Source organism: Carettochelys insculpta, unplaced genomic scaffold, assembly GCF_033958435.1.
Source record: "Carettochelys insculpta isolate YL-2023 unplaced genomic scaffold, ASM3395843v1 scaffold_0035, whole genome shotgun sequence".
Lineage (NCBI taxonomy): Eukaryota > Metazoa > Chordata > Testudines > Carettochelyidae > Carettochelys > Carettochelys insculpta.
Genome location: NW_027439072.1, coordinates 202,570 through 266,507, shown reverse-complemented (window position 1 = coordinate 266,507; position 63,938 = coordinate 202,570). Strand labels below are relative to the sequence as shown.

General features: G+C 52.4%; 1 protein-coding gene and 9 non-coding genes across 10 annotated transcripts; 4 read left to right on the top strand and 6 right to left on the bottom strand.

The window, feature by feature from the left end:
• Positions 1 to 3,498: 3,498 nt before the first annotated feature.
• TRNAP-AGG (transfer RNA proline (anticodon AGG)) lies at positions 3,499 to 3,570 on the bottom strand. The gene has a single exon. It is a non-coding gene; the product is annotated as a tRNA-Pro (tRNA).
• A 4,493-nt stretch (positions 3,571 to 8,063) lies between these two features.
• Positions 8,064 to 8,137, top strand: TRNAI-AAU (transfer RNA isoleucine (anticodon AAU)). The gene has a single exon. It is a non-coding gene; the product is annotated as a tRNA-Ile (tRNA).
• Positions 8,138 to 12,169: 4,032 nt separating this feature from the next.
• TRNAR-UCU (transfer RNA arginine (anticodon UCU)) lies at positions 12,170 to 12,242 on the top strand. Its single transcript has one exon. It is a non-coding gene; the product is annotated as a tRNA-Arg (tRNA).
• Positions 12,243 to 13,337: 1,095 nt separating this feature from the next.
• On the top strand, positions 13,338 to 13,411 carry TRNAI-AAU (transfer RNA isoleucine (anticodon AAU)). The gene has a single exon. It is a non-coding gene; the product is annotated as a tRNA-Ile (tRNA).
• A 7,097-nt stretch (positions 13,412 to 20,508) lies between these two features.
• Positions 20,509 to 20,580, bottom strand: TRNAP-UGG (transfer RNA proline (anticodon UGG)). The gene has a single exon. It is a non-coding gene; the product is annotated as a tRNA-Pro (tRNA).
• Positions 20,581 to 24,289: 3,709 nt separating this feature from the next.
• LOC142005741 (C-signal-like) lies at positions 24,290 to 30,088 on the bottom strand. Its single transcript, XM_074983093.1, has 6 exons — positions 29,942 to 30,088; positions 29,046 to 29,097; positions 28,157 to 28,344; positions 26,335 to 26,493; positions 25,268 to 25,387; positions 24,290 to 24,403 (listed from the first exon to the last, which is right to left on the bottom strand). The coding sequence occupies exons 1-6, from the start codon at positions 30,086 to 30,088 to the stop codon at positions 24,290 to 24,292; spliced, it is 780 nt and encodes a 259-aa protein (XP_074839194.1).
• Positions 30,089 to 37,663: 7,575 nt separating this feature from the next.
• TRNAL-UAG (transfer RNA leucine (anticodon UAG)) lies at positions 37,664 to 37,745 on the bottom strand. The gene has a single exon. It is a non-coding gene; the product is annotated as a tRNA-Leu (tRNA).
• Positions 37,746 to 43,253: 5,508 nt separating this feature from the next.
• Positions 43,254 to 43,325, top strand: TRNAC-GCA (transfer RNA cysteine (anticodon GCA)). Its single transcript has one exon. It is a non-coding gene; the product is annotated as a tRNA-Cys (tRNA).
• Positions 43,326 to 51,426: 8,101 nt separating this feature from the next.
• On the bottom strand, positions 51,427 to 51,527 carry TRNAL-UAA (transfer RNA leucine (anticodon UAA)). Its single transcript is given in 2 exon segments — positions 51,427 to 51,472; positions 51,490 to 51,527. It is a non-coding gene; the product is annotated as a tRNA-Leu (tRNA).
• Positions 51,528 to 55,943: 4,416 nt separating this feature from the next.
• On the bottom strand, positions 55,944 to 56,016 carry TRNAV-CAC (transfer RNA valine (anticodon CAC)). Its single transcript has one exon. It is a non-coding gene; the product is annotated as a tRNA-Val (tRNA).
• Positions 56,017 to 63,938: the final 7,922 nt, after the last annotated feature.

Below are 63,938 nucleotides of genomic sequence, written 5' to 3'. Positions count from 1 at the left end.
CCAGTGCAGTCAGTAGAACACGTTTCTTTTTCATACACAGCTACACTGCACTTTTGAAGAGAGTTTTGTGTGGTGTGTGTTCTGTTTGAGCCTGTTTGCTCCTCTCCAGAGGAAGGGACATTAGTGGCTCACAGACTGTTGCACTGAACAGCACTAGGCCAAGGGAGCTGGAAGGAGGACCCTCATTCACTTCCGCTATTTAGTATCTTTGGGGACCGCAGAACCTTAACCGAGTGTTTTCCCTGCCTTCCCTTTGCCCAGCACCAGCTGGATCAGACTCTGACCTTCCCCACACAGACGTCTGCCGTCCAGCGCAGTTAGTGGTGGAAAAGGAGAAGGCGCCAAAAAGGCTCCTCCTCGTGCTCACGTTCCTCATCCTGAATTCTCTCTCCAGCCTCCAGGGCAGAGCTCTCAAGAAGGAGACTCCCTGGAACTTGAGAAAAGAAATCCAATAGGATGTGTTACCCACAGTTTTATCTACTCAGCCAGGACGCCAATGCTTTTGCAAGACCAGATAAACTGGAAATAATCACAGGGCCCAGGGTTACCATCATGGAAACACAGACTTGCAACAGCAAACTTGGCTCCCAGCGCATGGGCGGAGTTGGGGGGGGTCCCACTGCTGAGCTGTGTGTCTAACAGTCTGTGGTGATACCTGCTCAAGGATGAAGGCAGTGAGGCGGAGAGGCAGCATCTGAGGGGCACCCAGCCAGGGCCCAGGGCAGTGGAAGACAGGTGGCAGGATCTGAGGGGATACTGAGGTCTGGCCCAGGGTAGTGTGGGTGGTTGAGATGTGGGAGGGTCTGAGGGGTATCCAGCAGGACAGCATGATGGGGGCATCCAGGTCTGAGGGGTCTCCGGGCAGTGGCTCAGAGCAGTGGGTAATGGGTGACAGAGTCTGAGGAGATGCCAGTTTGGTGTTCAGATGGTGGGGGACACTCTGACGGGATGCCTGGATGGGATTCAGAGCACTGGGGAGCGGCAGCAATCTCATTCCAGAGACCAAAATATCCCTGCAGCTGCCACTTGCTCCTTTACAAAACTCCTCCTTGTGAGGCAGCTAGCGAGCTCAGCTGCTTTGAACATGGTGTTCACAGTGCTAAAGTGATGGGGTGAATCCAATTTTTAGGTGATTCCCTGCTTTTAGTTACCTGACTGCAAAAGTCAGGGAGGCCAAAAGAGGTGAAGGAAACAGGATGAGAATTGGGCAGTGACCTCCAGTTTCAGAAGATCAAACCAGCTGATTGTTTGATTTCCCAGAGGGAAGGTGAAATCTCATCCTCCCCCAACGTCCCTCAGGCAGTGGCAGAATAGGGTCCTTCCTTCCTACAGGTCACTTCTTCAAAGGATCATCTCGGCGGTGCTTTGTTTCAGTAAAACAACAAGAAGTTCTGAAGCAGCTGACAGACTGAGAGATATTGTGGGGCATAAACTTTCGTGGGCAAACACACGCTTCATCTTTGTACTTCTTTGCCCTTTCACACAAGAGTAGCCCTGCCTATCTCCTTCCCCTCCCCAAAAGCTTGGCCAACAGCAGGTCACACCAGGATCCTGTGAGAAGGAGGCAGTCGGATCCTTTTGCCTCTAGGGTGTCATGTCACATCCCAGCTGCTTCCCCACCATCAATGTGCTGCAGTCCCCTGTGACCACTGGGACAATGTGGAAAAGTCAGAAAGGACAATGAAGTGAGTCAAGCTGAGGGAAGCAGGCATGGCCACTTGCCATAACTTATTTCTTGCTTGGGATGGCTGACAAAACCATCCCCAGCTGAGAACGGGTGTCCTCAGAAGCACTCAAGTAGCTGTTGAAGTAGCTCAGTAAAGACAGCATTAGACTGAAGATGTAAAGGTCCCTGGCTCAATCCCAGACTTCATCAAAACTCCAAGTGGAAGGGCTGTAAAACTACAGGTACTGAGTCTTTCTTAAGCTCTGTAGAAAAGCCTCCTCAAAGACATCCTAATGCCCAGGTATTCTGGCTTTCATGTGTTTGACGAGGGAGCCATCATTGGCTATCACACTGCCAAGGTACTTGACCTCCTCGACTGTTTTTAACTCTCTTCCTTAAATAAAGTTTGAAGCAGGGAAGACCCACAGTTTCTTGAGCAGGTTGAAACAGGACCTCAGTCTTTCCTAGACTGATGGACAAACCAAAGAGGCAAGCGGCATCAGCAAACTTGTTGATGATGAGCTGGAGATCAGATTCCTTGTGTGCCAGAAGTGCACAGTCGCCAGCCAAAAGGGCTTCCATGACACGCCTCTCAAGCATCTTGGTTTTAGCATTCAGATGACAAAGGTTGAAAAGTGACCCATCAAGTCTGTATTTTAAGCAGACTCCACACATCACACTGATGCATTCCCTCACCGAACCTGAGCCAAGGCCACCTTTGCGCTGCTCCAGCATTCAGTCTGTTCCCTCTCCGCTGCCCCACCTATCCACTGCTGGTGCTAATAACCTACTGCTTCTCTATGTATTTGCTGGGGTGTTCTCCTGAGACAAAGACCTATGATAGCAGCTCTTGGTGATCTTAGCTACCACTAAAACACTAGTTTTCACGATTCACTTTATTAGCTGGAGAAAAGTAAAAAAAAAACACGTTGAGAACAATATGACAAAAACATTCAGATAACTAGCTCCAACCCTCCTTCTCTACCTTTTGTTCTACAATGCTTTAAAGTAGGGGAGCCCTGGGCAATTCATGTCTTGTGCATTTAGGATGACGGCCCTTCTCCCCCACAATGACTTTTAGCATTGGTGAGATTTTACAATTCTTATGCTGAGTGTGAGCATAAATTGTGATTTTACAACAATGTGTTTAAAATAGACAATGCTCATTCCTTCCTTGCTACCCATCAGGCTTTGTTTGCAAGGTATCACATATGCACCCCTTTGCACTCTCATGCAAATGATCTCTGGGAGACACATTCCTCCCAGCCTTCAGCAGCATTGAGTTCCTGCTGGCACATTCCTTACACTGGTACGGCTGAGGGTTCATAGCCAGTACAGAGCAGTGAAGTGGGAGTTCTAGGAAGCAGTGCAGGGAAGGAGCAGGGAGAGGTGGGAGGAAAAAGCCCAGAAGTGCTCAGTGTAGGGTCCCTGCTGGGCTGCAACCAGAGGAAGGGAGCACCTGGGTTCCACCAACTCCACTGAGGGCAAAGATGAGGCTTGTGGCAGGGAATGAGAAGATTGTCTGGGTGACTGGGAGTAACAGAGAAATGAAGGACTGTAGCTCAGAAGGGAGAACAGCCAAGTCATCCAGACAAAAGGGAGAGTCAGAAGCGGGACAGTTGCAGCTTCTCTCAGCAAGAGGGGCTGCCACAGTGAACAGGAGAGGTGGAATCACTGGCAGGACCTTATCTTGACAGAGCTGATGCTTGAGCTGAGCCATCCAGTAGCAAGTGCCTGTTCTATTACACTGAGCAAACGAAGAGAGGTTAATCACATAAGAGGACAGGAGTCCCTGAACTTTCTGGATCAGCTGTAAGACAATGGCAGAAAGAGGGCTTGTCTGGGATTTGAACCCAGGACCTCTCCCACCCTAAGGGAGAATCATACCCCTAGACCAACAAGCCCTTCTTGTAGAAGCAGCACTGGACTTTCCACACAATCAGGTTTCAATAAACCCCCAGTGCTCTGATAAACACTCCACCTAACTTCACCTTTCCAAGCTCATTTCCAAGCTCTCCTCACAGCTTTGAAGCAAGAAAGCAGCTACACATTCGGGACATGTGCGGATCGGCACCACCAATGAAAACACAGGCTATTGGCTGTGCATGCTCTGCTAATCAGCTCGGAGGCATTTGAATTTCTCCTGGATGGACGCCAAAGTGCACAGATTGTAGGAAACACTAGTGAAGTGAATTGTCCTGGTTAGGGGTTTTTCCAAAGCTTTGGCCTCTCTGCAAGCGAGATTTGAACTTGAGAAAAGAAATCCAATAGGGTGTCTGCCCCACAGTTTTATCTACTCAGCCAGGACGCCAATGCTTTTGCAAGACCAGATAAACTGGAAATAATCACAGGGCCCAGGGTTACCATCATAGAAACACAGACTTGCAACAGCAAACTTGGCTCCCAGCGCGTGGGCAAAGTTGGGTGGGGGGGTCCCACTGCTGAGCCGCGTGTCTAACAGTCTGTGGTGATACCTGCTCAGGGATCAAGGCAGTGAGGAGGAGCGGCAGCATCTGAGGGGCACCCAGCCAGGGCCCAGGGCAGTGGAAGACAGGTGGCAGGATCTGAGGGGATACTGAGGTCTGGCCCAGGGTCGTGTGGGTGGTTGAGATGTGGGAGGGTCTGAGTGGTATCCAGCAGGACAGCATGATGGGGGCATCCAGGTCTGAGGGGTCTCTGGGCAGTGGCTCAGAGCAGTGGGTAATGGGTGACAGAGTCTGAGGAGATGCCATTTGGGTGTTCAGATGGCGGGGGACACTCTGACGGGATGCCTGGATGGGATTCAGAGCAGTGGGGAGCAGCAGCAATCTCATTCCAGAGGCAACAATATCCCTGCAGCTGCCTCTTGCTCCTTTACAAAACTCCTCCTTGTGAGTCACTCAGCTACCTCAGCTGCTTTGAACATGGTGCTCACAGTGTTAAAGTCATGGGGTGAAGCCAATTTCCAGGTGATTCCCTGCTTTTAGTTACCTGACTGCAAAAGTCAGGGAGGCCAAAAGAGGTGAAGGAAACAGGCTGAGAGTCTGGCAGAGACCTTCACTTTTAGAAGATCAAACCAGCTTGTTGTTTGAGATTTCACCTTCCTCTGGGAAATCAACCTCTCCCAACTTCCCTCAGGCAGTCGCAGAATTGGGTCCTTCATTCCTACAGGTCACTTCTTCAAAGGATCATCTCGGGGGTGCTTTGTTTCAGTAAAACAACCAGAAGTCCTGAAGCAGCTGACAGACTGAGAGATATTGTGGGGCATAAACTTTTGTGGGCAAACACCCGCTTCATCTTTGTACCTCTTAGCCCTTTCACACAAGAGTAGCCCTGCCTATCTCCTTCCCCTCCCCAAAAGCTTGGCCACCTGCAGGTCACACCAGGATCCTGTTAGAAGGAGGCAGTCGGATCCTTTTTCCTGTCGGTTGTCATGTCACAGCCCATCTGCTTCCCCACCATCAATGTGCTGCAGTCCCCTGTGACCACTGGGTCAATGTGAGAAATAAAGTAGGAAAGGACAATGAAGTGAGTCAAGCTGAGGGGAGCAGGCATGGCCACTTGCCATCACTTATTTCTTGCTTGGGATGGCTGACAGAATCATCTCCAAGTGAGAAAGGATGTCCTCAGAAGGGCTTGGGCAGATGCTGAAGTAGCTTGGTAGGGAGAAAGTTAGATAGAAAATCCAAAGGTCCCTGGTTCAAACTCAGGTTTTAGCAAAACTCCAAGTGGACGGGCTGTAAAACTAGAGGTACTGCTTCTGCCTGATGCTCTGTAGGAAAGTCTCCTAAAAGACATCCTAGTGCTCAGCTTTCATTTCTTTGACAGGGGAGCCATCACTGGCAATCACACTGCCAAGGTAATTGAACTCCTCTACTGTTTTTAACTCTCTCCCTTTAAAAAAGTTTGAAGCAGGGAAAAGCCACAGATCCTGGAGCAGGTTGAAACAGGACCTCAGTCTTTCCTAGGTTCATGGTAAACCAAAGAGGCAAGCGGCATCAGGAACCTTGTTGACGATGAGCTGGAGATCAGATTCCTTGTGTGCCAAAAGTGCACAGTCGTCAGCAAAAAGGGCTTCCATGACGCGCCTCCCAAGCATTTTGGTTTTAGCATTCAGATGACAAAGGATGAAAAGTGACCCATCAAGTCTGTATTTTATGCAGACTCCACACATCACACTGATGCATTCCCTCATTGAACCTGAGCCAAGGCCACCTATGCGTTGGTCCAGCATTCAGTTTGTTCCCTCTCAGCTGCCCCACCCATCCACTGCTGGTGCTAATAACCAACTGCTTGTCAATCTATTTGCTGGGGTGTTCCCCTGCGACAAAAACCTATGATAGCAGCTCTTGGGGACCATAACTACCACTAAAACACTGGCTCTCACTATTAACTTTATCAGGTATGGAGAAGTAATAAAACCAAGTTCAGAACAATATTACACAAGCATTCAGATAACTAGCTCAATCCATACTTCTGTACCTTTTCTTTCACAATGTTTTAAAGCAGGGGAGCCCTGTGCAATCCATGTCTTGTGCAGTTACGATGACTGCCCTGTCCCGCACTACAGCTTGGAGCATTCGTGAGATTTTACAATTCTTATGCTGAGTGTGAGCATAAATTTTGATTTTACAACAATGTGTTTAAAATAGACAATTCTCATTGCTTCCTTGCTACTGATCAGGTTTTGTTTGCAAGGTGTCACACATGCACCCCTTTGCACTGATGGAAATGATCTGTGGGAGACACATTCCTCCCAGCCTTCAGCAGCATTGAGTGCCTGCTGGCACGTTCCTTACACTGGAATGGCTGAGGGTTCATAGCCAGTTCAGAGAAGTGAAGTGGGAGTTCTAGGAAGCAGTCCAGGGAAGGAGCAGGGAGAGGTGGGAGGAAAAAGCCCAGAAGTGCTCAGTGTAGGGTCCCTGCTGGGCTGCAACCAGAGGGAGGGAGCACCTGGGTTCCACCAACTCCACTGAGGGCACAGGCCAGGCTTGTGGCAGGGAATGAGAGGATTGTCTGGGTGACTGGGAGTGCCAGAGAAATGAAGGACTGTAGCTCAGAAGGGAGAACAGCCAAGTCATCCAGACAAAAGGGGGAGTTAGAAGCTGGACAGTTGCAGCTTCTCCCAGCAAGAGGGGCTGCCACAGTGAACAGGAGAGGTGGAATCACTGACAGGACCATATCTTGACAGAGCTGAAGCTTGAGCTGAGCCATCCATTAGCAAGTGGCTTTTCCATTACTCTTAGCAAATGAACAGAGGAAAATCATGTCAGAGGATAGGAGCCCATGATCTGTCTGGATCAGGTATTAGACAACAGTAGAACAAGGGCTTGTTTGGGATTTGAACCCAGGATCGCTCCCACCCAAAGGGAGAATCATACCCCTTGACCAACAAGCCCTACCTGAAAAATGAAGCACTGGGCTTTCCACAGAATCAGGTTTCAATAAACCCCCAGTGCTCTAATAAATCCTACACTTAACTTCACCTTTCCAAGGTCATTTCCAAGCTCTCCTCACAGCTTTGGACCAAGAAACCAACTGCACACTCAGGACAGATCACAAACCACACTGTGTGTAAGAAAAATATAGGCAACGCGAGGTCAGGGAGAGAAACAAACACACTCTTTGGGGGGAGCATCAGGGAGTTCAACTCAAGACGACAAAAGAAAAACAAAAGCCCTGGAAATGATAAGCTCATGGGAGAGATGATCAAATACAGCAGGGGCTTCTGGAGGGAGCGTTTCCTTCTGTAAGATCCCCATGGGCCGCACGTCTGAACGTGTGTTTTGGAGTCTGGAAGAGCTTCTTCTGGGCTCCCAATAATGTGCCCATGTGCTAATGAGGAACAGAACATTTCCATCCATGCCCCATTCGCACCTCCTGGACAGCTCATTATTACGCCACTTCTGGAAGAAGCAGCGGCACGTGAAGACAGAGACGCAGGATCCCCCCAGGCAGTGGCCGCACCCACGGGCTGTCTCTGTTCTGACACAGCCTGTGGCAGGGCCCAAGACCTCAGTGGGTGACAAACAGTGCAGAGGGAGGAGGAATTCGGGTGCCGGGGGGACGGGTGGCAGGTGTGAAGGGGAACCCGGGCAGGGCTTGTGGGTGAGGGAGGAGGGGAAAAGGGCAGTGGGCGGGGGGTCGGCAGGGTCTGAGGGGACAAGGGGATCAGGGCAGTGGGGAGGGGTGGGAGAGACAGGATCTGAGGGGACCCACTGCAGGGCCCAGGACAGCTGGCAAGGGGCAGCCGGGGCTGAGGGAACCCCCAGCTGGGCTCAGAGCAGTGGGGGATGGGTGAGAGAGTCTGAAAGGGGAGGCCAGGCTGGTGGGGGAGGGGAGGAAATCTCTGTTCAGTGGCCCTGCAGCTGCCTGTTGCTCCTTTCCAAAAAGGCCCCGTGTGAAGCCTTCAGCAGCTGGCCGGCTAGCTCAGTTGGTCAGAGCGTGGTGCTAATAACGCCAAGGTCATGGGTTCAAGCCCCATGCTGGCCATGGGCAGGTCTTTTCTGCTTTCCTTCTTGTGGCTGCTCTGGGCAGGAGGCCAAAAGAGCTGAAGGAACCAGGCTGAGAGGCTGGCAGGGAGCAAGTGGGAGTCACCACCCCAGGCAGAGGGAAGGGCTGCAGAGTGGGCCTGGGGGAGGTGAGGTTCCCCAGATTCCCAGCTCTGCAACACACACCTCCCACAGGAAGGGGCAGCAGGAGCCCTCTGCCAAGGGCACCAGCCCCCTACAGCAGCTCCATTGGCTTTCTCTGCTCCCCATCTCCCCACAAAGGACTTCTGGCTCCCTCCCTGGACACCTGCTACTGCAGCACCACAGGCCCAGGTAACGCACCAGTGGTGCCAGTCCCTGCCTGCCCTGCTCCTCTTCCTGCCTGAGTTCTGCTTCTTCACTCAGGTCCCCCAGCTGCTGCTCTGGTGGGCAGAGGGCTGGGGAAGGCACAGGAAGGGCCCTTGGGGGTGGGGTGCAGAAGCACAAGGAGCAGGCCCTGGAGGAAGTCCATGATGAGCAGCTTTGGCCACGGGAGCTCAGGAGAGGGGCCGAGAGGTAGAGGTGACAGGATGGGTGGGGGGGTCTCTGCAGAGGTGGGGTTGGCTGGGAGTCCTTGGGGAATGGGGAGAGGCCTGTGGGGAGGGGAGGAGAGAGCAGCAGGCAGCTGGCAGCAGAGCTCAGGGGAAGAGGCAGAGCTGGGATAGGAAGAGGTGAAATGGGAGGAGGAGCACAGGTGGCCTCAGAGGGAACAGGCCAAGCAAACCTGATCCCCTCCCGCTCCTCGGGAGCTTCCAGCACTGGCACCAGCCTCCCCCGTGCAGCTGTCACAGGCCAGAGTGGACATTCTGGTGCTTTACGTGATGCTGACAGGCCCTGACCAGAGAGGTGCAGAGTTATTTCAGAAGAGTTTATTCCAGAATTATTCCTCCAAAATAATCTAGTTCACAATAACGCCTTCACGCAACAAGGCAGCCCCAGAATAAAGAAAACATATTTCAAAATGGCTCCTCCATGCACAAACAGAGCCTGTCTGTGAATAGAGACCCTGGAGGCCATGCTGGGGATATCACTGCACAGCAGAGTAGTTTTGGAATACGCTATTCTTGAATAACTTATTTTTAATAGCCCCAATTACCTGCCTATACAGCCCAATTCCAAAATCTCTGTTTTGGAATTGGCACTGTTGGAGGAGAATGAGGTTTACTGCCTTGCAAAAAGCTGTCTGTTATTTCTATATTATTTCAGTGACCTGCCCGGCTCTATCAGGGTTAGGACCTTATTTGGAGGTTTCAGGGTTTGAGTCCCAGGCTGGGAAAGCTGCATTCACCTTGCCTTGTGCATCAGGAACCCAAGAAACCTGCCCATGCCTGGGGCCACATGCTGGGTCCCAGACTGTCAGGTGAAACCTGAGAACGTTAAAGAAAGCACCATCCTGGCCTTCTGTAGCCTGCTGTGATCGAACAGGGGTTTGTACTCTGCATTGTGGCTGCAGCAACCTGGTTTCAAATGCAGGTCACAGCAGTAATAGTCCAGTATTTGAGTAGTGCTGCTTTTATTTCACCAGGAGGATGATGAAATACTGCAATGCTTTACCTAGACAGGTGTTGCAATCTTCATCCCTAGAGGTTTTCCAGTCCTGGCTTGAACAGACCCTGGCTGGGATGATTTAGTTGGGGCGCTGTGCTGCTTCCCTCTCTGATCCAATGCGAGAGAGAAAGCGAGGTGACTCATGATGCCTGCTGGATCTAGGTCTTTGGCTGAGCTGGATGGAGGGGTTGGGGCAATTGGTTGGTGCCGAAGAACTAGGTGGTGTGCCCAGAGATCCCTAGAGGGCTCATGCTGGTGTGATCTGGTGAGACTGCCCATGTAGCTCAGCAAAACTCTGGGTCCAGGGAGGTGACCCAGCCAGCAGCAGCTGTTCAGAGGACACCAGGCACTGCAAAGCCAGGCTGCCAGACCCCAGCAGCACCAGGCAGTGGCATTGTGATGCAGGCAGTGATGCCCATAGAGCCCTCCCACAAGGCTGGGCTGCCTCTGGTGAGAGAACGTGGTGATGCACATGTGACCCATGCACCTGACAGGGAGACACCCCTGGAGGGGACGGGGGGGAGTTGTGTCTGCATCACTTTCGGTGGGCAGGTTTAGCAGGCAGAAGGTTCTGGAGTTGGGGTGACTCCTGTGGGCTCTGTGTCTGTGGGTAGGAGAGCAGACAGGGCAGCTGCTGCTCCAAGGCCATGTGCTCTGGGTGAGCTGGGAGCAGCTGAGCTCAGGAGCAGGCAGCAGACTGGGGTCCCTCCGTCAGAAGCAAGTTGCAGAATGTGGAGATGGTGTTACCCCCTGCCAGGGAACATGGGCCGTGTGCCCTGCTCACAGCTGAAGAGGGAGGGGATAGGCAGGGTCTGAGGTGAAACCTAGCAGGAGGCTTCACTCTGCTTTGCTGGGAGGGTCTCTGCCCTTTATTCCCTTCACTCTATTACCATTCCTAATACCCCTTCACTGCGGTGCTGATGAGTGACCGCCTGACCTGCAGTGCTGGGTGTCTTCTGAGCAGCTGCTGCTCTGCCTGTCTTGTTTTGAACTACATATTCAGCACCTCATTAGCATGCGGGCTTCTGTGGCACTTCGACAATGACGCGGCTCGCGGCTGCGCGACTCATCCAGACAGGGATCCTTTTCCAAAGGACCCCGGCTACTTCGAAGTCCCCTTATTCCTGTCTGCTCATATGCCCAAGTTTTATGAAGGGGTGAGTGTAGACAAGTCTGAAGTGATGTGTCAGGGCCTGCACAGACTGGGAAGACTTGTAAGTGGGGCTTTTGAAGGGGTTAGGGAGAACGTTTGGGTGTGTGGATTGGCTCTTTCCAGTATAGGACGGCTAAGCCTGAGAGGCAAAGGGCACTGCTCCATCTGCTTGAGCGGGGACACTGACTTGAGGCTTGGTTGTGAACTCTGGGTGTGGTATTTTCCCAAGCTTATGCCATATGACTTTTCTGCCTCTTTCATGAAAAGCTCATTTTCTCCACTCAGACTCTGTGCTTGTGAGTGGGGAAGCATTGCCCCTGCGAGGCACCCAGGGCTGTGCGAATTTCCCAGGCTTCTGGGTGGGGGCTTGAGCCAGTTCTATGTGAGATAAATGAAAAAGGGACCACTAGATTTTGAAACAGGCCCTGGTTGCTGCTGTTTCATTCAGATGAAAGGCTTACATTACACAGCTGTAGACCCTCTTGTGAGACTGAGCTCCTTCATGAGTTCCTCAGTAAATCAAAGGGGTGACTATCCTCCAGTCTCTTTCATAGAGTACTAGAAGTGGAAGGGACCTGATGAGGTCAACAGGCCCAGTTTCCTGCACGTTTCCTTTCATAGACTCCCCAAACGTCAATCAAAACTGCAGCAGCTTCGATGAAACATTAAAAAGCATTTATTCCCCACAAAAAGATCAGTTGCATGTGTTTCCAGGTGGTATTGGTGCAGGAGTCCAGAACTGTTACAAGAGAAAGAAAAGAGAAATTCCAGTCTAATTCCTAAATGTGCTCACGCTGAGCCAGATTGGAAGGTTTCCCTTCCCCATAACTTCTAGCAGTTTGTGCTTCCTGGGATGCTTTTCCAGTTAGGCCACATCAAAAGTTTCTTTGTCTTTCCAACATTGTTGCTGCCTTCATTGTAGGTACAGGAGGAGAGGAGAAATGATCATGTCAATGTCCCTTTATTTACACGCTCATCTGGGTGCCAGAAAGATCCTCGGTGTGTGTCAGAGCCAAACAGCTCATGGTGTCAAGCCCATTGATCAGCTGCCTTTCATGGCCATTGTGAACCTGTTGCCCACGTGTCCCTTCCTGGTGAATGGCCAGGGATGGTAACTGAACATCTAGCTGGGTGCGGGTCACTGCTTTGTTGCTACTGCAGAGTTAGTGCATGGGCATTTCTCAGATTCAGAACAAAGAAAGAACAAAGACAAAGAAAGAGCAAATGTTTTGTCTTCCTTGGTGAGAAATGTACATTTTTGAGAGAGAATTTTATCCCTCATTGCTTCCCTTTGCTTCAGTGGCCTAATGGATAAGGCATTGGCCTTCTAAGCCAAGGATTGTGGGTTCAAATCCCACCTGGGGTGAAGTATGTGTTGTAAGTACAGGCCCAGCCTTAGGCCTGAACCAAAATAATGGTCAAAACTCTGCTAACAGAAAGCAAAGTGCATCTGTAAGCAAAAGGAATGCAGTGCTCTCAGAAGTTGGCAAGAAGAGGGTTGATGTTGAAGAAACCTGTCTACTTGGTGTGTTCAAACAGGAACATGGTACCAGAACACCTGACCCTGGAACATTCCACAGATCAGAAAGAACAGGCTGACCCATCCCAATGACAGGGGCAAAAGGGTAATATGATGGATAGAGTTTTGTTCAAACCACCATGTACAAGGTGAGAGGCGGCACCTGAGTATGAGAAGGGCTGTACCTCAATACGTCAGGAGTGATGAGTAAGCTGTTTCTACCTGTGTATAAGAATGTAATCGTGGGATGTGGTCTGGGTCTGGCCGAGGGGGCAGTGGAAAGTCCCGCCACTGACCGAGCCGAGTCCATTGACTGTGGGTGCATATTTGTAGTATGCCCTGACTTTGACTAAGAAATCTACAGGGAACTACTACTGTTTCCAATACGGCAATAAACCTGGCCGACGTGCCTCTTGTAGCTTCCTTTTGCTTCCTCCCCAACATTTCCTAACCTTGCTGGGAAGCAAACCCCCTGCAGTGGACATGAATTGTGCAGGTGGGAGACGTTCTGACACAGCCCCTGGGCAGGGCCCAAGGTTTCAGCTGGTGACTGTGCAGTGCAGAGGGAGGAGGAGTTTGGCTGCCAGGGGGGAGAGGTGGCAGGTGTGAAGGGGAACCCGGGCAGGGCTTGTGGCTGAGGGAGGAGGGGAAAAGGGCAGTTGGGGGGTCGGCAGGGTCTAAGGGGACAAGGGGATCAGGGCAGTGGGGAGGGGTGGGAGAGACAGGATCTGAGGGACCCACTGCAGGACCCAGGAGAGCTGGCAAGGGGCAGCCGGGGTTGAGGGAACCCCCAGCTGGGCTCAGAGCAGTGGGGGATGGGTGAGAGAGTCTGAAAGGGGAGGCCAGGCTGGTGGGGGAGGGGAGAAAATCCCTGTTCAGTGGCCCTGCAGCTGCCTGTTGCTCATTTCCAAAAAGGCCCCTTGTGAGAGACTTTTTGCAGCTGGCCGGCTATTTCAGTTGGTCAGAGCGTGGTGCTAATAATGCCAAGGTCATGGGTTCAAGCCCCATGCTGGCCATGGGCAGGTCTTTTCTGCTTTCCTTCTTGTGGCTGCTCTGGGTAGGAGGCCCAAAGAGCTGAAGGAACCAGGCTGAGAGGCTGGCAGGGAGCAAGTGGGAGTCACCACCCCAGGCAGAAGGAAGGGCTGCAGAGTGGGCCTGGGGGAGGTGAGGATCCCCAGATTCCCAACTCTGCAACACACACCTCCCACAGGAAGGAGCAGCAGGAGCCCTCTGCCAAGGGCACCAGCCCCCTACAGCAGCTCCATTGGCTTTCTCTGCTCCCCATCTCCCCCTGCCCAAGGCCTTCTGGCCTCACAGGCTCCCTCCCTGGACACCTGCTACTGCAGCACCACAGGCCCAGGTAACTCACCAGTGGTGCCAGTCCCTGCCTGCCCTGCTCCTCTTCCCGCCTGAGTTCTGCTTCTTCACTCAGGTCCCCCAGCTGCTGCTCTGGTGGGCTGAGGGCTGGGGAAGGCAGAGGAAGGGCCCTTGGGGGTGGGGTGCAGAAGCACAAGGAGCAGGCCCTGGAGGAAGTCCATGATGAGCAGCTTTGGCCACGGGAGCTCAGGAGAGGGGCTGAGAGGTACAGGTGACAGGGTGGGTCTCTGCAGAGGTGGGGTTGGCTGGCAGTCCTTGGGGAACGGGGGGAGGCCTGTGGGGAGGGGAGGAGAGAGCAGCAGGCAGCTGGCAGCAGAGCTCAGGGGAAGAGGCAGAGCTGGGATAGGAAGAGGTGAAATGGGAGGAGGAGCACAGGTGGCCTCAGAGGGAACAGGCCAAGCAAACCAGATTCCCTCCCACTCCTCGGGAGCTTCCAGCACTGGCACCAGCCTCCCCAGTGCAGCTGTCACAAGCCACAGTGGACATTCTCGTGCTTTACATGATGCTGACAGGCACTGACCAGAGAGGTGCAGAGTTATTTCAGAAGAGTTTATTCCAGAATTATTCCTCCAAAATAATCTAGTTCACAATAACGCCTTCACGCTGCAAGGAAGCCCCAGAATAAACAAAACATGTTTCCAAATGACACGTCCATGCACAGCAGAGCCTGTTTGTGAATAGAGACCCTGGAGGCCATGCTGGGGCTATCACTGCACAGCAGCGTCGTTTTGGAATACACTATGGAGCCCCATTCCAAAATCTCTGTTTTGGAATTGGCACCGTTGGAGGAGAATGAGGTTTAGCACCTTGCAAAAAGCTCTCTGTTATTTCTAAATTATTTCAGTTACCTGCCCAGCTCTCTCAGGGTTAGGACCTTATTTGGAGGTTTCAGGGTTTGAGGCCCAGGCTGGGAAAGCTGTATTCACCTTGCCTTGTGCATCAGGAACCCAAGAACCCTGCCTATGCCTGGGGCCGTATCCTGAGTCCTGGACTGTCAGGTGAAACCTGAGAAAGTAAAAAAGCACAATCCTGGCCTTCTCTAGCTTGCTGTGATTGTACAGATGTTCGTACTCTGCATTGTGGCGAGAGCAACCTGGTTTCAAATCCAAGTGACAACAGTAATAGTCCAGTGTTTGGGTCGTGCTGCTTTTATTTCACCAGCACGATGGTGAAATACTGCAATGCTTTACCTAGACAGGTGTTGCAATCTTCAAACCGAGAAGTTTTCTAGTCCTCTCTTGAACAGGCCCTTCCTGGGATGATTTAGTCGGGGTTTGTCCTGCTTTAGGCAGGGGGCTGGACTGGATGACCTCCAGAAGTCTGTCCAAGCTCTAGGATTCTATGACTCTCATCTCATCTCCACAGGAATGGGCCTGGACAGCTCAGTCTCTGGCTGGGGGAAGTGCCGTGGGGCACATGCTCAGGAAGCCCAGGATGGAGAAAAGGAGCTGTGGGAGAAAGAGCAGCTGCAGAGAAGCAATGAGGGCAGAGTGCTGCTGCCAGCTGAGGGTGAGAGGTGCCCAGTGTGCAATGTCAGCCCATCCAAAGGTGTAAAAAGCCGTTGGGAAGGGGTGCAGGCCACCATTCAGGGCTCTGTTTCTTGCAGCCCAAGTTGAAGGTCAGAGGCACCTGCTGGCTACACTGCACTTTTGAAGAGAGTTTTGTGTGGTGTGTGTTCTGTTTGGGCCTGTTTGCTCCTCTCCAGAGCAAGGGACATTAGTGGCTCACAGACTGTTGCACTGAACAGCACTAGGCCAAGGGAGCTGGAAGGAGGACCCTCATTCACTTCTGCTATTTAGTATCATTGGAGACTGCAGAACCTTAACCGAGTGTTTTCCCTGCCTTCGCTTTGCCCAGCACCAGCTGGATCAGACTCTGACCTTCCCCACACAGACGTCTGCCGTCCAGCGCAGTTCGTGGTGGGAAAGGAGAACAAGAAAAAAAGGCTCCTCCTCGTGCTCACATTCCTTGTCCTGAATTCTCCCTCCAGCCTCCAGGGCAGAGCTCTCAAGAAGGAGACTCCCTGGGACAAAGCCCTGGGGAGGGTCTATGAGATGGCCCCTGTCCTACAGCCTGTCCCGTCCATCCATTGTTCTGCACTGTCTGAGGTCACAGCTTCACAGCCTCTTTTTACCCATCAGCTAAGGTTCTTCAAAAGGCCCTTGTGATGTCACTGCCACAACCACCCCTGCCCTTCAGGGCTCATGTCCTGCCCCTGACACCCCTTGTGTAAACACACTCTCAGGCTCTGGAGCAAAAAGGGCACATAAAACACCCAACAACTCCTCCCATCCTCAGTGTCCTCCAGGCTGCAACTCCAGCTCCCCTCATGTCTGTGCTGGGGAGTTGGAAACTGTTTTTGTGGGCAGTCCGTGGTGGTCAGTCCCACTAAAGCTCATCACTTCATCAATTATTTCATTAGTCTTTAAAGTGCCTGTTATGATCATGAGGGTTAGCCAGCAGCCTGGGAGTAAAAGCGTTAACCTGACCCATGTGGGGTTGGCTTACAGAAATGTAGGTAAGAATTGAATTTTGGCTCCTCCAACTTCTCTGTTCTCTGTTCTTTCTTCTTCTTTCCATCCATGAGGGTATCTCCCTCCAAGAACAGGCCCTCCAATCTTCTGTAAGTACGGTAAAGATTAGATAGATCCATTAGGCTTTATTGTTTTCTGGTTTGGGAAGTGGGATCTGATGTCTGGGCACTTTTTAGAAATATTCTTTTTCCTCCCCTTGTAACTAAGTTCTGGGCCCATGGTGGAGACTCCCCATGTGTTTTACTTTGTGACTCTTCCATCTAGTCATGAGCTTGAAACACAAATATTGTGATAAAAATAAAAGTTCTTTCTTTTTTCTTTTTATTAACCTGGTATTGGTTAATGTTTGTGTCCTGGTTTTACTTTTGGGGCTAAGATTTCCCAAGTAGTCTCTCCCTGGTTTCCTTATTATTACTTGGGTGGTGGCAGCGAATTTTATCCCCAAAATCTAAGGTTTTTAGGATTTTTGGGGGGAAGTTTACACCAAAACCTAGTAGATAAGGTTTTGGAGGTACTTCTGCTGTCCCCCACTTCTGCATTTATCTTGTTAGATGGGGAAGGAGCTATGACAGGGTGGCAGTGGTGTTAAGAACCCAGGACTGTTTTCTGATTGCTAGGATGGAGACTAACACAGCTACTTCCCTGACACCAAAGAGAGCTTTTCTAAGAGAAACACTGTGTCTTAGCTGCTTTAACACACCTGCAAGTTAACAGGAGATCTAGGGTTCAACTCCCAGGGGTTCTTTGCCATACGTCTCTCTTAAAGTTTTCCTGTGTCTGCCTGTGGAACAGAGGAGACCTTCCTTGGTGAGCCAAGTCATTGGTGTGGAAGGAAAAGGATGATGGGAGAGGAGTGTTGGAAAGAATCCAACCACAACCTGGAGTTTGGAGAAAGGCAGCTGTGACAGGCCTTGGGGACGTGGCAACCTCTGCGGGTGGGGCAAGGCAGGACAAGAAGAGATACTCTCCCCTCATGTCCCTTTGTCATTGACAACACCCACATAAGTTAGCAGAAAAGTCCCAGCAAGGCACTGTGGCTCCCCTGGCCCCGTGCCTGCCAGGGAAATGGAGGTTAGGGAAGCAGCAGCCAGTGGTGCCTGGCCAAATATTTCTGGCAGCCTCTCAACTGCTTTGCAGAACCACTGGGCTGTGCTGGAGAGTTCAGAGAGGGGGAGCTGTTCCACTCATTCCCAGTGATGGGGCACACAGGGACAGGCCTGTCCCTTAAACCCCTTACCCCATTGCCTCTGCACAGTCGAAAGGAAAACCCTGAGGCACGACCCTGGGGTAAGGCCTGGAGCAAAGCTCCCTCTTCCCCTGCCTCTGTTTAGATCACAACCCTGTAACAGAGAGACCTGAGTGCCACATCTCACCCAACACTGGCTCAGAATGAAGGGAACTGCCTCTTCTCTGACCCACCCCGGGTAACCCCCCCACCCACCAGCCTCTTGCTCCTGGCCACAGCCTTCTCTCTGGCCCAGCCAAGTGCCACCTCCCCCACCCGCACCCATCCAGGAGGTGACTGTGATGAGCATTCTCCTGGCCTGCTGCTCACACAGTTCCCCTGTCTTTGTAGCCTCCACAGGCTCCCACTTCTCCACCTCCTCAAACACAGGCTGCAGCTTTGATGGACAGAGAAGGTCAACAATGAGGTATTTGATTGGCAGATACAGCCACAGAGAACCTGCTCCAGAAGGTTCCACAAGCTATTCGGCCTTATTTCCCAAAGGAACAATGAATTGAAAATCAAGACCCTGATATTCGGCATAACGGTCAGTTCAAATAGGAGAGGCAGAGCCCAGAGAAAATGGGTAGATGATATAGTAGATTGGTGTGGAGCTCATCTACCGAAACCAAGGCGCACCGCACTGGACGGGGAAAGATGGAAGGAAATAGTGATGGAGTCATTGGACACCAATGGTCACTGAGCCCATGATTGATGATGATGATGATGGTGATGAAGATGATGATGATGCCAAAAGCCTGGCTGGTGTGTTCCCTCAGCAGTCGCATGACAAAATCATCTCCAACTGATAAGGAATGGCCTCAGAATTGTTGAAGCTGGTGCTGAAGTAGCTCCGTAGGGCATGTGGGAGAGTAAAAATCTAAAGGCCCCTGCTTCAAACCCAGGTTTCAGCAAAACTCCAGGTAGAAGGGGCTGTAAAACTACAGGTGCCAAGTCTTTCTGATGCTCTGTAGAAAAGCCTCCTAAAAGACCTCCTAATGTCCAGCTGGCCTGGCAGATTCTGGCTTGGATTTCTTTGTCAAGAGAGCTGTCATTGGCTTTCACGCTGCCACGGTACTTAAACTCTTCTCCTGTTCTTAACTTTGTTCCTTTAGTTAAGGTTGAAGTGGGGAAGAGCAACAGATCCTGGAGCTGGTTGAAACAGTACCTGAGTCTTTCCCAGGCTGATGGTCAAACCAAAGAAGCCAGGGGCATCAGCAAACTTGTTGACAATGAGCTGGAGATCAGATTCCTTGTGTGTCATCAGTGCACAGTCATCAGCAAAAAGGGTTTCAAGGATGAGCCTCTCAAGCATCTTGATTTTAACATTCAGAGGACAAAGGTTGGAAAGTGACCCATCCAGTCTGTATTTTATGCGGACTCCACACCTCACACTGACGCATTCCCTCACCGAACCTGAGCCAATGCCAGCTTTGCCCTGTTACCGCATTCAGTTTGCTCCCTCTCAGCTGCCCCACCCATCCACTGCTGGTGCTAATAACCAACTGCTAGTCATTGTATTTGCTGAAGATTGTCTCTGAAACCAAGTCCTACGATTGTAGCTCTTGGGCTACGTCGACAGTAGCCCCAAACTTCGAAATGGCCACGCAAATGGCCATTTCGAAGTTTACTAATGAAGTGCTGAAATGCATATCCAGCGCTTCATTAGCATGCAGGCAGCCGCGGCACTTCGAAATTGACACAACTCGCCGCCGCGCAGCTCGTCCCGAGGGGGCTACTTTTCAAAAGGACCCCGCCTACTTCGATGCCTACTTCCCAGCTGATGGGAAGAAGGGGACTTTGAAGTAGGCAGGGTCCTTTCTAAAAGGAGCCCCGTCAGGACGAGCCACGAGGCAGCGAGACGTGTCAATTTCGAAGTGCCGCGTCCGCACGCATGCTAACAAAGTGCTTAAAACGCATTTCAGCGCTTCATTAGTAAACTTCAAAATGGCCTATTGCGTGGCCATTTCAAAGTTTGGGGCTAGTACAGATACAGCCTCAGTGATCTTAATTACTAGTAAAACACTAGTTTTCACTATTATCTTTATCAGGTGCAGAAAAGTAGTAAAACCAGATCCAAAATAAAGAGCTATCCACAGTCAGATAACTAACTCAAGCTGTACTTCTCTATCTTTTGTTTTACAATCTTTTAAAGCAGGGGAGCCCTGTGCAATCCGTGTCTTGTGCACTTGTGATGACTGCCCTGTCCCCCACAACAGCTTGGAGCATTGGTGAGATTTCACAATTCTTATGCTGAGTGTGAGCATAAATTGTGATTTTACAACAATGTGTTTAAAATAGACAATGCTCATTGCTTCCTTGCTACCCATCAGGCTTTGTTTGCAAGGTACCACATATACACCCCTTTGCACTCTCATGCAAATGATCTCTGGGAGACACATTCCTCCCAGCCTTCAGCAGCATTGAGTTCCTGCTGGCACGTTGCTTATACTGGAATGGCTGAGGGTTCATAGCCAGTGCAGAGAAGTGAAGTGGGAGTTATAGGAAGCAGTCCAGGGAAGGAGCAGGGAGAGGTGGCAGGAAAAACCCCAGAAGTGCTCAGTATAGGGTCCCTCCTGGGCTGCAACCAGAGGTGGGGTGCACCTGGGTTCCACCAACTCCACTGAGGGCATAGATCAGGCTTGTGGCAGGGAATGAGAGGATTGTCTGGGTGACTGGGAGTGCCAGAGAAATGAAGGACTGTAGCTCAGAAGGGAGAACAGCCAAGTCATCCAGACAAAAGGGGGAGTCAGAAGCTGGACAGTGGCAGCTTCTACCAGCAAGAGGGGCTGCCACAGTGAACAGGAGAGGTGTAGTCACTGGCAGGAGCATATCTTGACAGAGCTGATGCTTGAGCTGAGCCATCCAGTAGCAAGTGGCTGTTCCATTAAACAGAGCAAATGAAGAGAGGAAAATCATGTAAGAGGACATAAGCCCCAAAACCATCTGGATCAGCTATTAGACAACAATAGAACAAGGGCTTGTCTGGGATTTGAACCCAGGATCTCTCCCACCCAAAGGGAGAATCATACCCCTAGACCAACAAGCCCCTCTTGCAATGTAAGATCTGGGCTTTCCACAAAATCAGGTTTCAATAAACCCCCAGTGCTCTGATAAATCCTACACTTAACTTCACCTTTCCAAGGCCATTTCCAAGCTCTCCGCACAGCTTTGAAGCAAGAAACCAACTACACACTCAGGTCAGTTCAGAAACCACACTGTTTGTGAGAAAAATGTAGGCAACGCAAGGTCATGGAGAGCAACAAACACACTCTTTGGGGGGAGCATCAGCGAGTTCAACTCAAGACTTCTTGTTCCCTGAGCAACACTTGGCCTTGCAAAACAAACCCGGCTTCTGACAAAAAGCGAACTTCACTTCTAACAATTTTAGACAAAAGTAAAACCAAACAGCCCCACACACCAGCTGCACCTGACTTCACCTTGCCAAGGTCTTCCCCACACTGCCTCCTGGTTAGAGTGAGATTCACAAGCTCAGGGGGCTGGTGTGGCTGGACTCAGTCCTTCACCACTCTTTACCTGCCTGGTCCATGTGACTCCACCCAGAACAAGCTCAGCTTGCTCCCTTGCATTACAAGATCCAAACTCCATCAAAGCTGGGCAGGCCCAGGAGTTGGGGCTGGCAGGGAGTCAGGTGTGTGCAGATAGCAGAGCTTCATCTGGTGTTTAGAAGGAGGAAGCAGAAAGAGCAGAGAGACGACTAAAGAAAAACAAAAGCCCTGGAAATGATAAGCTCATGGGAGAGATGATCAAATACAGCAGGGGCTTCTGGAGGGAGCGTTTCCTTCTGTAAGATCCCTGTGGGCCGCGCGTCTGAACGTGTGTTTTGGAGTCTGGAAGAGCTTCTTCTGGGCTCCCAATCATGCGCCCATGTGCTAATGAGGTACAGAACATTTCCATCCATGCCTCATTCGCATCTCCTGGACAGCTCATTATTACGCCACTTCTGGAAGCAGCGGCACGTGAAGACAGAGCCGCAGGATCCCCCCAGGCAGGGGCTGCACCCACGGGCTGTCTCTGTTCTGACACAGCCTGTGGCAGGGCCCAAGACCTCAGTGGGTGACAAACAGTGCAGAGGGAGGGGGAGGCCGGGTGCCAGGGGGGACGGGTGCCAGGTGTGAAGGGGAACCCGGCCAGGGCTTGTGGCTGAGGGAGGAGGGGAAAAGGGCAGTGGGGGGGTTGGCAGGGTCTGAGGGGACAAGGGGATCAGGGCTCTGGGGAGGGGTGGGAGAGACAGGATCTGAGGGGACCCACTGCAGGGCCCAGGACAGCTGGCAAGGGGCAGCCGGGGCTGCGGGAACCCCCAGCTGGGCTCAGAGCAGTGGGGGATGGGTGAGAGAGTCTGAAAGGGGAGGCCAGGCTGGTGGGGGAGGGGAGGAAATCTCATTCAGTGGCCAGGGGCCCTGCAGCTGCCTGTTGCTCATTTCCAAGGTCCTGCTCTGCAGGCCGGCGAGCTCAGTGCTTTGAGCATTGGCCTGTTCAACCCAGGGGGGTGAGCTCAGCCCTTGAGGGGAGCCATTTAGGAGTCTGGGGCAAATGGGTCTGTCTACAACCCTGCCCTCCTTCAAAGGGAGGCTGGTGAGCAGGGCGTGAGGACGTCATCAATGAAGTGCTGTGCTGCATACGCAGCACCTCATTCAGCTAATTCTCCCCCGCCCCCGGCAACTCCAAAGTGTTAAACTCCTCCAAACTTTGAGGACTCAGGGGACTTTGGGGTACCCCAGGCAGTGCAAAGTACGGGCAGGTGAGCCACAGCTACACACCAGCCGACACTAAAGAGTTGCTGGTGGGGGGGAATTAGCTTAACGAAGCGCTGCCTGTGCAGCACAGCACTTCATTAACAATCTCCTTACACCCTACGTAACATGCTCCCTTCCAAGTAGGGAGGGAGAGGTAGTGTAGACAAGCCCTATATAGAGATAAAAAAAAATAATGCCTGTCAGGGAAGGTGTTAGGTCCTGCCAGGAGGGCAGAGGACTGGATTTAATGACCTCCTGAGGTCCCTTACACTTCCGTGACATGTGTATCCTCATACGTATATATATATATATATATATATATATATATATATATAAACTCTGTAGTGTCCACACACCCAAAATAATCCCACACTGTGACTGGTTGTAATCAGGAATTTGTCTTTACACATTGCCAGTTCACCACCGCTGTTATTCCCCAGGGCAGAGGTTTTCCAGGTTTGTCTGCACTACAGAGTTATTTCAGAACAGCTTATTTCAGAATTATTCCTCCCAAATAAGCCATTTGATAATAACGCCTTCACGCACCAAGGAAGGCCCAGAATAAACAAAACCTATTGGAAAACAGCACGTCCCCACACAAGACAGCCTAGCTCAGATCAGAGCCCTTGAAGCACACGGGCGCTATGGCGACACAGCAGCATTATTTCGGAATAAACTATTCTTTCAAAGAGCCCCAGTTACCTGTCCATACAGCCCCCATTCTCTCTTTTGGAATAGGCACTATTCCTAGTAGAATGAGGTTTAAAGACCTCAAAAAAAGCCATCCACTATTTCTAAATTCGTTCAGTAACCTGCGCGGGTATCTCAGGCTGTGTCTGCACTGGCTCCCATCTTGGAAGGGAGCATGGGAAATAGGGTGTTGGGAGATTACTAATGAAGTGCTGTAATGCAAATGCAGCACTTCATTAAGCTAATTCTCTCTCCTCCCCGCACCCCCCCGCGCAACTTTGAAGCTACAAACTTGGAAGTGCCAGCTTGTCTGTCACAGTGAGTAACCCGCCGGTACTTCAAAGTGCCTGGGCTACTTCAAAGCAAAGGCAGGTTAGCCGTGGCTGCTCACAAGCTGCTAACAAGGTGCTGAGCCTGATTAAAGGTGGCCCAGCCCTGCCCCAGATCCAGGGCTGCTACACAGACTGTGTGTGCCCTGCCCTGCTGAAGGGGTTGAGCCTGACTAATCAACTGTGACCCTGCCCTGACCTAGGTCTGTGGCTTACACCTTGACTGCCTAAGTGGGATGTGGCCAATCCTGCCTCAGGGCCAGGGCCCATATTCTGCCCACCTGCAGCCCAGATAAGGAGGACTGGGCCCTATGGGGACTGCTGCCTGCCCAGAACAAGGCAGGGCTGAGAGTTGGGGAGGTCTTGTGGCCTGCTCCACCCCAGTTGGGGCACACCCTGGCCCACACCGGGACACACTGTGTTAGCAATTTGCCCTGGTTTGGCTTTCTCAGCTGTGCCCAGACAATCCTCCTGTATGACAGACTGATGAAGAGAGACACCCAGTGTATCCAGAGGCTCCTGGCCTCCCCCTCCCAGTGCCCCCTGCGCTGCCTCAGGGGCAGGGGCTTCTTGGCCCAGGTTAGGTAGCATTGGCCAAGATAACTCAGGGTGGCTAATTCAATATACTGCACAAGTGTGGGAGAAGGGGTGTCATTTCCTGTGAGCTCTCCCTGGGCCTCTTCCCTGCAGCAGTGAGGTCCTGGGTGTTTTCCTCACTCTCAGCCACCCTCTCCCAGCTGGACACCCAAAGCTCCTGCCTCACAGACCAGCTCTGGGCTTTGGCTGTGGAGGGAGGTACCAGTGGTCACATGGCATCTCCACCCAGGTGCAGCCGGTGGCTTCCAGGACAGGACAGACCAGGCCAGGCTCAATCAGGGCCCCTGCGTTAGCTCAGTGGGTTTATTGAGGCCAGAGGCACAGCTGACAGCACGGTCACTGGAAAAGCCTGGCCCAGGGCTCTTGGCGCAGGGCTGGGAACATCTCACCAAGGAAGAACTTTCCCTTCCCAGTTCACAAAGCCTCCATTGTCCTTCTCGCAGAGCGTGGAGAGCACGTGCAGCATCCCTCTGACACTCGCCTCCACCGTCACTGGGGCCTGTGGGTGGGGGAAGCAGAGTGAGGTGGGGGAGCTGACTTTGGGAGCATCCCAGGACCCCAGGGGCCCAGAGACAGGACCAAGTTGAGCCCTTGGCCCAGCTGGAGTTCCCTTGAACTGTCCCTCCCGAGTGGCATGAATTTTCTTGTGTGTCCCAAGGCAGGGGGTGTGCAAAACACAGCTGTGTTGTGATGCATGACCTTCACCCTGGTGCAGGTAACACAATTCATGCGGTGGGAGTGGGGCCAAGGGGTCTGAGTGGGGGAGGGGCTCTGGGCTGGGACAGAGGGTTGGGATGCAGGAGTGTGAGGGCTCTGCCTGGGAGTTTGGGCTTTAGGGAAAAGCTGGAAATTAGGGATTTGGGCTACCAGAAGATGTGGAAGGTGCTCAGGACTGGGGGGTGGGTGTGAGGATGGGGGTCCAGGATCTGGGCTGGGGAGCTGGAGTGGGTTTTAGCTCTTGGCTAGAGAGTGGTAAGTTGAAGTTGTCCAGAGTCCAGGATGGGATTTGGGCTTTGGGGGTACATGAAGATACTGGGTGGAGAGCACAGACATGACTGCATGAAAGTACCTGTGAGCTGGTGCCCATAAAAACCCCACAGCAGCAGCAGCAGCAGCAGCAGCAGCAGCTCTGCTCACCTTCACTCGGGGATGCCAGCAGCTTGAGGAACCAAGCAAGCGGCAGCAGGAGGTTGGAAGCCCAGAGCACAGCATGGAATCCCTGAGGGCATCTGAGTGGGACACGATCCCTCCACGCAGGGCAGAGGCGGAGGGCAGGATGGGTTCCAGCACAGCCATTACCCCTACAATAAACATCGGCTCCTAACACTTGGCAATCACTGTCCTCTCCGAGCGAGGCACCTACCTGGATGGAGTCAGAATTCCCCATGTCTGTCTGCACCCAGCCAGGATGGACAGCGACACTCAGGATCCCGTCTCCACCATACCCCAAGGCCTGGCACTTGGTGAGCATGTTCAGAGCAGCCTGCAGGTGAGACACCATGAGCAGAGACAGCAGAGTGTGTGGGAGGGAATGAGCCTTGTAGGAAACGACCCACCCTCCCGAAGGGAGGGATGGGAGAGACAGAGAGACAAAGGGGTGAGATCAGAGCTCCTTTTGTTTTTGTCCTTCTATGTGCAGAATAAACTTTATGTGCACTGAAGCATGTGTGGATGGCACCCACCAATGAAAACACACGCTGCCGGCTGTGCGCGCTCTGCTGATCACCTGGGTGGCATGTGAGTTTTTCCCAGATGGCTGCCCAAGTACTCAGCCTGTCAGAAACACTAGTGAGAAGAAAACACTCGTGGGAGCTGCAGTCTCTGATGGGCTCAATGAGGACAGCAAGCCACCGAGATGCAGGTGTGGCTGCACTCTGATGAGCCGCTGATGCTGACAGGCCTGCAGTGAGCCGTGACAGGTGAGCACACATGAGAGCTGTGCTGAGGCTGCTCTCTGTTACGCAGGATCTGGGCAGTTAGAGGAAAGTGGAAATGTGACATCGATGCTCCTTTGGGGTACCCGACATTTGAGCCAGACGCAGCAAGGATCTGACCCCCTTGAGTTGAACTGGGGATAGTATCAAAGTGGGGAATGTCCACCCCAGGGGGGATAGAATTCATAGCTCCGCAGTGACCTTCCCTGAGCTGAGACTGGCTGGACGGGGGCTGAGCTGCCCTGGCCCCTCAGAGTGTGAGGATTTCTCCAGCGGGATACAGGCACAACAGAAAGTTCCTCACCGGATGGGAACTCTGATCTGAAGCCCAAGTGAATTGCAGGCAGACAAAAATCTGCCAGCCCTGCCCAGCACAGCGCTGGAGGCTGGAGTGGTGGCAGTAGGATGGGGAACAAGGGGAAGACACCGACTGACAGGGGTTTGTGCAAGTAGCAGACCCAGGCAGCAGTCCGGCCCTGCTGGGTGTGCCCTGTACCTTGCTGCAGCGATAGGAGATGACTTGTCCCAGATGCCAGAGGTAGAGATTCCGGATGGAGCCAGCCTCGCTGGACATGTTGACGATGGCCGCCTTGCTGCAGCTCAGTCCTGTCTGGGGGCTTCCCTGGGCAGCCTGCTTCAGCAAGGGCAGGAAGGCCTGGGCAGTGGGGAGAGCAGAGCAGCCGTGAGGTCAGAAAAGGAACCAGCCTCGTGCTCGTGAGACAAGCCACTAGAATGCGGTGGGTCTCTGCTCTTTCCCCTGAAACCCAGCCCCCGGCCAGGCCAGAAGTAGGAGCCCCACACAGGCAGGTGTGGGGAGCTGTGGACCCTGCTCATGCCCAGGTAGGAGCCCAGAATGACCCAACTCATGTTCCCGCCTTCAGAGTCCCCATCCAGGGCAGATAGATGGGGGGTCTGCGGCTCCCCACAGCTGCCCACATGGCTCTGAGCATGGCCCAGCTGCAGCTCCTCAGCTGTGAGTCTTTGCTGGGCAAGGCTGCAAGCCAGAGCCAGGGCAGGGGAAGAGTCATGTGGACATCTCTGGGAACCCCCCCTATATCCTGAGCAGGAGGCCCCGGGATCAGGGACTCAGGCTGGATGTTGCTCCCCCACCTGCCTACCCTGGGCAGGTCAATGGTTTGAGTTGCCCAGCCAGGCTACAGCTTGTGGCTTGGCCAGGAGCCAGGGTGTGTGGGGAGAGGAGTGGAAGGATGAGGACCAGGGAGGGCACAGAGCCTCCCCACAGCCCTGCCGGGGTTGGAAGAATCTCTTTCCTCTGCTCTGAGGCATCTCCCCACCAGCTGCCCTTGGCGTGAAGCTAACTGGTCTGTGCCGGCTCCGCAGCAGGTGCCTGAACCCCCCGGCCTCTGGCCACACAAGCCCTGCCTCCCCGGCCTGTGCCACACTCGGTCTCTGTACACAGGCCAGTGACAGACCCACCCAGCGTGGATCCCTCCTAGCCTGTCCTGCTCCCCCGCAGCCCCTTGTGCGCTGCCACTTGCAGCTCGTATGGCACCTGGAGTGAGCCCACTTGGGGCCATCAGTCTGCTGAGCACCAGCAGAGATGGGTGTGTAGTGAACACACGGGGAAGCTCATTTTTTGGGCTGTCGAGTTTGTGCCAGTTCCTGCCGCCACTCAGACCCAGGTGCCCATTTGTGAGCCTCATGGGCTGCCCAGGGTGTCCAGGGGCTTTACAGAGATGCTCACAAGCACTCGGTGCCTTTGGTAAAAGAGGGAACCAGCCCTGATAGCCCCTTCCTGCTGCTTATCCCACTGGGGACTATTTGTCAAGGAGAAAGGACACGTTTCTGTCCTCACAGTTCGAAGGGCCGTAGTTCCTGGCTGTGGACCTACGTCCATGAGCCCCAGCCCGGCCAGCCAGAGACCATCTCGCAGCTCCGTGCTGCAGTCACCCTCAGCCCCGGAGCAGACAGATGCCCCTCTGCCGGCTGGGCCACATCTGAGGGGATGGGGAGAGAGTCCTCTTAAGGCCACACATAGTGGTGGGACTGGGGAGACAGAGGTCTCTCAAGTAAGGGAACTGGGGCTTCATGAATGATGCTGTCCTTGCACTGATGCTCTGGGTGTGAAAAGTGAGGGATTGAAGCAGTGTGTGTGCAGAGCCAGGGCCATGCAGGGATCTGGGGTGAGGTTTCATTTCTGAGAGGTTCAAGTCCCTCAATACACTTGCAGCCTTTGTGTTCCCAGCCAAGGCCCCATATTGACCCAGTGACCCAAACCCAGGGAAGGGAGGACTCCTGGCCCAAGCACTGTCAAACCCTGGTGCATCTGGCCACGTGCTCTCTGTCAGGGCCCTTACCTGGCTCACCAGCAAGGGCCCCGTCACATTGGTCGCGTACACCAGGGCCATGTCCTCTGGTGTCTCTGACTCCAGTGTGTTCAACTTCACTATCCCAGCGTTGTTTATCAGCAGATTGAGCCCCGAGCCTTTCAGGTGTGTCTCAACTCTGGCTGCCGCCGCCTTGATGCTGGCTGGTTCTGTGACATCTACAGCGACAGAGCAGGGGGTCAAGAGCATGATTCCTCCTCTCCGATGTCACCCCCACCAGAGCACAGCCCCCTGGGCCAGAGGGCTTCTTCCATTGGGCTCAGAGGTGGGAGAGGGGTTGGGGAAAGGAGGTGGGGGTTGGGGACTGCTGCTGGGTCCAGGCATGGGGAGCTGTGCTGGAGCAACAAGAGGAAAAGCTAGTTCAGAGAGACAATTATGATCAGTTCCTTGGACAATCTGAGTAGCCCAGAAAATGGAAATGTGCTGGAGTCGGTGATTAGTTCATACGCGCGGAGTTGATCTCACTTAGACAAAGGAAGTGGATGATTTAGAATTGCTTGTGATGCATTGTAGGTGAGAGAAGTCCCCAGCTGGACGTGCAGGGCTCCATCCCAGAGGTGGGAATGCCAGACAGAGCTGCCCATGTGTGACTCTCACAGGAGGAACCTGCCACATGGTGGTCCTGGGGCTTTCCAGCCTCTCCAGAGCCAACCAACCCTGCCAGAATTTCCACTCACACCTGCCTCCTCTGGGGCTGGTGAAGGTATCAATGAGCTCTCAGCGATTATTGACTCTGGTCCTGTTCTCCTCACTGGGACTGGGTGAACCTGGGAGGGGGGATGCAGAGGGGGATAGGAACAGGAAGAACATGCTGCAGGGAGATGGAACCTCAGCTCTGGGCCTGGGGCCGGGCACCCACCCAGCGCAATGATCACCAGGTTCGAATGTTTGGCCTCCAGCTTCTGCAATTCCTGAAAAAGAATGAAGTAAATGGTTATTGACATTGGGCCCATGCCCAGGGCCATGCTGGGCAGGATCCAGATCCCCACTGACCCTGGGAACCAAGTCAATGTCTTAACTGCTTTTCTCCACCAAGCCTCCTTGTACAACAACCTGCCCTGGTTTCTGTACCAGTAGGAGGCTTCTAATTGCCCCTGAGCATTTCCAGTGCCATTGTCTAACTCAGTGTGATGGAGTCTGGGACACAAATCACTTCCCCATCATTCATGGGGACTGGGAGGAGGCTTTTGGAGGTCAGTTCCCCCAGGGGAGGTAAGGGGGGTTCCCCCCAGCCGCTGGGATCTGGCAGTGTCTCAAGTTCTCAGGAGTTGGTTGTGAGTGGGGATTTTGTCAGCTGTGGAAGGAGCTGGTGCCATGACCCAGAAGTTACTCAGAATCTGCAGTTCTCCAGGCTGGGTGTGGGAGCAGAGCTGAGAAGACAGAGGACCTGAGGTAGTGGCAGACAAGGGAGGTGTCAGACTCATGAATTAGGCTCACTGGAGGCTGGTGGGACTGGGTATTGCTGTGCTATAGTCATTATTCACCTATGCTGGGCAAGACGATCCACAGCCCCTGGGTCGGTGCCCCAGGCTCACCAAATGCTGCCACATCCTCACTGCTCTGGGACCTGAGCTGCCAGGTGTAGAGGGTTTGGGGTGCAACTGTGCACCTTCGAGCTGGAGAAGGGTCTGCAGTCATTGCCTGCTCCAGTGTGTGGGTCTCAGCCCCAAGTGCTGCAACACTGGAAGCCCCTTGCGCAGCTTCTGCTTCCCCCTCCAGCTACTGCTAACTCCACCCCCCTTGCCCCGTTCTCACCTGCATTTGCTCCCCTGCTGGGTCCTGGCAGGTGGCAAAGACCCACTCTGGTGGGTTGGAGTTCCCCAGAAGCTGCTTGATCAGTTCCAGGCCGATTCCTTGATTGGCCCCTGTCACCAGAACACTGCGGAGATTTAAACCAGCCATGGCACCTCCCTGCCTCTACTCAGTGAGAGCTGCACTAGTCAGAGCCCTGAGTTCCCTGCCTGCTCACAGCTGGGGTTATGGAATGATACATCCAGGGAAATAACTCTGCTGCTATCAGGTGACAAAACAGAAAGTGCTCCAATACGCCAGACCTTATTTGTCTATTTGTTACTCCTCCTCTCAGGTGAGTGGGTTGGTCGGTTTGGTTTGGTTTGCTACTTACTCATGTTTTGGTGCAGGGCCAATCAACTTCTGGCTGCCTTCCTGTGCAGAAGGGCAACACCACTGCGGTGACCGTGCTGTGACCGAGGAGTCACTGCAATGAAGATCCATTTTCCACAGCTCTCAGAGGTGCTGTACGCAGAAGAGGGAGAAAGTGGGACTGGGTGAAGGACTGTAAGATTATGTAGATGGAGGCCAGGATTTTGCAGTAGAGTTCTGTGGCTTGTTGATTTTGGCTCCAAAGCGGAGGGCAAGGCTGTGCACGGCTAAGGATGTAGACGTGTATTTGCAGAGGTAATGACAATGGGTCAGGTGTCTGTACCCAGCCCCGCTAGAGCTGGAGAAGATCTTACACTGTTGCAAGAGACAAGGCTGGGTTCTTGTCAAGGAGTCTCTTCCACAATCCAAGGCAGCACTTTTCCGAGAGTGACCATGTTTCCGTTTGCTGAATACGGGACACCCATAAAATTCCTCAAGTTTGAGCAAGTTCAGTTGGATTCCAGCAGAACGCAGCCTGCAGGGTCACACGCCCAGCCCAGATTTCTGTCAGGGTTCCCATCAGAATGTGCCCAGCAGCAATTTTTGTAATGTGTGTGGGAGGAAAGGGACAGGAGCTGCTTCCAGCCACAGCATATGGGGTGGGTGGGAGGGATAACTTGGCCCATGTCTTTGCAGAGCTCTTCTTTTCTCCCCACCCTCCACTGTGGCTGGAAACAAGTTGTCCTTTCTCACCTGCACAGAGTCAAAAGGCAGCAAAGAGCTCCAGGCTGCTGCTGTGCACCGACATAAGCCAGCCAGCTCCTGTCCCCAGCTCCAGTGTGGACAGGCATTCTGTCTGTACTGTCCGTGCGCCTGGATCATTTCTGTGTTTCCAGTTTCCATAGGCTGCTTTCCAGGTTGGGTCTATCACAGAGGCGGCATATTGCCTTCTGCCCTGGAAATGATCCCGTGTGCTGATTCTCAGCCAGTCATTCCCAGGCTGCTCTGTGGAGCACTGGTGCTCCATGCAATGGGAATGGTTGTTCTGGGAAAGAATTTCCATGCTCGTGATGAACTCTTTCATATTCAAATTCGACACATTAACATGTGGTTTCACTCAGGATGCAAATTTTCTGAGATACTGTAGGGGCTCTTTTGCATACTTGGCTTCATCTAATTCTTGACTCCCCCCCCCCTCCGTTCCGCCCCTCTTCTCTCTGATTTACCGACGTTGATAATGATTTTTTTCTGATTTTTCAACCTTGATGACTATTTTTGGTTCTCTGTGCCTTAAATATTGAGTGTGTTCTGCTATGGCTCTGGTCTGAAGAAGTGGGTCTGTCCCACGAAAGCTCACCTAATAAATTATTTTGTTAGTCTTTAAAGTGCTACTTTACTGCCTTTTTTGTTCCAGAGAGAGAAAGTTTAATTAAACTCCATTTGTAAAACCACTCTGGACGTGGGGAGGAAAAGGAGCTGGGGAAGCCGGGTTTGTCCTGCAGGGGTCTGAAGATCAATGACTCAAAAGAGAGTGTTTGTCACTTGCATGCAGAAGAACGGCAAAGCCCAGGGCAGGAACAGGAGAGTGTTTGTGCTGCCAGCAGCAGAGGTCTCACTCCATCCGTCTCCTCAGGCTGAAGGCAGGTGGTAACAGGAGCCTTTTGGGTACCCACAGCTTTGAGTCTCTTCCTTTCCCACAGTGGCCTATTTTCAGGATCTGCTTCTTCTCAAGCAACCCCTTTCTCCTTCTCCACAGCCCAACTTCTGTCTGATACATGCAGGATGTGGGGCCACTTTAGCCTCTCTTTTGCAGGGGCTATGGGAGTGTGCCACTTCAGAAGATGCTGTGATGTGGCGGGTATGTGTGTGTGTTTATGTGAGTGGCTCACAGAGGGTGTGGGGCTCCTGCTGGGGGTAAGTTGGCAACCAGGTAACACCTTTGTACTGCAGACAAAGCGGGAGGTCGGGCCCAAGGAGTTTAAATTGAAACTGGGAGGTGGGAAGCAGTTAGTCTGGGCTGGGAGGGAGAGAGACAAAGGAGGGGGCAAGGCCCCAGTTCTGGGGGCCCTCAGGGCCTCCTCTCACCAGCATGGATTGGACTGGCTGCCTCTGCCTGCTGTACTGACTCTTCTGTAAGATGCTGTGTCCTGTCAGCTAATAAACCTGCTGTTCTCCTGCTGAGTAAGAGTCACTCCTGCCTGCAGATGGGGTGCAGAGCCTGGGGAAGCCTGAACCCCATGACAGATACAAATGAGGCAGTGATATGAATATGCAGCAACTCATTCACATGAAGTCAACCTCAGGCACTTCAAGAGCACCAGTGATGCACAATTGCTGAAGTGACCCTGTCTGATTTTAAAAGCCCACATTTTCATTTATCTTGAGATTGACAGTCAGGAAAAAGGGCTTTACCCCAGCTAGGATTTGCACCCAGAATCCTTGGCTTCAGAGGCCCACGCCTTATCCATTAGGACACTCAGGTAGGTAGAAGCAATAAGGGATACATTTCTCTCTCAAAAACGTACGCTTCTTATCTTGGAAGACAAAACATTTGCTCTTTCCTTGTGTTTGTTCTTTCTTTGTTCAGAATCTGAGAAACGCCCAGAGACTAACTCTGCAGTAGCAACAAAGGAGTGACCCACACCCAGCTAGATGTTAAGTTACCATCCCTGGCCATTCACCAGGAAGGGACATGTAGGGAACAGGTTCACAATGGCCATGAAAGGCAGCTGCTCAATGGGCTGGACACCATGAGCTGCTTGGCTCTGAGACACACCGAGGATCTTTGTGACACCCAGAGGAGCGTGTAAAGTAAGGGACATTGACATGATCATTTCTCCTCTCCTCCTGTACCTACACTGAAGGCAGCAACAATATTGGAAAGACAAAGAAGCCTTTGACGTGGCCTAATCGGAAAAGCATCCCAGGAAGCACAAACTCCTAGAAGTTATGAGGAAGGGAAACCTTCCAATCTGGCTCAGCATGAGCACATTTAGGAATTAGACTGGAATTTCTCTTTTCGTTCTCTTGTCACAGTTCTGGAGTCCTGCACCAATACCACCTCGAAACACAGGCAACTGATCTTTTTGTGGGGAATAAATCTCAGCTACTGGAGTTTTGATTGACATTTGGGGAGTCTGTGCAAGGAAACGTGCAGGGAACTGGGCTTGTTGACCTCGTGAGGTCCCTTCCACTTCCAGTACTCTATGAAAAAGACTGGAGGATAGTCACCCCTTTGATTTACTGAGGGACTCATGAAGGAGCTCGGTCTGATAAGAGGGTCTACAGCTGTGTAGTGTAAGCCTTTTGTCAGAATGAGTTGGGAGCAACCAGGGTCTGTTTCAACATCGAGAGGTCCCTTTTCATCCATTTCACATATAACCGGCTGCAGCCCCCACCCAGAAACCTGGTAAATTTGCACAGCCCTGGGTGCCTCGCGGGGGCAATGCTTCCCCACTCACAAGCACAGAGTCTGAGTGTAGAAAATGTACTTTTAATGAAAGAGGCAGAAAAGTCATATGACATAAGCTGGGGAAAATACCACACCCAAGCTGTGTCTACACGTGCATGCTACTTCGAAGTAGCGGCACTAACTGCGAAATAGCGCCCGTCGTGGCTACACGCGTCGGGCGCTATTTCGAAGTTAACTTCGACGTTAGGCGGCGAGACGTCAAAGTCGCTAACCTCATGAGGGGATCGGAATAGTGCCCTACTTCGACGTTCAACGCCTCCCGCAACGTCGAAATTGTGGGGTCCTCCATGGCAGCCATCAGCTGGGGGGTTGAGAGACGCTGTCTCTCCAGCCCGTGAGGGGCTCTATAGTCACCGTGTGCAGCAGCCCTTAGCCCAGGGCTTCTGGCTGCTGCTGCTGCAGCAGGGGATTCATGCTGCATGCACAGGGTCTGCAACTCGTTGTTGGCTCTGTGGATCTTGTGGTGTTTAGTGCAAGTGTGTCTGGGAGGGGCCCTTTAAGGGAGTAGCTGGCTGTTGAGTCCGCCGTGTGACCCTGTCTGCAGCTGTGCCTGGCACCCTTATTTCGATGTGTGCTACTGTGGCGTGTAGACGTTCCCTCGCTGCGCCTATTTCGATGTGGTGCCGTGCAACGTCGATGTTGAACATCGACGTTGCCAGCCCTGGAGGACGTGTAGACGTTATTCATCGAAATAGCCTATTTCGATATCGCCACATCGAAATAGGCTACTTCGATGTAGGCTTCACGTGTAGACGTAGCCCCAGAGTTCACAACCAAGCCTCAAGTAAGTATCCCTGCTCAAGTAGATGGAGCTGTGCCTTTTGCCTCTCAGGCTCAGCAGTCCTATACTGGAAAGAGCCAATCCACACACCCAAACTTTCTCCCTACCCACTTCAAATGCCCCACTTCCAAGTCTTCCCAGTCCCTGCACTCCCTGACACATCACTTTCGACTTGTCTACACTCGCCCCTTCATAAAACTAAACAGGAAGAAGGGACATTTGAATAATAGGTGGTCCTTTCGACAGGCCCCGCCCCCCTACACAGATGGTACAAGATTCGAAAGTGGCACTTTTCAATCGCCCTGTCCTCCATTATGCTTATGAGGCACTGCATGTTGATGGCAGCACCTCATTATCATCTTCCGACCTCACTCATTACCATGCCCCTTCCGAAAGGAACAGGCTAGTGTAGACGTGGCCCTTGCTGCATTCCCTCTCTGAACTGGAGGTAATGCAACCTTTGTGCTGCACTGGCGCTCCGCATTCCCTCCCAGCTGCCCACCCGCCGCTCACACCTGCTGGCTGCTTCTCACACCAGATGTCCCTCTCCTGTCTTGTGGGTTTTGCAATAGACAGAACCCTGTGTTTGAAGCACTCCAGGGCTTCAGCTACCAGCTCATAGGGGATTTCAGTTCATACTGGTATTCAGCTCTGCATCGAGGTACAGCATCTCCGTATTCACCAGGATGAATTCTAGCAGAATAGTTATTGACCCATTTTTAGGTCCACCTTCTAACAGCGGGGGGAAGAAATAGTCAAACCAGTTTTACCGCTGTATAGCCCAAAGGCTTCCAGCAAGCTGAATCAACCACTAGTCCTACCCTTTTTCACTTCAGAATGTTTCCATGAAGGGATCCCTCTGTAATCCATATCTGACACAGCAGTCATGAGTGCCCTGTAGCCCACAACAACTTCAAGCACTGGTGAGACTCCACAATTCTTACACTGGGTAAAGTCATAAAATGTGACTTTCCAACAACAAGCTATTTACAAGAAATGAAAACGCTTTGCTTCACTTGCTCCCATCAGGCTTTGTTTTCAAGGCATTACATGGGCGCACCTTTACATTTGAGGACACATTCCCCAAATCCTTCAGCAGTACAAAGCTCCTGTTGGCACATTCTTTACAGGAAGAAAATTTCTGAGAAGCAGGAGATTAGCTGGTGTCTCCCTGCAGAGAGTTCATGAGCAGGGTGGGGGACCGTACTTGCACTTCACCTAGCTGTGCCTCTTCACACTGACAGCCATGTGACAAAAAAGCAAAAAGGGGCTACTTGCTAGTGAAGAGGAGACAGTAAGGTGTGTTCTGGGGCACTCAGAAATCCCAATGTCAGACTGTCAGGGTTTAAAGGAGTAACAAGCCTCCAGACCACCGTCTGGCAAGCAAGTGATTAAGCCTAGGTCTCTGATGATGCAGCTCCCTGCAGCCCTAATGACAGTCCCAGAGCAGCTGATTGGCTGGCTGGCCCCACTTTAGCCAGCACAGGAATGAAAAGCTGTGTAAACAACCAGTGAGAACTCACAAATGTTACAGCTTCTTACCAAGGCCATTGATGACCTCTGTCCCTACACAACTTGCAGGGGAAAGAAGAACCAGGCAGCAGTTCTCTGTCTGTGCTGGAGTTCACAGAAGCAACGAATGCTGGTTTCCCTCCCCTGGGACTCAGCAGGTACAGTTACAGACCCCTCTATCTGGCACCCAATTCTCAGTCTGATAATCTCTTGGTTGATCTGGAGCTGCTGGACTTTTTGAGGGTATTTCATGTCCTCCAGAAGTTACTTTCTTTCCCATTCCCAGAGTCTGGGCCGGGCTGAATGGGTGGTGAACCAGCCAGAGGGGAATTTTAACCCAAACTTGGCTCTTCTGAGCATCTCGAGCACAATGGTTCTCAACTTGTTCACTACTGTAGGCTGCATATGAAACCACAGTGCATAATGTGGGCTGTGTCCAATACTACCTGTGTGTTTGTGAGGATGTCACAAGTGGGTGCTGAATGAGCTGCAAACAGGTCACGGATTGTGAACCACTGCTGTGGTGTGGAGCTACTGGAGCTGATGTGGAGGCAGACAGAGGAGGCAAGTGTCCTTTTGCACACAAACAGGGCAGAGCAGGAACAAGGGAACTCAGCTTTTCAATCTTCTAAGCTGAGTGTGACGCTCCTCAGGGACACCCAGGATTGTGAGGGACCTGCTCCCACCAGCCTGTGGTACCGTACAAGCAAGGCGCTAACAAACTTCCACACACTTTATTTCCAAAAGTGAGACCTCTTGACAAAGCTGCTGCACCATTTTGTAGCTCTCTGTAAGGCCCCTGCGAATCTTCTAACTTCTTCTTCATGTTTTCTGTGTTTCCAGACTGCCAGCAGCCTGGATTCACAGTTCTAGTAGTTACAAGCAGTCTTACACCTAAAGCACCACATTCCCTCCCCTCTTGAGAAGCCCTCTTCATTTTAAAATAAAACTGATTCTAACTACAGCAACAAATATGGAATAAGCCACTGTACTGTTGGCAGAAATCCTACATCAAAAGCACTGTAAATACGACATAACATGGTCTCTAGTCTCGACAGGCGGTCGCTTGGATCTGGCAGACCTTCTCTCAAATCCGGTTCCTGATGCAATATCTTGTTGTGTTGGCAACTACGGTGAAGTCATCCAATGGGGTTGGGTGTTGGCATCATCTCCTTTTGGTGCACAGGCAGGTTTCCAAAGGACCCCGCAGACTTTGAAATCCCCCTATTCCTATCAGCAGAGCAGCTGGCCATTAGCATGGCTATTTTGAGGTTTTGGCCAAATGTGGCCACAGCCCATTTGTCCTTATTGATCCTCATGACATTTCTTTTGACCCCACCCTGTAATTTATCCAAGTCACTCAGGAGCCTATCCCTACCCTCCAGCAGATCTACCTATTCCACTAGTTTATGGTCATTTGCAAATTTGCTAAGGGTGTAGTCCTGCCCCTCATCCAGCTTTTCAATAAAGATGTTGAACCTTGCAAGACAGAGAACTGATCATGAGGACATGATACTTGAAACCCATCTCCAAACAGAGATGTCAGTTCCAACAGTTGGGGTGTGGCCATCAATGCAGCTTTCTATCCATCTTCCAGTTCATAAAAAGATGGCAGTGGTGGGATTTGAACCCACGCCTCCAATGAGACTGGAGCCTAAATCCAGCACCTTAGACCACTCGGCCACACTACCTACAAAAGGCACCTCCCACGAGCATCAACCTCTCTTGACAGTTCCTCAGTTTCAGAACAGTTTACACCAAGAGTACATAGGAAGTTTTAAAACGCCTCCTATGTCATACCAAGTGAAAATGTCAGCAAGTTTTCAATAAAAGGGGGCTGTGACACAGTATTCCAAAAAGATGGCTTTTAGCACATCCTAACCTTCCCCTGCCGTCTCTCTCAGCTGCTTTTTATCCCAGATCACACTGACACACAGAGGAAGGTGATAGGGATTACTGGTCATGATACTCTTAAAGCTGGAGTCACAGTTCCTGAGTGCAGCTGCCATCCTCTGCTCTAGCAGCTGAGCCTTTGAAGGGCTCCCCACGTGGGCCAGGGTAAGCAGTGACTTCTGGATGGACGTGATGGGAGGGGAACCCAACCCAGATAGAACTTCTGTAGCTTTGTGGCTGTTACATTTGCTTTACATGTGCAATGTACTTGTTTAAAGCCCCATGAAAACAGCCGTGCTTTGGTTGCTTTGCTCCCCTTTGGGGCTGAGAAGAGCTGGTCTCATTCTGTCTCCGGGGTAAACCCAACTGCTGTGTGAAAAAGGGTAGAGGTATCAGCAGAGCTTATACGTCGCTCTCAGACTGGGGAAGCTACACAAGTTCGGCCGGTCTTTTTCAGGAGGCTTGTGTCTTGGCCTCCTCTGCCCTTGAGGATTGACCGACTGAGGCCGGCTCTCCTGCTGGCCTCCTTTGCGTGACTTGCTAAAGGAAGAAGTGAGGCTGGAACGGGGCAGAAGAAGGAAGTAAAGCTGAGGCAGGCAGGAGAGCAGCTTAGCACCTCAGTGCAGTTAATGGAGCACCACTCTTTCTCCTGCCAAAGCCTGTGCAGGTGAGGCTGGCTGCAGGGAGGCAGAATCCGGTGCCTGTCCAATGGTGCTCCAGGAGTGGCTCCTGGTACCCCAGGAAGAGAAGTGGGATTCTGGGTGGAAGGAAAACCAGCAAAGCTCTGTCTGAGTGAGTAAGGAGCAGGTCCTGGGTGGACTGGGCAGTGGTGGTCTTGAGGGGCTCTCTGTCAGCCTTGGGGCAGCAGGGACCACTGTCCCTTTGTGACTGAGCCAGGCTGGTGGTTCATGGCTTTGGATGTGTCTGGTTGTGAGCAACTGGGACCACAAACCCTCCACCTGCCTGTGTGATGGGCAGATGTGCTTAATATGACATTTGAGGGAAATGGTTTAGCTGTCAAATATCAGAACCTCTTTTCTGTGTGTGAACAGCCTTTGTAGCTGGGTGCAGGATGTGTCTGTCCGTCTGTCTGTCTGTGCTACAGAGCGTGTGGTAGGTTTCTGGGTCACACTCACAGACGATTGGGCAATACGCTGCCTAGCCTGCTTAATGGCCCATCCTGTAGCACCTGCTGTCTTGTTGGCTCATTGGGAAAGCGAGGGGTACAGCTGAAGGCTCAGCAGCTCGGCTCTGCATGCAGTGTGGGCGTCTCAATTATCGGTAGCAGCCGAGGGCAATTTGAGGCCCTGTGGTCAACATCTAGCCTGTTAGCCCCCTTGTCTGTACGCTTCAGTCCAGGGTCATGCTGACACTGCACATCTGTGTTCTGAAGCATCTAAACGCTGGGCTTGAGATAGGCGCGTCTGTGCTTTCAAACGCTCTAAGACTGTGCTGTTCCTTTGTGCTGTGTGCTCAGAGGCACCGAAAAGGGGCAAGATGGAGTAGAGCTGGGGGATTGTGTCTGGCTACAGGACCCCAGGGGCTCCCGGGCGGGACAGTCACACGGACACCTGCCTCAGGCCCTGTGGCTGGTGCTGCAGACTGATCTATTGCTCTCAGTGTCAGAGAGAGGGGAGTTTGACATTCAACCCCAGAAGCAAGTGTCTGCCCCTTTCCCAGCTGTGCACAGCCCAGCTCATCCCAGCTGCTGGGAGAGACCAGAGCCCCTGAGCCAGCCTTGGGGACAGGCCCTTCTCTCACAGGCAGCTGCCCATGTCAGTGGCTGCAGCTGAACCAGGGCTTCCCCCACCTCATCCCCATGTCTGGCCGGGGCACTGCACCCCAGCTGTGTTTGGGGCCCTGCTCACCCCAGGAAGCCGCACTGCAGGGAACAGGAGTGAGAGTAGAACTGTTGGGCCAAATCTGCCCATCCTGTTTCCCTGGCCAACCAGCAAGGTGCAGAAAGGTTCCTGGCAGGATTGACTTTGGGAAGGATGAAAAACTTGCAGCACATGAAGATGAGGGGGTGAAGGTGATTGATTGCTAATCCATTGTGCTCTGCCTGCAGGGGTTCAAATCCCATCCTCACTGCATCTTTCTTTGTTGATTTCCAGCCCCATTGTTTGCAACTTCCAGCACACCTGAGTTTGCCCCCTCCCAGCTCCTGTATTGGGCAGACTCCAAGCACAGGACACCTCTGTGAGGCTGAGCTGAGCTCTGGCTGCCAGAGGTGGGGGGTGGGATGATTTCATTTGCCCTGAAAGTGCCAAGTCTGACTGAAGTGTCAGCTCCACTCACCTCTGCCCCCTTCAGGGCTGCTGTGTGGGGCTAAGCAGGGCCCCAAACACAGCCAGGGGTGTAGTTCCCTGGCAAGGAGGGGGCAGCCCTGACTCAGCTGGGGTCAGGCACAGGTGCAGCTGCCTCTGAGTGAAGGGCTGGTTCCCCAAGGCTTGATGCAGTGCTCTGGTCTCTCCCAGCTCCTGGGCTGGGCAGTGCACATCTGGGAAAAGAGCAGATACTTGCCCAGGGGGAAGGAATGTTTCTCTGCCCCTGACAGCAATAGATCCAGCCACAGGGCCTGGGGCAGGTCTCCATTCCACTGTGCCATCCTGGGCAAGTCCTGAGTTCTTCTGTGCTTCTCAGCAGCTAGGGAAAAGCCTCTTTGGGACATATCTCCTGCTCCACAGCTGAAAGGAGCACACAGGAGCTGCTGGGTTCAGCTCCCAGGGGTGCCGGGCTGCTACCTTCTGCAGCCCCTGGTGTTGGCCCTGACAGGACATGGGGCTGGAGGGACCTTTGTTCTGACGCACAATGGATGTTCTGAAGGTTCACATGCTGGTGACAGGCCAGTGCTCCAGGCCCCCCTGGGACACTCCTGCCCTTGTGGGAAAGGAGCAGCTCTGGGCTTTCAGGTCAAACTGCACATGGCGGCTGCCACACTGTGGGGTGGCTCTTGCAGTGCTGCTGAGGGCGGCTTTGTGTGCTGTGTCTGAGACTGGAAACCCCAAGCCCCTCTGGGGTAACGACTGCAGCAGGACAGGTCAGTGTCCTGGCCCCAAAGCAGCCAGACCCACTGAAATGCTGGAGAGTCCAGGGAAACACTTCCCTGCCCCTGGGCTGTTTTCATGGGTGAAACTCCCTTCCAGCATTGACCTGAGTGAGACGCTGACACAGCCACTTCCCAGCCCCAGCCCAGGGCACTCACCCACTAGCACTAGTAAATGTTCTACCCCTGGAGCGCATGACCCTCAGAATAAGCAAATGTCCTGACCCGCACAGCTCATTCCAGAGACCACAAACTCTCTGCAGCTGCCCATGGCTCCTTTCCACCGAGGCTGGCGAGATGACTTGGTTATTATGAGTCTCCTAATGCTCCCATGAGGGGTTCAAGTCCTGCAGTACCTTTTAGCTCACCTTTGCTTGTTGTCCTGGCTGCAATGGACAAATAGGCTCTACGATGCCCAGGGGGCTGTGCAGGGGTCAGCCTGGAGGGTGGGGGGTTGCTGGGTATCACTGTTGGCATCACCAAAAGAATTCCAAATGCCTCTGTCCAGGGGTGCTGGTGACTGGCAGTAACCTGCTGTTACAGTTCTTGGCATCCTCTGTGTTTCTGTGCCTGTCACCTGCCTGGTCACACAGATTTGCTGAGCTACTTGGGCAGGTGAGATACATGCAACAGGGCTGGTTGTGTCAACCGCACAAGTCTGCCACTTGCGAGCATTTTGGTGGGTGCTCCATTTTCTGAGAGCAGCCGCAGTGGAGATGTCGTTGTCTCCGGCAATAAGAGTTCAAACTGGGGCTCGTGGGGTAGATTTTTGTGCTTCCTTTCATGCTTACTAAACTGTGCTGTGCATGGGCTGTGCCCCAAGGGGTCTGTTCCCTCTGGGTGCCCAGAGGTTACCTCACAAATGAGCCTTTTGGGGGAAGGAGTCACTCACTGGACCTCTCTCCCCTTCAGTCTCAGGGTGAATTGCTGACCCATGGCTGTGGGGCTGGCATCAGCCTGGCTCACTCGTGTCTTGCTTCGGTAGCTCTGAGCCAATGTGTGAGACTCGGCAGTTATGTCTCTTTGTTTCTCTGCTGCATTGGTCCTTTCTGCAGCTCCCTCTGTGGGAGGACTCTGCCTGGCCCTGTGCCCAGCTCTGCCCCCTGCCTGGTGACTGTTTACTGCTCAGAGCCACAGGCTTGTTCCTGGGCCTGGGTCAGTCTCTGTTGCTGCTGGCTGAGTATGACACGGCATAGGTGTGTCAGCCTGCACCAAGGGCATTTCTGTGTCACACTCCTGAGTCCCCCACCTGTGGGTCTGGTTCTCCTGCCCAGTGCAGCCCATGGCAAGCAGAGCCCTGTGCATGTGCAGCGTACTGCACCTTTGTGTGATCGATGGGAACAGAAACCTGAGCCTCGGAGGCTGGGAACTGAGGTAGCTGAGGGACGGGTTTGCTCAGTTTTCGCACATTTGCAGAGGAAAGTGTGAAGTGTTTAAATCCATGTCAAGCATCCAGTGCAACCCCAAAACATACTGGAGCCAGAGGTGAAAATGGATTTCCATTAAGAAAACCATCCAAACAGGGGCACCTGGGATAGCTTCATCTGCAGTCAAGTGTTCCACCACTGAGCCAGGCTCTCTATCACTGGAAAATGGTGAGAGGTTTGTTATTATGCAGAGGACGCTCCAGCTTTCCTAGCAGCAACGTGCCTCTGACTATATGACTGGGAAAGGGATCATTGGAAATTGTGCTGCCAGAGCAGTTTAAAAGGTGTGTGACACTGTGAAAGTATTGAACCCCAAACGGATTAAATGTCACTGGTACGGGCATGTTCAATGCATCCCAGCACCTTCTTACTGAAAACAGTGCGCTCATATTGTCACGAGGGCTGACATGTTAGCACTGTAAAAGCTCTGTTGTCCAGCACCTCAGGGAACCAGGCTGTGGGGTCACCACCTGTGCCAGGTAGAGAAGTGACTGACACTGACTGCAAACCCAACTATATCTGATTGATTGGTGGGTGTCCTGCAGTAGGTTTTTTCCTCGTTCTTTGTAACCACTGATGTTGCTTCAAGTGGCTGGGAGAGAACTGTCCCATGTATGCCGGTAATCTGCCCCCCTGAGGGGCTGTAACTCTGAGTAGGAGAAGCCAGGTGAGCGGGGGACAAGCTGTAACATGCACAGGGAGAAATAAAGTTTCATCAAACCCCGTCTGCGCGTTTGTGAAACCACTCTGGGTTCAGGGAGGGACAGGAGGTGGGAAAACAGTTTGTTCTGCAGGATACTCAAGATCAATGACTCAAAAGGGGCCTTGGGTAAGGGAGTGTAGCTCAGTGGTAGAGCATTTGACTGCAGATCAAGAGGCCCTTGGTTCAAATCCAAGCCCTCCCTTTGAAAGATGGTTATTGATCTCCTTGTTTCTGACACACTCTGGTTTTCTAATCTATGGGAATTCTTTAAACGGAGCTGAAGCCTCAACAATTGCTAGTGCTCACACACATAAATCTTGCAAACCTGTCCCTTAGCTGGCAGTAGATAGTGACATGAGCAATTTTGGGCCTCATACCTATAAAGAGGTGCTTGTCCCTGGTTAACGAAATGTATCGCATTCAGGCCTGTGTATCTGTGAAGCTTTAAGTGCATGTAGAGAGGATGTTGATCACTCTGTGAGTTCACAGCCAGGGCTGTGGTGTCCTCCCCCACCCACATCCTCCTCTACAATCACCACCAGCCTTTCCAGTCTCTCCTTCTCCACCAGTTCTCTCCAGGCTGGTCACTTTCAGAGAAAAATGAACCTGCCTCCTCACTCTGGAGTTGCAGCGAGAAGGGCGGAGATGGACGTGTGGTGAGGAGAGCAGGGGAAGTGGAGCAGGAAGCAGTGTCCTGAGAGGTGAAAGAGCTGGAGGGGGGCAAGGAGGGCAGGGGAGCAGCCTGCCAAGAGTCAGAGGTGCTCAGAAAGGGCTTAAACTGCAGGTTCCATGGTGCAATGATTGGCACTCAGCACTCTGAGCTCAGCTCTCAGGGGGACCTGTGTGTGGTTTATGATACATCTCTGTCAGGGCTGGGCTTCTTTCTCCCCAGCTGCCCCTGCGTGAGGGCTTCTCCCTCCTGCCTGCTGAATTGGTCCCCCTGCAGCTGGGTCTCTGCTTGGGCTGGTTCACCAACTTTTCTGTAATACGTTGGGGCCCCAGAAATGTCCTGTCTGGTTGGAGATACAGGAGGACCTGTGGCTGGTGCTGCAGACTGACCTGTTGCTGTCAGAGGCAGAGTGGGGAGTGTGACATTCACTCTCTCAGGGCAATGATCTGCCCCTTCCCCAGCTCTGCACAGCCCAGCCCAGCCCAGCAGCTGGGAGAGACCACAGCCCCTGAGTCAGCTGTGGGGACAGACCCTTCCCTTACAAGCAACTGGCCATGTCCCTGTCTGCAGCTGAGTCACAGCTGCCCTTTTGCCTGTGCCTGGTTGAAGCACCATATCCCCCAGGTGTGTTTGAGTCCCTGCTCAGCTGGGGTGAGTGTGGCACTGTGGGGCTGACACAGGGGACAGGCTGGGCTCTATGGGGGATAGTTTAACCATCCCACCCCACCCTTACGCCGTTAGGTTGTGCTTGGAGTCTGCCCAGCAGAGGAGCTGGAACCCAGCAGGGCCAGGCATGGGGCGTGTAGGTGCATAGGATGGCCTGGAATCAGAGGTTGGTGAGCCTGAGTTCCCCCAACAGCCACTGATGGAGTAGCATAGACTGGGCTTGTGGCAGGGAAAAAGGGGACTGCCTGGTGCACTGGGGGAGTGGCAGAGAATTGAAGGGCCTTTAGCCCAGAAGGTGGGAAATGCCAAGTTATCCAAAACACAGCTGAGTCGCACGCTGGGCATTGGTGGCCTCCGCCAGCAACTGGTCCTACCTCAGTGAACACGAGGGGCTGTAGTCACTGGCAGGAGCCACATCCTGGCAGAGCTAATGCCTTGGCTGAGCCATGCAGTGGGAAGCAACTGCTCCATCACACTGAAAAAATGAACAGAAGAAAAATTAGAAAGAGAATCAGAAGAATAAGAAAAAGAATAAGAATAAATACATAAATAAGAAGAAAAAACCCTCAAAGACAATCTGGAAGAAGCAGATGAATGCTTTGCCTGGGATTTGAACACAGGACTTATGGCACCATAAGGGAGTAGCTAACCCCCAGGCCAAACACACCTTTCATGAAAGTGTGTGCTGGATATGTGCCATGACGAGGTTTGAACAAATAGCCAGTGCTCTGATAAGTACCACACCTAACTTCACCTTTCCAAGGTCATTTCCAAGGTCTCTTCACAGCGCTGAAGCAAGAAACCAACTTCACACTCTGAACAAATCACAAACCACACTGTGTGGGACAAAAACGTCAGGAAACGCAGTCAAGGAGAGCAGCAAACACACTCTTTGTGGGGGGGACCATCAGGGAGTTCAACTCAAGACTTCTTGCACTCTGAGTAACACTCGGCCTTGCAAAACAAACCAGGCTGTGGAGGAAAAACAAACATCCTTTCTCACACCAACTCCACCTGATTTCACCTTGCCAAACCCTTCCCCACACACCCTCCTGCCTAGAGTCAGATTCACACACCCTGAACTGGGTGGACTGGTGGTGCTGGCCTTACTCCTTCACAGCCCCTTTACGTGCCTGTTCTGTATGACTCTACCCAGCACAAGCCAAGATTTCCCTGCTGCCTTAAGGATGCAAACACCAGCAAAGCTGGGCAGGTGTTGGGGCTGGCAGAGAATGGGGTGTGGGTTCTTGGTGTCCTCTGTGCTGCTGGGCCTGTCACCTACCTGCTCTCACAGGTTTGCTGAGCTACATGGCCAGGTGCTGCACATGCAACAGGGACGGTTTTGTGAACTGCAAAAGTCAGCAGCTTGCTCGTTTTCATAGAATCATAGAAGAGTAGGACTGGGAGGGACCTCGAGAGGCCATCGAGTCCAGCCCCCTGCCCCAATGGCAGGACCAAGCACTTTCTAGACCATCCCTGAAAGACATCTGTCTAACCTCTTCTTAAAAAGCTCCAGTGATGGAGATTCTACCACCTCCCTTGGCAATTCGTTCCAGTGTTTGATCAACCTGACAGTTGGGAACTTTTTCCTAATGTCCAACCTGAACCTCCCCTGCTGCAATTTAAGTCCATTGCCTCTTCTTCTATCCTCAGAGGCAAGGAAGAACAAGTTCCCTCCCTCTGCCTTATGACACCCTTTGAGATACCTGAAAACTGCTATCATGTCCCCCCTCAATCTTCTCTTTTCCATACTAAACAAGCCCAATTCTTTCAGCCTTTCTTCCTAGGTCATGTTCTCTAGACCTTTGATCATTCTCGTTGTTCTCCTCTGGACCCTCTCCAATTTCTCCACATCCTTCCTGAACTGCGGCGCCCAGAACTGGACACAATACTCCAGCTGAGGCCTAAGCAGCGCAGAGTAGAGCGGGAAACTAACTTCTCATGTCTTGTTCACAACACACCTGTTAACGTATCCTAGAATCATGTTTGCTTTTTTTGCAACAGTATCACACTGTTGACTCATATTTAGCTTGTGGTCCACTATAACCCCTAGATCCCTTTCTGCTGTACTGTTCTTTTGGTGGATGATCATTCAGAGTCTATCAAATGTGTCACATTCAGCCGAATGGTGTCTGCACACTTTGGAAATGTGTGTGCAGAGAGCATGTCAGTTACTCTGTGAATTCACAGCCAGGGCTATTATGTCTTCCTTCGGCCGGATAGTCCTCTCCAATCACCCCCAACTTTTCCAATCTCTGCACCTCCGTTATTTGTCTCCAGCTGGTTATTGTAAAAGGAGAATGGCCCTATCTCATCACTCTGGGGCCTTCAGAGAAATGTGGCCCTGCAGCCCGTTGGAGTCAGCAGCGAGAAGCACAGAAGCACCAGGGATGGCTGTGCTGGTGGAAGGGGAAATGCATTCAGGTACAATGACGGGTTGCAGAATTCAAACAGCAACCCGGCTTCCAGCACACGGGGGGGGATTGGGACTGTCTATGCGTAGCCATTTGCAATGGCACAAGAGAGCACCATGAACAACTCCCCTCCCCCAGGGAGGGAAAGGGAAAGGCTGTGACCAGGAGGCTGGATTTGAAAGAGGAAGTCGGGGCCATGGATCAAGGGCAGGGCTGGGATGCAGATCTCAGACCCCTTCCCCAAATATATCTGTCTACCCCTGCTCTGACACTGTGTTCTGCTTTAGGTGTCTGGCTGCCTCCAGCATGGGCTGAGCTCAGGGGCACTTGGCTCTCCATCTCAGTGCATCCCAGGGCCAATTTGGGGCAGGGCTGGGTGCGGCGCTGTGTCTGAGGGCCTGTTCCCTGTCAGCTGTGGGCTTGTTCAACTGCTCAGGAGAGATTCCAATGTCACTCAGCTGATTAGCAGAGTGCTCACCGCTGAGGCTTTGGTTTCCATTGGTGGTGGTACACATTGGTGACTAGTTCAGAGCCTATGAAATTTATTCCACATGAGGCTGGAAAAGGCTGGAGGGACCATTGTCTGTGGGTGCCCAGCCTGACTAAGGGAGGGCTGTTCAGTGTGTGCTGGGCCTCACTGAGCGTTTGGGGAAGGCCAGCTGGGGATGCTGAGCTGGGTGTGCAGCTGGGCTTGTTGGGTAACATCACAGTGGTTTTTTTTCTGAGGTGTGGTGCTTTTTGTGGGGGTAACTCTTATCCCCCGACACACCTGATGCAGGGGCCATTGCTTTTTGTGCCAAAGCATGTGGCTGGGATCTGGCACTCAGGATCCTTTCCATCAATATACATATTCGCCTCTCATCACACACCCCTGACCCTCTTCCACTTGAAACCCTGGAGCCTTCACTTTGCTTGGCAGGTGTCTCAAACTGCTTGTATATGTGGGGTGTTAGCTGGTGAGAGGAGAGTCCGTTCCATGTCCATATTCTCCCGCTGCTGGTTTGCCTCTCTCCCAAGAGCCCTGTGTTGTCAGCCTGCAAATGTATCTCTTTTCTCCAAGGTTGGCTTCCCTCTTACTACAATGAGGCAATACAAAATTCACCTGAACTCATTTAGCCTCATTTTTTAGTGCAGACATACCCAGAGGCACTTGAACCAGGCTGAATGGGGTTTTGAGGGTGCCAAAAGACTCTCTGCAAAATTGTGGCTGTGCACTTTTGGTTGAGGTGCTGGATTCCTGTTTCTATGACTTCCCCACTTCCTAAAGAGGGAGTCCTTGAGGCCAGAAGACCTGGCGAGGAAATGAGGAGCAGAGAAAGCCAATGGGGCTGCTGTGGAGGGCTGGTGCCCTTGGGAGAGTGATCCTGCTGCTCCTTCCTGTGGGAGCAGTGCTGTGCAGTGTGGGCTTAGGGCAGGTGGCTCTGAACTTTGAGAGGTTGGGTCCAGGCATGTCTGAACCTCACCTGGCCCAGGTCCACGAGGAAGCCTCTACCTCAGGTTGAGGGAGTGATTATGAATCCTTCATGTGGTGCATGGGCTGGAGAACCTGTGTGTCATGGGGTGCACTTGGGCAGCAAGAATTTGGGTCATGGGGTGAATGCAATGGGGCAAAGATGAGAACCCTTTGACCAACATCCTCTCTGGCCATTGGGGAAGGGCTGGTTAGGGAGAACCTGAGTTGAGAGCCTGAGTCCTTCTCAGTCCAAGGGTGAAGGAAGTAGCCGAGGAAAGGAAATGAAGGAAGTGGTCAAAGGTTCTTCTCAAGGCTTTGCCCACAGCAGCAAGTGAGGAGATGACAAGCCAAGGCTGTTGCCTGATGTTTTTGTTTCATTAATTAGAAAAGTGGTCCCTGTCCCATTGAAAGGTTCTGCGTGCTGTCTGCTTGCCAGCACTGAGAGGGGCAGGGAATGCCAGGTTAGAGGCCAGCAACACCTGCCAAGATAGAAAGGAGACACTGGGTTCCTTCCTGCTTTTAGCTGGGGAACATTTGCAGGCAAGACAATGTGATAACCAGTGCACCACAGAATGTCAGCTGGGTTCTTCTGTCCCTCCCCGGAAATGCAAAGCTCCTGGATGGCGCTTACCCTGGTGCCCCTGGAAGGGCCACCCTGGAGAAAGTGACTCAGGGAAGCGGCTAATGGCTACCTTTCAATAGCTCACATAGCAGAGCAGTGGACTGTAGGGAGAGCCCAGCAAGTTCCCTCCAGTTGAAGAAGCTTCTGGCAGGGCTCTTGTCTTGCTGATGGGTTGACTTGTTGACCCTGATGTCTTGCCACCCACCTACCCCGAAACAATCTCTTTGGGAAGTGTCAGTGGGGCCTGAATGTCACAGGCTTCCTGGGGCTCTCTCAAGCACTCACTGAGGATCTGCCAACAACTGTCTTCTGTGTCCGTCTCACCAATACACAGATAACTGGGAGATAACCTCAAGGACTGAAGCTTTCTGGCTCCCCAATTCCAGCTATCACTCAGCCCTTGGCCCTGAAGTCACTGCCCCTCTCCCTGCCACACCTGCTCCCACGGGTGGCTGCTCGGACAGAAGAAGACTGTCTCGTTTGTGATGTCACACTCTATCCGAGGGAGTGTGTGTACTCTGGGATTTCCCTAAGAGGTGCATGAGAGAATGAGGGAGTTGAGCTGACAGCAGTGTTCAGCGAGGAAAGTTGCCTCTTGCGTGTGTTGAGGAGCACAGTCTGAACAGCATCATTTCTAGGTGCGCCTGACAGAACAGAAAGGGGATGTGCAAAGAAAGAGATGAAGTGTTTCCATCCGCTTTCAACCGGGGGCCGTTTTGCATGCCTGGCCAACACGAGAGCCCAGTGGGCAACACAATCTGCACTGGCCTCTTTGGCTTCTCCCCTGAAACGCCATCCACTTGGGAGGCACTCGACCTGACACATGCAGAGGGGCCTCCCTGGACAGTGTGACAGCTTCTAGCTGCCCTTTAATAGCTCAGCTGGCAGAGCCCAAGACGATAGGGAATGTTCACCAAGTTATCTTCAAGTGGCCGGTTGAACTCCAGTTCGAAGGAGCACGTCCTTTTTCATCCACTTTGCCAAACAAAAGAAGAAAGGAAACACACACTGACGCTGTGACCGAGCAGACAATGACAGTCCAGGAAAAGGCAGCTGTCGTCTCCCGAAAGCAGCCAAATAGCTGCTTCTCCAGAGTGAGAAAGGTCTCTGGCGAAGTCTGGGATTAGGCCCAAGACCTTTAGAGCTTCAGCACAACACTTGTCCAACTGAGGTACTTTGCCAGCTGCTCTGCAGCCTCCACCACTGCCGCTTCTCGGGCTCAGCCGTAGTGCACGAGAAAGAAGCTCTTCCCTGTGGCCCTTGCAGGCAAGCTGAATGTTGCCTGCTCCCCTCAGCTTGGCCCACTTCTTTGCCCCATTCCCACCTTCCTTCCCAGGTTGTCCCAGTAGATGAAGAAGGAGCAGCTGGCAGGGCAGAAGGGGGAACTGCAGAGAACCACAGGCCGTGTTTCTGCCCGTTTTTGATTCGGGCTCCTTTTGCATGTCAAGCGCACATCACAAGCCCCTCTGCTGGTGAGGTCTTTCACCCCAGCTCTGAAATGCCATTCGTTTTTGTGGCATTTGTCCTGAGAGGTGCCCGTGACGGCCTGCTGGAAAGTCAAGCGCTGGTGTGGGAGAGGTGAACGTCTCCTGTCTCCTTTGCCAGCCAGAACCATCAGTGATTTCGGGTCCCCTTTTCCTGCTCTGAAGAGTGGCTGTGCTGCTGTTGAGGGAGCACACAAGGGATGCTTTTGGGATCATCATCATCATGAACAACCACCATTGGCTCAGCAGCCGTTGGTGTCCCATGCCTGTCTCACTATGTCCTTCCATCTTTCCCTGTCCAATGAGGAGTCGCTTCATTTTTGTAGCCCATCTCTGCACCAATCTGCTTTGTCATCTACCCATTCTCTGTGGGCTCTGCCTCTCCTTGTTGAACCTTCCCTTATGCCTAATACCAGGCTCTTGGTTTTCAATTCATCATTCATTCTGCAGATATGCCCGAACGGCTGTATCTTCCCTTGTACAGATTCTCTTTTGGCTGTGCCTTCCTGTAGAATTCCTCCTCCGCGAGTTTCCGCAGCAATCCTATTCTCCGGAGCTTTCTACTACAACTCCTCTCAAAGGCCAGTAGCCTTCTCTTTGAATCTTTCATTATCACCTGTGTCCCACATACGCACAACATGCTGCTCAGTACGTGTTTTGGGAGGAAGGGAACTTTGAGGTTTGGGCTGTGAGGATTACGCAAATGAGGTGCTGTGTGTGCAATACAGCACCTCATTGCAATTCACGGAGCTGACTCATTTACATGTCCCCTTCCCAGGAGGTGGCTAGTGTAGATGAGGCCCAGCTGTGGCCTCACCAATTCTGAATCAAGGGGGAGATAATAAAGTGTCAAGATCTGCTAGAAACTCTTCTGCCAAGGCCCCCCAAAATGCTTTTAGCCTCCCTGGCTCCAAGGGCACAATGTTGACTCACCTCCCTCCACCATTGCTGAGCCCCTCAGCCCCAAGGTCATAACAAGGCTAAAGAAAGGGTGTGTCAGGAGTGGGATTTGAACCCACGCCTCTTTACAGAGACCAGATTACTGAGAAAGCGTCACCTTAAGTCTGGCGCCTTAGACCACTCGGCCATCCTGACAAATGCCCTAAGTTTTGAGTATAATTCATATGCAAGTTTCTCCTTGAGCCTGGTGACCATCTGATGCTCACTGTTCCACAGCACCCACCCAGGGGTTGGTCACCGCCCCTGTCTTTGTCTCAACCTTAGCATAATGGTGGCCACAGGTGCTTCAAAAGTGCCACATTCAAAACGTATGCTGCCCATGTAGCTGGGGACCTTTCAAAACAATCCCCCTCAATTCGAAAACCCCTTCTTCCCATTTGGGTCTCCTCTTGTCTTCCTGGTCTTGGCTTATTTCTTCTGCCCCCTTCCTGCCTCACTTCTTCCTTCAGCAACTCAAGCAAAGGAGGTCAGCAGGAAGACCTGGCCTCCAGGGACCAATATCCAAGGGCAGGAGATCCAGGCCACAAGCCTCATAAAAATGACTGGTTTAACTCGTGTAGCTTACGCACGCGGACAGCAAAGGGAATGCTCAACTGATGTCACCACCTTCTGTCCCACAGGAATTGGACTCATTAGAGGGACAGGCCAGGGCAGAAGGAGACGAGACATCCTGGGCATAAAGGGGATGCACAAGAATGAAAACGTTAACACCTCTGCCTCATTCTGAGCCAGGGACCTTTTGGGTGGTAGGCCAATGGGATAACTGCTACACTACAGAAGGTCTTACTACATTGTTTTTCCACCTCTCAATTCCATCCACAATGCACAGCCTCAGTCCCCCTGTATCTCTTCACAGTCTGATGAGTTCCAGAACCCCAATCTGTTACAAGCATGTGGGTGAGTCAGCCCAACCAGAGGCCTAGCTCCAGTGGGCCTCACTTATCTAGCAGGATAAAGAGCTCTAACTCAGATACACCTGTGTACAAAGAAGCCCAGCCCTTGGAGAGAGGGACATTTACAACAAACCACGACAGCATCAGAAGGTCCCACAGAGGTTTGAATTCAGATTTCAGAAGTCAGCCTCTTGGGTGCTGCCATTTACACAATGGGACTTACAAATTTTAGCTGTTTTGGAGAGGAATAAGGGGATTTTGAAAGGTGCAGGGTCTTTTTGAAAAGGACCCCCACGTAGCCACACTGAGCTGCGAGCGTTCAAAAGTTGCGCTTTGGAAGCGCCGCAGCCAGAAGTGTCCTAATGCTAGTGAGGTGCTGAATATTCAATTGAGTGCCTCATTAGCAATCTTTGCATGGCCATGACCATTTCAAAGTTTTGGCCAAGTGTGGGCACAGCCACTGAGCCCAGCCCTTCTTGCTGCCAACCCCTCCTGGCTGGAGGGCAACATTTCTCTGAAACCCCCAGAGTGAAGAAACAGGTTCATTTTTCTTTTACAATAAGCAGCCGCCAAAGAATTAACAGAAATGCAGAAACTGGGGAGCTTGGTGATACTTGTGTATGAATATCTGGTTGAGGAAGCACATAATGGCCCTGTGTGTGAATTCCCAGAGTAATTGACATCCTCTCTATACACACATTTACAAAGCGTGCAGATACCTTGTCGCTGAATGTGATACATTTGATAGACGATGAATGAGCACCTCATTATAGAAATGAGACCCAAAACTCCTCATATCGGTATCAACTGTCAGTTTCCCTGTGGAGCCAGATTTCAGCTGCGGGAGGGGTTTGCTTGGTTTATATGCAACAGCTCTGGCAAACGTTGATGGTTCATCTCCATTTTAAGAATCCCCACACAATAGAAACCCAAAGTGCATTGAGAAAGGTGACACAGCTATTGTCATTCAAGTAGTTGCCTTTTAAGTTGGGGGGACAGGGAATGGATTTGAAATAAGACCACTTGGTCTGAAGTCAAAAACTCTACCACTGACCTACACCCACGTTTCACTCTTGCTTCTGTTACTGACCTTCAGGTCCCTGTAGGACAAACCCTTCTTTTCCAGGTTCCTTTGTCTGTCCCAAGCCAGAGTGGTGTTACAAATGGGGTTTGATTAAACTTTCTTTCTCCAGGTGCACACCACAGCTTCCCCCCACTGACCTGGCTTCTCCCACTCACTTTCATGGGCAGAGACCCGCTTCATCAGATGCATTTCTCAAAGATACAGGCTAACACCATGACCTCTCTGATAGTGATACATCAACGTTTGTTTGTGCATTTTCCTATAGAAATGCATTTGCAACTTTGCAAGGCTGATGGAAAGCAGAGCGTTTTCCATCGAAGACTGGCCTATTCCTCATCTTGAGCCTTGTGAAGTAAAGCTGAGGCAATGGAATGGGGCTGAATGGCATTTCTGGAGTGTAGGTTTTTTGAGTGCATTGGCCAGTTTGGACTCTCAGCTTTCTCTTTCCTCATCAAGGATCCTTTAGCTAAAGAAAGATTGGCCACAGACTGATAGATGGAAAGATCTGAGCTGTCTATCAACCTGGGTCTGTGGCTGTTCCCTCAGGATCAGATGAATACTTTTGTAGGGTGGAATTGGTTTCAAACAGCCACTCATCAGAAAAGTCCATGTTTTGGGGGGTGAAATAAGGATAAGACACAGAAGGAGACAGCTTGTGTGATTTTTTGATAGCTAGTGTGGTGATAGAGTTATGTTCCCTTTTGCAGCTGGTTTCCTACAACTTCTGGGAGACTAACTACTGCTTTTGGGGTCCAGGCTGCCTATTTCTCAGCAGTTCTGATTTTGATATTTTCAATTGTGACCCACTAAGGCACAGGGACGGACACCTTTTGCTTTTCTGCCTGCTGTTAACAAGATGGAGGCCCACCCAGGAGATGAGAAAGGAAGAGCTAGAGCACTGATGTAGGAAGAAGGAATGCCATCGCATTCTTTGGGGAACTCAGAAATGAATGCCATGACCTTTCCCATTGAACACGAGCATTTCGACTGGCTCCCCACCTTTTGGAGTGAGCTGAGACATCAGCCAAGCAAACGTATGGCTCTGGGGTCTTCCATAGACCAGAGTTTCAGACGCAGGGAAGGATCCTTGTATTTTGGGAAGGGGCACAGAGTCCTGGCTCCAGCCATGATCCCAGAATGAAGTGTGTCATGGGGATTAACGTTAGCCCCCAGAACAAGCACCGCACCTCAGAAGAGAATATCAATTTTATGGAACCCGACAATCTCAGGAGCACACCCAGCTCAGGATCCCCATCTGGACTTACACAACCTCCCTGGCCCAGCACATGTTGAGCAGCCTTTTCTCAGCCTAGTGGGGCACCCAGAGACTATGTTCCCTCTTAGTTCTCCAGCCGTGTGTGGGATAATTTCTATTTGCACTGAGATATGTACAAATGGGCCTCACCAATAGCAGCAAATAGTTGTCTGAGCACCTTTGGAATCTCTCCTGAGCAGCTGCTCAAGTGCACAGCTGACAGGGAACATGGCCACAGACACAGGGCCACACCCAGCTCTGCCCTGCCCTGCCCGGCTTCACTCAAGCATACGGTGACTTAGCTCCCTGGGCCGCACTGAATGATGGAACAGACTGGTGGCAGGGGCCTGATGACCTCCCAGCTGTAGGCAGATCACTCTCGTGGTCCCTGAGCAAAGCCCACGCTAGAGGCAGACACACAGCTTAAGCGGAAGAGTATCATATGGGGGCAAACAGCCCATATCTGAGGAAGGGTCTGAGTCCTGCATTCTGGCCACACACTCCAGCACAAAGGTCCCTGCATGAAGCGTGTTGCTGACATAAGGGTTAGGTGAGCAACAGAGGGGCCAACTCTGTATACCGACGAGGGAGCAATCGCACCACCCGTCACAGAGGGAGCACTTTGCATTTGGGAGCTGCCTTCCAGGACTGGGGGAGATCGAGTAGGCAGTGGAGGGGAGGGACGGGACTGGATAACATTGGTGTTTATCCCACTGCCTCCCACAGGCTAAGCTCACACTCTGCCACATGAGCTAGTTCCCCTGCTGAGGTGCAGCCCCCCTGACCCACCCACCCTGTTCCAGAGCCTGCAATGTCCCTGCAGCTGCCTGAGGCTCCTCTCCGAAAGGGACACTTGTGAGCCTGTCTGTCAAGTGCTGGCTAGCTGTGCTGCTCAGTGTGCTGCCAATGACAGCAGGGCAGCCCCGCCTATGGGGGAGGAGAGGGGCAGTTACACAGGGCCCGGCATTTCAGTCCCCAGTAAAGGACTCCTTGTCTCACAGGCTTTTGCCCATCAAATTCTAGTGACAGTTTGGTGCCAGAATGCAGCCCCAACTCCTGGGAAATGCTGCCCATGAAAAAATGTTCTGGCACAAAGTACTAAAGACAGGTCAGGTCCCCCACAATACAGAGGAGGAAAAGGAAATGGGAGTCAGGGCTTGGTCTTTCCAGCTGCAGTCAAGAGTCAGGAAAGTACAGGAAGAGTACATGTCTTAGTCAAACCTGTGTGGGTGTGTTTGGTGGGCGAGAGGGGATCCAGAAAGCACTCTACTTCCCATGGGATTTCCTTCAGAAAAGCTGAAGCAGGAAGCAAAACCAATTGCTTTCTCTGAGGCTTGAACTCAGGACCTTCAGATTGTGAGACTGATGCACTACCAGCTGTGCTAAGAAGGCACCAGAGGACCTGTGCCCCCACACATGCAGGGCCCTCTGGAGCAGTGATACAGATGAAAATATAAGGAATGAAAAATGAGCTTCTTCCTTCTAACTTTACTGACTTTGAGCCTTGTTGTTTGCAGTGCTGGTTTATCCTCATTCATCTCGGGACATGAGAAAGATGGGGCTGACCTATTATCTTCTTTCGGGTACCCAACCAAGTGATAGTTCCTCTTTCTCGTAATGGAAAAGCTAGTAGTCACCCAATGACATTAAAGGAAGCAGGGTTGAAACAAATACAAACAAAAGGAAGTATCTCTTCACTCAGTACACAGCCAACCTGTGGAACTGCCCACCAGAGGATGCTGTGAAGCCCAAGACACTAATAGACTTAAAAAAGAGCTGGGTAAGTTCATGGAGAATTAGAAAAAGGGGATGGATCGCTGGGGCTGTGGCCACACTTGGCGGAAACTTCGAAATGGCCATGCTAATTGCCAAATAAATGAATACTAATGGGGTTGAATATTCAGTGCCTCATTAGCATTAGCATGCTGCCAGATGTGACATGGCTACATGGGGGTCCTTTTCAAAAGAATCCCACAAATTGCAAAAATCCCACCAACTTCCTCAGAAAACTACAGTCCATCGATGACCTTCCTGAAAACACCAGCCGGGCCACCATGGATGTAGAGGGTCTTTAAATCCATATCCCCCATGAAGATATCATACTCCAAGCTGTTAAGAGCATTGTCCCTGAAGAGGCCAAGATGCCCCAAGGTCTCACCTGGAGCTTGAAACTATCTCCTTGATGTTATTAGCAGCACTGTCTGAACAGTTCAGCCAGCCAGCTGGTAGGTATTGGGCTTACAAGGGTCATTTTAGGAAAGGAGCCAGGGGAGCTGCAGGGACATGTGGAGTCTGCAATGAGATGGGTGGGGCAGAATCTTTTCTCATTTAGAGGGAAATTAGTTCAAATGCTAAAGCCCTTTCTTAGCATGCAAGAGATAGTGGGATTGATCCCTACATTCTCCAATAAAAGTGATGTTCTTGAAACTACCTGCCCAAGGAATCAAGATGAGCTCCTCAGGGCACCTTTTGCCCCCCAGGAAACTCACAATGTACATGGGGGTTTGGGGCTGTCTGTGTAGAGTGATGTGCAATGGCACAAGAGAGCACTGTCAACATCTTGTCTCCCACCTGGTGGGAAGAGGAAGTGCTCTGACCTGGAGGCTGGATTTGAAAGAGGGAGTCAGGACCATGGGCTGCCTCAGGTGAGAGAAAGTGGTGATGCACAGGTGAGCCATGTACTGATGAGGAAGTTACCCCTGGAGCAGGTAGGAACGAGTTACCGGTGGGTCGTTTTGGTGGGCAGGTTTCACACTGCACATACAAAAGTTTCTGGAGTTGGGGTGACAGCTGTGGGGTCTGCTCCTGTGGGCTCTGTGTCTGTGGGTAGGAGAGCAGACAGGGCAGCTGCTGCTCCAAGGCCATGTGCTGTAGGTGAGCTGGGAGCAGCTGAGCTCAGGAGCAGGCAGCAGACTGGGGTCCCTCCATCGGAAGCACATTGCAGCAGGAGGTGATGGTGTTATCCCTCTGCCAGGGAACATGGGCTGTGTTAATGTTGTGCTCAGGGGAAGAGAGGGAGGGGATAGGCAGGGTCTGAGGGGACACCTGGCAGGGGCCTAGGACAGCGGGTGAGGGGCAGCAGGGTCTGAGGGAATTCCTTGCCAGGACTCAGGGCAGTGGGAAATGGGAGACACAGTCTGAGGGGGGGATTCCAGGTTGGGGTTCAGGGTGGTGGGGGAGGGGCTGAGGGGATGCCTGGGTGGGATGCTGAACAGTGGGGGAGGGACAGTAATCTCACTCCAGGAACCACACTGTACCTACAGCTGCCTGTTGCTCCTTTCTGAAAGGGCCCTTGTGAGCTGTTTCTCTGTAGCTTGGATAGTTTAGGTGGGTAGAGCACAGTTCTCATAAAACCAAGGGGTGGAGCACTTGCTAGCCAGTAGACAAGTGCAGGGTGTTCCTCTGTTACCCTTTGCTGGACTGCTATAGGCAGCAATGTCCAAAGACATGGAGGAAGTTGAGTGGCTTCTGGAGACCAGACGAGAGTCTTGCTCAGGAGGTTTCACTTTGCTTTGCTGGGAGGAGCCCTGACCTTTATTCCCTTCACTCCATTACCCTTCCTAATGCCCCTTCACTGGGGTGCTGATGAGTGACAACCTGACCTGCAGGGCTTGTTATCTTCTGAGCAGCTGATGCTGTGCCTGTCACAGCCCTGGATTTATAAGGAGGTTCTACACAACAAAGTTATTTAAAAATAACCATCCCAGCATCTACAGAAGGCAACCGCTGCTTTGAAATAATTCAGAAATAAATAGGGGACGGCTTACTTTGAAATCGGTAAACCTCCTTGTACAAGTACAAGTACAAGTACTAGCAGCTATTTGGAAATGGGCTGTGGAGATGGGGCTAGAGCCTATTTTGAAATAAGCCATTGTGTGTCCATTGGATGCATCTGAAATTAGCTTCCTGTGTGTCGATGCGGTATTAGGAAATCTTGGTCTTGCCACTCACTGGTGCTGCAGCTCCCCAAACACTTCATGCACCCACAGGAATATTGGCACAACACATTAAGGCTGACACAATTTAGCACTGGTGAGGGCAGAACCTTAACCTGGTGTTTTCCCTGTCTCTCTTTTTCCCACCACCAGCTGGATCAGACTCTGACCCTCCCCACACAGACGCTGCCGTCCAGCGCAGTTAGTCGTGGGAAAGGAGAAAGGGCCAAAGAGGATCCTCCTTGCGCTCACGTTCCTCACCATGAATTCTCTCTCCAGCCTCCAGGGCAGAGCTCTGAAGAAGGAGACTCCCTGAGGCAAAGCCCTGGGGGGTCTCTGAGATGGCCCCGGCCCTGCAGCCTGTCCCACCTGGCCATTGTGCTGGAGTGTCTGTGAGGTCACCACCTCCCCACCTCCTTTAACCAATCATCTGAGGTTCTTCCAAAGGCCCTTGTGATGTCACAGACACACCCACCAGTGCCCTGCAGGGCTCATGTCCTGCCCCTGGCAGCCCCCTCTGCAAACGCACCCCAAGGGTCTGCAACAAAAAAGGCCCATAACAAACACGAAAACCCGAACTCCTCCCATCCTCAGTGTCCTGTGGGATCCTGGCGCTGGGGAAGGTGGGGAGAGAGGAGGGGAGACTGGTGGATTCTGACCTGTCCACTGCAGAGGGCACAATAAGTGAAAGGAACATTTTAACTCCTCCCGTCCTCAATGTCCTCTAGGCAGCAAATCCAGCTTTCCTCTGGCACAATGTCTGTGCTGGGGAATGGGAAGGCGTTGTTGTGGACAGTCCAACCGTGTGGGTTGGCCCCACAAAGACACATTTCTTTAAAGTGCAACAAGACCATTTTTTTGGTTTAAGATACAGACTAACACAGTCACCTCCCTATCAGCAAGCAGTGACGTAATAAGGTGGCTTAGCTGGCTAACATACCTGACTAATAAACAGGAGATCATGGATTCAGCTCCCGGTGGTGCTTTGTTGTATGTCTTTCTTAATGTTTTCCTACGTCTGGCTGGGGAGCAGAGAAGACCTCCGTGGGCAATCTCTCTCCCTGCTGGGGAAGGTAAAGGCTGATGGAAAAGGAGCGTTGGAAAGAATCTAGTCACAGCCTGGAGCTCGGGAAAAGGCAGTTGTGATTGGTGTGGGGAAGGTGCTGCTGTGGCTGCCAGAAGAGAGTCTGTGCCTCACAGCTTTGTGGTTCTGGGGAGGCCTGTGCCAGCCAGCTCCTCCAGCACGTTTGTAACACAGACACAATTCCCTGTCGGCAGGAGCTCTCTTCTGCCCTGTCTGCGGGAGCAGCTCCTGCCCTCGACCTGCCTCTGCAGAGACACCCCCCAGCCCTGTCCCTGCACACCATGTGCACACACGAGTGAGTGACAGGAAGTTTCTCACTCCCAGGCCCACCCAGCTCTGCCCCCACCCCAGCGGTAATTCACCTCTCACCCCAGCTGTCCCCAGTGCTGAGCTGACACACCTGAGATCCCTCTTGTAGCTTCCTTTTGCTTCCTCACCAACATTTCCTAACCCTGCTGGGAAGCAAAACCCCCTGCAGTGGACATGAATTGTGCAGGTGGGAGACGTTCTGACACAGCCCCTGGGCAGGGCCCAAGGTTTCAGCTGGTGACTGTGCAGTGCAGAGGGAGGAGGAGTTCATCTGCTGGGGGGAGAGGTGGCAGGTGTGAGGGGGAACCCGGGCAGGGCTTGTGGCTGAGGGAGGAGGGGAAAAGGGCAGTGGGGGGGTTGGCAGGGTCTGAGGGGACAAGGGGATCAGGGCACTGGGGAGGGGTGGGAGAGACAGGATCTGAGGGACCCACTGCAGGGCCCAGGACAGCTGGCAAGGGGCAGCCGGGGTTGAGGGAACTCCAAGCTGGGCTCAGAGCAGTGGGGGATGGGTGAGAGAGTCTGAAAGGGGAGGCCAGGCTGGTGGGGGAGGGGAGGAAATCCCAGTCCAGTGGCCCTGCAGCTGCCTGTTGCTCATTTCCAAAAAGGCCCCGTGTGAGACTTTTTGCAGCTGGTAAGGTGCAGAAGCACAAGGAGCAGGCCCTGGAGGAAGTCCATGATGAGCAGCTTTGGCCACGGGAGCTCAGGAGAGGGGCAGAGAGGTACAGGTGACAGGATGGGTGGGTGGGTCTCTGCAGAGGTGGGGTTGGCTGGTGGTCCTTGGGGAATGGGGAGAGGCCTGTGGGGAGGAGAGGAGAGAGCAGCAGGCAGCTGGGGGCAGAGCTCAGGGGAAGAGGCAGAGCTGGGATAGGAAGAGGTGAAATGGGAGCAGGAGCACAGGTGGCCTAAGAGGGAGCAGGCCAAGCAAACCAGATCCCCTCCCACTCCTCGGGAGCTTCCAGCACTGGCACCAGCCTCCCCAGTGCAGCTGTCACAGGCCACAGTGGACATTCTGGTGCTTTACATGATGCTGACAGGCAGTGAGCAGAGAGGTGCAGAGTTATTTCAGAAGAGTTTATTCCAGAATTATTCCTCCAAAATAATCTAGTTCACAATAACGCCTTCACGCTACAAGGAAGCCCTGAAATAAACAAAACATGTTTCAAAATGGCACCTCCATGCATAGCAGAGCCTGTCTGTGAATAGAGACCCTGGAGGCCATGCTGGGGATATCACTGCACAGCAGAGAAGTTTTGGAATACGCTATTCTTGAATAACTTATTTTTTAATAACTCCAATTACCTGCCTATGCAGCCCCATTCCAAAATCTCTGTTTTGGAATCGGCACTATCGCGAGGAGAATGAGGTTTCGCACCTTGCAAAAATCTGTCTGCTATTTCTGAATTATTTCAGGAACCTGCCCAGCTCTCTCAGGGTTAGGACCTTATTTGGAAGTTTCAGGGTTGGAGTCCCAGGCTGGGAAAGCTGCATTCACCTTGCCTTGTGCATCAGGAACCCAAGAACCCTGCCCATGCCTGGGGCCATGTGCTGCGTCCCAGACTGTCAGGTGAAACCTGAGAAAGTAAAAAAGCCCAATACTGGCCTCTCTAGCTTGCTGTGATCATACAGAGGTTCATACTCTGCATTGTGGCTACAGCAACCTGGTTTCAAATCCAAGTTACAACAGTAATAGTCCAGTGTTTGGGTAGTGCTGCTTTTATTTCACCAGGAGGCTGGTAAAATACTGCAATGCTTTACCTAGAGAGGTGGTGTAATCTTCATCCCTAGAAGTTTTCCAGTCCTGGCTTGAACAGGCCCTGACTGGGATGATTTAGTTGGGGTTAGTCCTGCTTTAGGCTGGGAGCTGGACTGGATGACCTCCTGAAGTCCCTCCAAGACCTAGGATTCTATGATTCTTCCTCGAGTGTCCCCGTGGGTGCTCCACGATAGGTGTCGGGCTCGCCTCAGCGCCGCAGATCGGAAACTTTCCAGCAGTTTCTGCTGGACCGCGCATGCGCCGGCGCACGCCGCTCCCTTGCGCACCCCCGGCCACGTGCGCGATCCGGTCCCTTCCAGTTCCTTCTTAACCGCCATCGGCTGCAGACGGAATCCGTCCAGGCTGTGGCCAGAGTCAGCGTACTTCGAGTTTTTAGTTAGATTGTTGGTTTCTTTTCTTGCAAAAAAAAAAAAAATAATAAAAATAATATATGTAAAAAGATTAGTAAAAGAGAGGGAGGAGCGGTGACAACGCGGGGACGTGAAGGCCAGTAGGCCTCCTGCCGCGGCAGGGTGGGGTCTGTGAGCGAGGAACAGACACAGAGACAGTGCTAAGTACCCTATCAACAACTCGAAAGATTCACCGCGATGTCCTCTTCAGGATTCAAAAAGTGTGAATCCTGCCGCGAAGCTATGCCGGCCTCCGATGGGCATTGTCAATGCATTAGGTGCCAGGGGGAATCACAAGTTACCCGGAAGTGTTCCTTCTGTGCAAAGCTCACAGCCTTTCCCTTGATGCCATCAGAAATTTCTGAGCTACAATTCATCTGCAAATTCGACGCCCTCAGCTCTGGCTTAAACAAAGACTGCGAATGGCTGGCTAAATACAGAAGCAGCTTCCCCTCCCTTGGTGTTCACAACTCCAGATCAATTGCTGGTCGTAAGCCTCACCCTTGCTGACTGAGCGAACCTTGTTATCCCCAGCCTTGCTCTGGCTTATTTATACCTGGCCCTGCAGATTTCCAAGACCAGCATCTGATGAAGTGAGTCTGCGCTCATGAAAGCTCATGCTCAAAACTTTTCTGTTAGTCTATAAGGTGCCACAGGACCTTTCGTTGCTGTTACCATGACCTCAGTGGTAGCTGGGGGAACCTAGGCCCATTCTCACTCTCGTTCCAGCCCAGGAGGGACCCTACACCCAGCACAACTGGGCTTTCCCCTCCCAGCTCTCACTGCTCCTCCCTGGACTGCTTCCTACACCTCCCCCTTCAGTTGGCTGCACTGGCTCTGAACCCGCAGCCACTCCAGTGTCACTCTGTGAATGTCTCATCCCCTTATTCTCAGGGCCACCTTCTGACCCATGGCAGTGGTGCTGGTGTTAGCCTGCCTCACTCATGTCTTGATTTAGGGGGCTCTGGGCCAATGCATGCAGCCAATGCAAGCCCAGCTTCCCCGGCACACTCACTGCCCTGTGGTGTGTGCGCTCAGGGACAGGATTGGAGTCTTGGGTGTCAATGATATTACTGTAAATGGTTGTAGAGGGACAGTGGAGCTGCACAGGCCAGAGCCCAGATGAGGCCAATTCTCTCTCCCTGTAGTCGGTTGCCCTACAGCACCCGAGGCAGAGGCCCAGGCCAGGCAGCTGCAGGGACATTAGCTCAGTACAGGTGCCCACTGAGTGTGTGTCTGCGGGACAAGGTGAGCCCAGGGGAGGAGAAAACAAGTGCACAATAGCACAGGGGGCCTCTTTAAACAGCCACACCTGCCCCTCGGGTGTCCCCAGCCAGCCAAGGAGTGGCAGAAAGGTTCCTGGCAGTGCTCACCTTGGGATGTTTCAAAAGCCCAGGCACCACTCAGGTGAGGTGGCTGAGGGGAAAAGGAAAAGGATTGCTAATGTGTTGTACTCTGCACACTGCATTCAAATCCCATTATTGTTTGGCCTCTCTGCTTCCTTTCCTACTGAAGTCTCTTCTGTGCCTCCTGCTTTGTGCAAACCCCATCCCTGACCCTGCTGGGTTCCAGCTCCTCTGCCGGGCAGACTCCAAGCACAAGGTAACTGCATGAGGCTGGAGGGGGATGCTTTAATTTTCCATGGCAGGGCCCAACCTATCTCTGATGTCAGCTCAAAAGTGCCACACTCCCCCCTGCTAAGCAGGGCCCCAAACACACCTGGGGAATGTGATGTCTCAGTCAGGCAGAGGGGAAAGGACAGCTGTGACTCAGCTGCAGACAGGGGCATAGGAATCTGCCTGGGAGGGAAGGCCCTTTCCCCA

Bases quoted from the DNA above. Each gene is read 5' to 3' on its own strand.
- LOC142005741 (XM_074983093.1), bottom strand. From the start codon at position 30,088: ATGGCTGGTTTAAATCTCCGCAGTGTTCTGGTGACAGGGGCCAATCAA. The intron at 28,345-29,045 runs GTGGGTGCCCGG...CTGTCGCTGTAG, and splicing joins CCTGGTGATCATTGCGCTGG to ATGTCACAGAACCAGCCAGC. The intron at 26,494-28,156 runs GTAAGGGCCCTG...CCCACTGCCCAG, and splicing joins GGCCCTTGCTGGTGAGCCAG to GCCTTCCTGCCCTTGCTGAA.